Consider the following 72,089-nt stretch of genomic DNA (forward strand, 5'->3'; position numbering starts at 1 on the left):
CCATCATCACTACTATCATCATCAGTATCACTACTATCACCATCATCAGTATTACTACTATCACCATCAGCACTACTGTCACCATCATCAGTATCACTATTATCACCATTATGACCACTATCATCAGTATCACTACTGTCACCATCATCACTACTTTCACCACCATCAGAATCACCATCATCACTGCTATCACCACCATCATCAGTATCACTACTATCACCATCATCACTACTGTCATCATCACTATCACTACTGTCACCATTATCACTACTATCACCATCATCTCTACTATCATCATCAGTATCACTATCACCATCATCACTACTGTCCCCATCATCACTACTATCATCAGTATCACTACTATTACCATCATCACTACTATCAGTATCACTACTATCATCATCACAATTATCACCAACATCACTATCACCATAATCATTAGTATCACTACTGTCACCATCATCACTACTTTCACCACCATCAGAATCACCATCATCACTGCTATCACCATCATCACTACTATCACCACCATCATCAGTATCACTACTGTCACCATCATCACTACTATCACCACCATCATCAGTATCACCATCATCACTACTATCACCATCATCAGTATCACTACTATCACCATCATCACTACTGTCACCATCATCACTACTATAATCATCAGTATCACTACTATCATCATCAGTATCACTATCACCATCATCATCAGTATCACTACTATCACCATCATCACTATCACCATCATCATTAGTATCACTACTATGACCACCATCATCAGTATCACTGAAGTCACCATCATCACTACTATTATCATCATCAGTATCACTACTATCACCATCATCACTACTAACACCATCACCATCAGTATCACTATTATCACCATCATCATCAGTATCACTACTGTCACCATCACTACTATCACCATCATCAGTATCACCATCATCAGCATCACTACTATCACCATCATCACTACTGTCATCATCATCAGTATCACTACTGTTACCATTATCACTACTATCACCACCATCATCAGTATCACTACTGTAACCATCATCATAACTACTGTCACCATCATCAGTATCACTACTGTAACCATCATCATAACTACTGTCACCATCATCAGTATCACTACGATCACCACCATCATCAGTATCACTATCAGTATCACAACTATCACAACCATCATCATTACGATTGTCACCATCATCTTCTGCATCACTACCACCACCATTCTTACTACTATAACCACCACCATCACTGCTATCAACATTATAACCTCCATTACCATCACATTGTTATCATTCCTATCACCATTACTCTCAATCATCCTCGTTATCGCCATCATTACGGGCAGTGCAGCTTGCACTCTGCTGGTCGGCATTGTGGGAGATGTAGAAGTTTCCTACAATCTGTTGCAGGAGTTCATGTGTATCTGTCACAGCAGAATGGTGAATGCAGCTTTGGATGTGACTGGAGTAGAAGATGAGAGTCAGTAAAGCTGGGTCTCCTCTGTAGAGTCTCCTGGTTACAATATAATCTGATACTTTCCTTCCTCATCAGAGTTTGGGATCTCTAGAGCGAGAAAAATGATTGTCTGCACTGGTGGACACGGACAGATGAGGCCCCTGTGCAGGAACAATATCTCTACATAATGCACAATCTCTGCTCTTTTGGAGATGGATGTGGCCCCCCAGACCTCTTGGGGCCCTGTGCAGCTGCCCAGGTTACACCAATGCTGTGTCCTCTCCTTCTTGTCTTGTCACAGGTGTCGGAGCCTTGCAGCTTGCGCTGTGTGCGGAGCGCTCCCTTATCCTCATATCACTTTATTATGTAAACATTGGATCCAATACCATTTTATAAAACCGTTTCCAGGCAAATCGAGGAGATGAAGAGACCCCCAACACCCCGCACAATCCGCGCCTGGAGATTTCCACAATTCACATTCAGTTTAGGATTAATAAACTGCTGAGAAATTTCACCATTGAGACCTCGTTTGTCTAATTACAGAATTTGGCTGAGAATAAAGCCATGTCTGATGATTAATGATGGCGCGCAGCGAGGGGGGAGGCGAGGAAGGGGGGGGTCTCCCTGTAGGATGCGCCTTTCATTAACCCACTGCGCAGTTTATATCCGCCGCGGAACATTATAATTATAAAAGATTATTTGACAGGAGGAACTACTGCAGGAACAGAAGTCAAGGCCTCAGACAGAGCGAGGATGATTTTCCCCCAAGTGGATATTGTTTAGATTGTTGCAAATATTTATGTCCATTGCTGTAAACAACCCGCAACAAAGCTTCTTCTGTATCAGAGGATGAACACACTTCTCACACATTGTTACATCTGTATCAGGAGGTAAATCTCAGCTGCTCAGATCTCTGCTGTTCCTGGTGGTTTGTTACAATGTATCAGTCTGGCGTTACAGCTATCCAGCTCACATGGCTTGTCCTGACTGGATACATTGTAACAAACCTTCAGCTGTGAGAAGTAATAGGTCAAGATGAAATTATTTAAAGGGGGTTTCCACTTTTAAAATAACAGTTCCAAAATGACAGAGCTTGTGTAAAATAGCAAAACCGGACAGTACCCCCCCCCCCCCCCCCACCGCCTCTCCAAGCTCCGCCGCTGCTTCTGTGTCGTGATTGGCCACTTTTGTGGAGTCAATATAACGGGTCCTGATCTCCATAGGTGAGGTCTAATTACTGTGTCATGTAATGGAAACATTGCTTATGAAGCCTGTCCTGACCTGGTCCTGCTCTCACAGCTGAAAGTTGTTACAATGTGTCAGCTGAGAGCAACCAGCCTGGTCACCACCAGGTAAGAGGGGGGGAATAATCTGTTGAGAGTGTGTTACATTGTATCCAGTCCAGACAATCCTCTATGAGCTGAACACTCAGCAGCACAAATCCCATCTGTCCTGGTAGTTTGTTACAATGTATCAGTGCAGGAGAAATTTAACAAGCATTCAGCTGTGAGAAGAATTAGGTCTATGCAGAATTTCAGCCTCGGTTCTCATTCATTGACAGTGAGCAGAGATCTTGAAACGTTGGGTATGTTGCAGGGTGGCATTTGCAATTCTTTGTGCCAGGATCTTGCCCTTCGGCTGCTGACGCGTTTCGCTCACCGTCACTCCACCTGCAATCTGATCTGTCACACTTCCAGGCTGTGGATGGGGCACCAGCCTCTCGCTGTGCCCTCAGGGGTCCCGGAGGCAGTGCCAGGCTTGGTGCCCGGCCGCTGGGCTCTGCCGTCCTCGGTTTATTGTCGCTGTGCTCAGCGTTCACAACCGCAGATGCTGACACCGCTGTCTGACTCTGCACATCTGCAAAATGCCTCCAAGGCAATGGCTCCCACGGGCCCCTGCCATCCCGCCAGAACAGAGATGGAGCAGAGGGCCCAGCTGCACAGAGTATTTCAGGAGAGGAGTGAAACGCGCTTGTGGGGTTAGCTATCCGTCTGTTCCTTTGCACCATATTAATGGTGGCAGGCTTGCTAGACTTTGGACCCTTTTATAAGGGGAGGTTCAGGCTTCAAAAAAACATGCCTGATATCCTGAGAACAGCTCCACCCCTGTCTACAGGTTGTTTCTGGTATTGCACCGTAGGTTGAGTTGATTTGGTGGAGCTGTAGTACCAGCGACAACCTGTGGACAAATGTGGCACTGTTCTTACACGAAAGCAGCTACGACCCTTTAAGGATTTTCTAGGGTGAGAGTCTTTGCCCCTTCCTCTCCGCTCATCCATTGCTCTCAGGGAGCTCATTTCTGTCCTCACTTGCAGCCATATATGTGATTTATCCCCGACCTCCCTCATCACTTTCCTCTCCAGTGATGGATGGCGGACGCGGCTTTATTGTCCTGCATTGGGGTCTCTAATCGCCCCGGGGGAGATAAGCGGCTCAGAGGCTCAATAAAAGGGAGAAACAATAATGTAAACAAAGACGTATCGTGCGGCCAAGATCGTCCATTACAAAGTATCGATCGCCTGCCGGCCCCCCCGAGACACAGGAACAGCACCGCAGCGAGCGCCAACACCGGCCACCGGGAGCCGAGAAAGATCGACCACCGGGGGGCCGAGAAAGATCGACCACCGGGGGGCCGAGAAAGATCGAACACCGGGGGGCCGAGAAAGATCGACCACCGGGGGGCTGAGAAAGATCGACCACCGGGGGGCCGAGAAAGATCGACCACCGGGAGCCGAGAAAGATCGACCACCGGGAGCCGAGAAGATCGACCACCGGGAGCCGAGAAAGATCGACCACCGAGAGCCGAGAAAGATCGACCACCGGGAGCCGAGAAGATCGACCACCGGGAGCCGAGAAAGATTGACCACCGAGAGCCGAGAAAGATCGACCACCGGGAGCCGAGAAGATCGACCACCGGGAGCCGAGAAAGATCGACCACCGGGGGGCCAAGAAAGATCGACCACCGGGGGCCAAGAAAGATCGACCACCGGGGGCCGAGAAAGATCGACCACCGGGAGCCGAGAAAGACCTTCAGTATCACTACATGCTGTGCTGAGACAGTATCACACATGATGGGATTAGATACAAGGCTCAGCAGACAGTATCACACAGGATAGGATTAGATACAAGGCTCAGCAGACAGTATCACACAGGATAGGATTAGATACAAGGCTCAGCAGACAGTATCACACAGGATAGGATTAGATACACGGCTCAGCAGTCAGTATCACACAGGATAGGATTAGATACACAACTCAGCAGACAGTATCACACAGGAGAGGAATAGATACACAGCTCAGCAGTAAGTATCACACAGGATAGGATTAGATACACAGCTCAGCAGACAGTATCACACAGGAGAGGATTAGATACACAGCTCAGCAGACGGTATCACACAGGATGGGATTAGATACACGGCTCAGCAGACGGTATCACACAGGATAGGATTAGATACACGGCTCAGCAGACAGTATCACACAGGATAGGATTAGATACACGGCTCAGCAGACAGTATCACACAGGATAGGATTAGATACACGGCTCAGCAGACAGTATCACACAGGATAGGATTAGATACACGGCTCAGCAGACAGTATCACACAGGATAGGATTAGATACACGGCTCAGCAGACAGTATCACACAGGATAGGATTAGATACACGGCTCAGCAGACAGTATCACACAGGATGGGATTAGATACACTGCTCAGCAGACGGTATCACACAGGATAGGATTAGATACACAGCTCAGCAGACAGTATCACACATGAGAGGATTAGATACACAGCTCAGCAGACAGTATCACACAGGATAGGATTAGATACACGGCTCAGCAGACAGTATCACACAGGATAGGATTAGATACACAGCTCAGCAGTCAGTATCACACAGGATAGGATTAGATACACGGCTCAGCAGACAGTATCACACAGGATAGGATTAGATACACAGGTCAGCAGACAGTATCACACAGGATAGGATTAGATACACAGCTCAGCAGACAGTATCACACAGGATAGGATTAGATACACAGCTCAGCAGACAGTATCACACAGGATAGGATTAGATACACCAGTTTTGACTTGTTTTCCATGTTTTCCTTTGGGTTTTTCTTGTTAATTAAATATTTTAAAATAGAAAAAGTGATAAACGAGTAAATTCTACTCCGGCCTCGTCCTGCAGTCACACGCTGAGCGTCACCGGGGGGATCACTGGGGGGCAGCAGCTGCAGATCCGGACTCATTCTCACCTCAGCCTCATTAACCAGAACATTAGGTATCAGGAGACCCCCGGCCAGGCAGTGTTATCACAGGGATCTGATGCTTCATGTCATGATTGACAGCCGTCATGTAGCAAAGTGTCAATGACTCATAGTGAGCAGTGCCACCTGGTGGTCATACTGATACCTGCACATTATCAATGCAGCTGCTGGGGAACTATAAATCCTAGTGTCATATAACTGCAAATCAGCTACCAAGGGCTTGATGGGGGTTGTAGTTTTACAGCAGCTGGATCTAATGACAGGAATTATTTCACGTCACTCGGTGTGAAAAACGGTTTATTTTATATAGAAAACAGCATATTGTCCGGACTCTTATCGGCTCTACCATTGCTGGGCACTAGATGGCAGCACTCGGGGTGGGGTGAGCCGTACGCTACTCTCTACCGTGTTACTAGGCGCAGCGAATAATATGACGTTGTGCTTTAACGAAGGGGGTGACATGCGGTAACAGTCGTGTGACCAGTGGCCACCGCCGCTCCTGATAACGGTGATTTTCTTCCTGAGGTCTCGATGCACGTGTAATGTTATCAAAAACCGTGAATGTGGTGAAGAAATGAGACGTTTTCGGAAGCGAATCTCAGGATGAAAAGTCCTTAATAGAGCACCCGTCGTCTACGCATGCAGCAGTGGCAGCCATTCCTCTGCCCAGAAGAACTGTCATAGGGACACAGTAGGTTATTATGGCTCTTCTCTGAGATCACTACTTGACCCGGCCAATGTGTATTGGGAATGGCTGCCGATGGAAGCGAGGAGGGTGCAGGTAAAACTTCTCAAGGCCGAGAGGGGACGTATTGCTAATACAGCTCTACACGAAGCCTTAATCTTCTACTACAAAAGGGGTTCAGGTCGCCCCCAAAAAATTCCAGAGAATAAAGTTGATACAACGATACAGTCAGTTCACTTGTCGGGGGCGGAGGCAAATGTTCTCCCCGTCGTCTGCGGAGTCTTTCTTTGTCCTCCAGGTTTCTCTTCTGCTCGCGCCAATTCAACAAGTGTTCACGTGGCGCCGGCCGCTCGAGAAAATCAGCCCCGCGCCAAAATAATGGACAAAAAAAAATCTTAAAAAGGGGGAAATAATTCGGGAGGGAAGGAAACAAATCTTCACCTCCAATAAAGCTGCGATACGCTATACGAGAACCGAAATAATCCAGGACGAATCGCTCCGTTGCCGAACAGCAAAGACACCGAAACGCGTCAGTGCACCGCCCGGCCAGAAACTCAGAGGGGCTGCAAATGTGACCCGGTGACAACTCAGGACAATCACCGCTGCACGCCGCCCAATTCTCAGGTCCTGGTCCCAGAATTATTTTTAGGGGGTGAATGTATCAAATTGATGGCTAAATCTGATAAACTTGGAGTGATATTGCACTCGCTCCAGTCACCTCCAAAGCTGCATTCAAAATACCTCCGGGTTCTCTCAGCTAGGAGACCCCCTCCCTATAAACTCAGGAAGCAGACCCCCATAAATTCAGCTAGGAGACCCCCCCGATAAGCTCAGCTAGTAGACCACCTCCCCATAAACTCAACTAGGAGACCCCCGGCCCATAATCTCAGCTAGTAGACCCCCAATAAGCATCTAGTAGACCCCCCCATAATCTCTACTACGAGACCCCCTGCCCATAAGCTCAGCTAGGAGACCCCCTGCCCATAAGCTCAGCTAGGAGACCCCCTCCCCATAAGCTCAGCTAGAAGACCCCCTCCCCATAAACTCAGATAGGAAACCCCCAATAAACTCAGCTAAAAGACCCCCCAAAATATCTGCTAGGAGACCCTAATAATCTCTGCTAGGAAACCCCCTGCCCATAAGCTCAGCTAGGAGACCCCCTGCCCATAAGCTCAGCTAGGAGACCCCCTGCCCATAAGCTCAGCTAGAAGACCCCCTTCCCCATAAACTCAGATAGGAAACCCCCAATAAACTCAGCTAGGAGACCCCCCAAATATCTGCTAGGAGACCCTAATAATCTCTGCTAGGAGACCCCCCATACTCTCTACTAGGAGACCCCCTGCCCAATAAGCTCAGCTTGGAGACCCCCATAATCTCTGCTAGGAGACCCCCATAATCTCTGCACTGCAGCAGTGGAACATGATGGGGGGACGCAGCGTCCTCCAGTTATTGCAGCCGTCCCTGCTGACGACTAGTTTTGGTGGATTCTGGAGGCTCTAGGACGCCATCCTGTATGGGGCATCAGGCGGAAACATCAGAGTCATCAACCAAAGTGTTTCTACGTTGTGCCGCCCTTGAACATGACACAGATCTGCTGCCGTCCATGCATTTATTACACTGGAATCAGGGAGCAGCTCTGTGTCATCTGCAAGGGCAGCAAATACACAGAGAGTGATGACTGCAAGCGCATAGGGTGGGGAGGGGGGCGCTATACACCTCATTATAGACACCATTACAAGGAGCTAACACGGGCTCACAGTGGTGGCACCCAGGACACATGCACCCGCACCAGCTACACCCCTGGCTGTGCCTATGCCATCAGGTATACGGTGGTGGCACCCAGGGCACATGCCCCTGCACTAGCTGCACCCCAGGTGTGTAGATGGCGGGTGTCACCACCGTGTACCTGAAGGAATAGGCGCAGCCAGGTGTGTAGATGGCGGGTGCCACCACCGTCTACCTAAAGGAATAGGCGCAGCCAGGTGTGTAGATGGCGGGTGCCACCACTGTATACCTGAAGGAATAGGCGCAGCCAGGTGTGTAGATGGTGGGTGCCACCACTGTATACCTGAAGGAATAGGCGCAGCCAGGTGTGTAGATGGCAGGTGCCACCACCGTCTACGTGAAGGAATAGGCGCAGCCAGGTGTGTAGATGGTGGGTGCCCTGGGTGCCACCACCGTATACCTGAAGGAATAGGCGCAGCCAGGTGTGTAGATGGCAGAGGGGCATGTGCCCTGGGTGCCACCACCGTATACCTGAAGGAATAGGCGCAGCCAGGTGTGTAGATGGCGGGTGCCCTGGGTGCCACCACCGTCTACCTGAAGGAATAGGAACAGCCAGGTGTGTAGATGGCGGAGGGGCATGTGCCCTGGGTGCCACCACCGTATACCTGAAGGAATAGGCGCAGCCAGGTGTGTAGATGGCAGAGGGGCATGTGCCCTGGGTGCCACCACCGTCTACCTGAAGGAATAGGAACAGCCAGGTGTGTAGATGGCGGAGGGGCATGTGCCCTGGGTGCCACCACCGTATACCTGAAGGAATAGGCGCAGGCTGCCTCTGCCACCTTTGCTGTGCGGATATCTTCCTCCCGCGCCCAGTGATGAGACTGCACATTCTGGGAGTCTCGACACTTTCCTGTATCTCGCCCTTAGAGGGATTACATGGGCGCTTTGCCATTCACAGGCGTCTTCAGCTTGAATCGGACCCAACAGGCGGCTATTCAGGCAGCCGCGGCTCACACTTGGCAGCCATTCACGGTTTTCTGGCCGGGCAGCGCGCAGCAGCAGGAACAAAGGGCAAAAAAAGAGGAAAAATAAGAGGGGGACGTGAGGGGGGATTTAAGGGGCCATGGTGGAAGTTGTAGTCTTCTCCTCCATCAGTCTTTGTGCTCTGCTCGGATGTCCCTGTCTGGAGTTACCACATGTAGTAGCTCCGGGATGTGTCCACCTGGGAGGCTTTGGTCTCCACAGTGCCATCTTTGTCCTTCTCGCTGTCGCCCTCCCACAGGCTGATGAGCGGGGGGTACAGCTCGTTCAGGGGGATGGAGGACGTCTTCTGCATATACTTCTTCAGGGAATGACGATAGTTTTTCCTCTGGAATCTTTTCGCTGCGTAAACAGTGACGGAAGCGAAACTGATGAGGGCGAAAAGCGAACCCATGACGGCGGCCAGAGCGGCGCTGGTCTCCTGGTCGCTGACGGCCAGTGAGTAGGTCGCGCCTTTGGTGGTGACATTGATGCAGGCGCGCTGGGCTTGCTGATGGAGACCGGAGACCGTCAGACACACTTCGTACTCTGTGGCGGGCTGGAGATGGGTGAGGTTGTACTCGTGGACGTCAGCGGGCACGCGGGCCGTGTATGTGATGTGCGGGTTGTCGATCTTCATCGTGGCTGAGGACCACTTAAGGTTAGAGGCCAGGACGCTGGAGCTCACCTTCCAGGACACCAGGACGGAGCTGGCCTCCGTCTGCTGCACGTAAAGCCGGAGAGCCTGAGACCCATCCAGAAGGGTCCCGTTAATGCGCAGCGTGGCCACCCTGGTGTCTGCTCCTTCTGAGTTTTGCGCCACGCAGGTATAGCGTCCGGAGTCCTCCACCTGCACGCTGCTGATCTGGAGCGTCCCTTCCCCACTCAAGCGATACTTATCCGACAAGGTTTCTGTAGTGACCTTATGTCCCATGGGGGTCACCCAATAGATATCGGGCTCAGGTTCGGCCATCGCTCTGCAATCCAAGGCAATGGTCATGCCAAGGTCCAGGCTGAGATGGCCAGGGAAGGTGTCCGGAGATATCATGGGTAAGCACTGCTCTCCAGCCGGGTCTTGGGCCAGCGCCTCTTTCACGGACTGACCTCGATATTCTGGGGGCAATGCACAAAACATGGACAGCGGCTCCATAAAGCGGATGGTGGTCTGGTTGGACCCCATCCAATGCAGGACGCAGTCGCATCGTAGAGGATTACTGTGGATGCTGATTTCCCGCAGGTTGGGCAGAGACTCCACCGTCCCCTTGTACACGGAGTTCAGGGCGTTGTTATTGAGCATCAGGCTCTCCAGGGTAGGCACGTTGCGGAAGGCCGATCGGTGGATGTAGGACAGTTTGGGATTGTTCGTAGCTTCAAGTTTGGTTAATTCAGGGAGATTGTCTAGGGCGAAGTGGTCCAGAGACACCAGCTCCGCCATGTTGTTGATCCCAAGCTCCTTCAGTCGCAGCATGTTCTTGAAGTCTCCTTCCTGAACCTTCCGGATGGGATTCTTATTAAGGTCCAAGAATTTAAGGTTGGGGAGTTTCTGTAGAGCCACCTGGGGAACGTTACTGAGCTTATTGTCATAGAACGACAAACTCTCCAGATTGTCCAATCCTAGAAAGGCATTCCCGGGAATATCGCTCAGGTACATGCCCGCCAAGACCAAGCTCCGCAGGCTGGCTAGTGGCTGGAAATTTAGGTCCAGTATCCCAATGACTGGGTTCTCCCCAATCATCAGTATCTCCAGGTTGGGGGTAGACTCGAACCAGCGGCTGTCGATAATCCGCAGCTTATTGGAGTTTAGGTGCAGGCGGAGTAAACTGCGCAGTCCGGCGAAGGCACTAGGTGAGATGGAGCTGAGCTGGTTGTGGTTGATGTAGAGCTCCTCCAGGTTGGTCAAGTCTTGCAGACAGTAATCCGTCATCTCAAAGACTTGGTTCTCCTCTAGGTGCAGGGTGGTGAGCTGGCTGAGATTGGCCAGGCCCACATCTTGGATGGAGCTGATGTTATTCTGGGAAAGGTCCAGCTCCGTCAGGTTCACCAGCTGCTGAAGTTCTCCATTAGTCTGTTCGATGTTGTTGCTCTGCAGAAGAAGGACCTGGGTGTCGGCAGAAAGGTTGGCCGGGATCTTGATCAGACGTAAGTCGTTGCAGTCCACGGTTTTGGCCTCGCGGTAGGTGGACTGTGGAGTGAACCACGGGCGGTTACCACATACACAGAGCTGAGGACACTCGTTGGCTTCAGATCCTGAAAACGAACTGATGAGAAATCCAAGCAAGACCCTGTAAGACTTCAGTACAAGATAATTCCTGGAGGCCATGGTCCCCGCCCCACGAGACCCTCAAGGTGCAGAAAACTGGGCCAATGCTGGTAAAGAATCACGGTCCTGATTTTCTTTCTTCCCTGGAACAGACCTGAAATAAAACAGAGGAGCCCATTAGGGTTTTAAATAGATGATTTCTTAGAAGTTCTTGTATAGTATATGTTAAATATTTATTATTCAGGGCGATAAAAAAAGTTGTCAATGGATTGCTGCTAGATCCGCTCTGATGATTACTGGACATGTGAACATCGCCTTAAAAGGGTTCTCCGCTACCGGATAGACGTGTCCTCCGACAATCACAGCAGTGACCCTGAAAACTAAGCTGTAATCTGCAGTGAAACAAGTGTTTCATTCCCCTACAGCGCCCCCACAGGAAAAGTGAAGCATTACACCGTCCCTATGGAAATCAAGGTCGTCTGGTTTCTCCAGGCAGAGACAATCTTTGTAGCTATCCTCTGCTCCGGAGGGATGGAGAACCCCCATCTGCAAGTTTGTATGTCCCAGTTTCTTACAATCTCAAGATCTCTGCTTGCTTACTGTAGATAAAACATTCTAGGTTACATCCTGTATGTACTTCTCACAGCTGGAGGTTTGCTACAATTGTATCCAGTGTAGGTAAATATGGCCTCTAGACTGATACATTGTTGCAAAATATCAGGGTAGGAGACAGATTTGTTCCAAGCTAGAGAATTCTAGACTGATACATTGTAACAAACATTCAGCTCTAGGTCTGTACAGAATGTCAGCCTCTGGGTATAAAGTGGAGTGTTCCCATTCACTGACAGCAAGCAGAGATCCTGATAATGATGAGGAAATGAGCCATAGTCTATTATAGGGCGGCAGAACGTTTCATTATACTGTGATTACGCTTCATGTTAAGAGTATACTGTCTGTAGAAGGGCGGACCCCCCAAAACTATTATCCTTAAAAAGACCTTAGAGGGACAATTCAGAAGAATGAGATGTGGCTGGAGACCAGGGGGCTCACAGGCCATTCATACACAAGTCTCCTGACAGCTGGGACCAGGGGGGCTCCAGGGTTTTCAGAGTGACAGCTGATCTATATTAACTCTCTCATCCCCCCGGGGGTCCATAGCTTGTGTCTCCAGGACCCCGGAGATGTAATAACTTCAAAGGACAGACATGGAGTGAGGGTCTTCTCCAGGACTGACCTACAGTCTGTGCAACTCAAGAGGAAATACTGTCCAGGAGATAAAGGGTTTCTGCTCCAGTCACTGTACAAGCTGCAAATCATTAATCTAGAAACTTTACAAACTCCATGTGATACATTATTATTGTGGTCTAAGGAAACGTTACCGCAGTGGTCTCCAATCTTGCACAACTACAACTCCCAACATGACCCGAGTTGTAGTTTAGTAACAGCTGAAGTCATCGGTTGGAGACTATTCCTCTAAAGTTCCCGAAGATTGAAAGCTGTCAAGTCTTGCTGGGAGTTGTAGTTTCACACACCATTCTATGTCTACATGTAAATACGGATCATGTCCTCTGCTCCAGTCAGATCCAAAGCTGCATCAAGAATTTTGCTTACTCTGCCCTGTCCTGTGCATCACTGTACATATAATGGCGGGCACTGGATATATGGACTGCAGAAAGCCAGGGCTCGGGGGCTGTATGGTGGGCACGGTCCCTGGCGAGGACTGGCCTGACTTCAGCTCTGCTGCAGGATGAATGGATTCTGCTTCGCTCTGCAGAACTGGGCAGCCGGACAAAGGAGGATGGAGCTGCACAAAGGGCTCAGTGCCAGCCCGGCTCCCGCCCCGCACCTCTCTGCATGCCCCCATCCTGTGCCCAGGTCCTCTCACACCCCGGTGCCCGGATCCTGGGCTTTCATCACTGTCACTTTCCGACTGAAGTCTTTATGCCGTAAATGAGGAGACATCTGGCAGTGTGCCTTATTGCCATGCAGGGGGCATGACTGGTGCAAACCCACCCCTCAACTGTGGGCACAGAAGACCTACTACTACCCCCATCAGTGGTCAACAGAGGAGGAGCAGCAGGCACCAGGGTACCACAAAGGTAAAACTACACGAAGCAAGGGAGAAAAGGGAGAAAAGGGAGAAGAGGAAATCTACTGCAAGCAAATAATATGAAGCCATATTCCGCAGCGCGTTACAGACATCATCGCTGTCCCCATCGGGACTCACAATCTACATTCCCTATCAGTATTACTATGGTGAGTCTGAGGAATCAGAACCTGGAGGAAATCCACTCAACACGTCTGTAGATGTTGTCCTTGGTGGGATTTGCTCTCAGGATCCCAGAGGTGCACAGCAATCATGCTGCCCAATATATAGTAGTATCGGGGTATCGCTAATGGCGGCAGACACCCGCCCAGTATACACCCCGCCCAGTACACACCCGGCCCAGTACACACCCGGCCCAGTACACACCCCGCCCTGTATACACCCGGCCCAGTACACACCCCGCCCTGTATACACCCGGCCCAGTACACACCCCGCCCTGTATACACCCGGCCCAGTACACACCCCGCCCTGTATACACCCGCCCAGTACACACCCAGCCCAGTACACACCTGGCCCAGTACACACCCCGCCCTGTATACACCCAGCCCAGTACACACCTGGCCCAGTACACACCCGGCCCAGTACACACCCGGCCCAGTACACACCCCGCCCTGTATACACCCAGCCCAGTACACACCCCGCCCAGTACACACCCCGCCCTGTATACACCCGGCCCAGTACACACCCCGCCCTGTATACACCCAGCCCAGTACACACCCCGCCCTGTACACACCCGGCCCAGTACACACCTGGCCCAGTACACACCCCGCCCTGTATACACCCAGCCCAGTACACACCCGGCCCAGTACATACCCCGCCCTGTATACACCCGGCCCAGTACACACCCCGCCCTGTATACACCCAGCCCAGTACACACCCCGCCCTGTACACACCTGGCCCAGTATACACCCGGCCCAGTATACACCCAGCCCAGTACACACCCCGCCCTGTACACACCCGGCCCAGTACACACCCCGCCCTGTATACACCCAGCCCAGTACACACCTGGCCCAGTACACACCCCGCCCTGTATACACCCAGCCCAGTATACACACCGCCCTGTATACACCCCGCCCAGTACACACCCCGCCCTGTATACACCCAGCCCAGTACACACCTGGCCCAGTACACACCCCGCCCTGTATACACCCAGCCCAGTACACACCCGCCCTGTACACACCCGGCCCAGTACACACCCCGCCCTGTATACACCCGGCCCAGTACACACCTGGCCCAGTACACACCCCGCCCTGTATACACCCAGCCCAGTACACACCCCGCCCTGTATACACCCAGCCCAGTACACACCCCGCCCTGTATACACCCGGCCCAGTACACACCCCGCCCTGTATACACCCGGCCCAGTACACACCCCGCCCAGTATACACCCCGCCCAGTACACACCCCGCCCTGTACACACCTGGCCCAGTATACACCCAGCCCAGTATACACCCCGCCCAGTATACACCCAGCCCAGTATACACCCCGCCCAGTATACACCCCGCCCAGTATACACCCCGCCCAGTATAACCCCAGCCCAGTATAACCCCAGCCCAGTATACACCCAGCCCAGTATAACCCCGCCCAGTATAACCCCAGCCCAGTATACACCCAGCCCAGTATACACCCCGCCCAGTATAACCCCAGCCCTGTACACACACCGCCCAGTATAACCCCGCCCATTATAACCCTAGCCCAGTATACACACCGCCCTGTATACGCCCCGCCCAGTACACACCCCGCCCTGTATACACCCGGCCCAGTACACACCCGACCCAGTACAAACCCCGCCCAGTACACACCCCGCCCAGTACACACCCGCCCTGTATACACCCGGCCCAGTACACACCCCGCCCTGTATACACCCGGCCCAGTACACACCCCGCCCAGTATAACCCCAGCCCTGAACACACCTGGCCCAGTATAACCCCAGCCCTGTACACACCTGGCCCAGTACACACCCCGCCCAGTACACACCCCGCGCAGTACACACCCGCCCTGTATACACCCGGCCCAGTACACACCCCGCCCTGTATACACCCGGCCCAGTATACACCCCAGCCCTGTGCACACCCTGCCCTGTACACACCCTGCCCAGTATAACCCCAGCCCAGTATACACACCGTCCTGTATACACCCCGCCCAGTACACACCCTGCCCTGTATACACCCTGCCCTGTATACACCCTGCCCAGTACACACCCTGCCCTGTATACACCCTGCCCTGTATACACCCCGCCCTGTATACACCCCGCCCAGTACACACCCCGCCCAGTAAAACCCCAGCCCAGTATAACCCCAGCTCAGTATAACTCCAGCCCAGTATACACCCAGCCCAGTATACACCCAGCCCTGTATACACCCAGCCCAGTATACACCCCGCCCAGTATAACCCCAGCCCTGTACACACACCGCCCAGTATACACCCAGCCCAGTATAACCCCAGCCCTGTACACACACCGCCCAGTATAACCCCGCCCAGTATAACCCCAGCCCAGTATACACACCGCCCTGTATACACCCCGCCCAGTACACACCCCGCCCAGTACACACCCCGCCCAGTACACACCCGCCCTGTATACACCCGGCCCTGTACACACCCCGCCCAGTATAAACCCAGCCCAGTATACACACCGTCCTGTATACACCCCGCCCAGTACACACCCTGCCCTGTATACACCCTGCCCTGTATGTACCCCGCCCTGTACACACCCCGCCCAGTACACACCCTGCCCTGTACACACCCGGCCCAGTATACACCCAGCCCAGTATACACCCAGCCCAGTATAACCCCAGCCCTGTGCACACCCCACCCAGTATAACCCCGCCCAGTATAACCCCGCCCAGTATAACCCCAGCCCTGTGCACACCCTGCCCTGTACACACAACGCCCAGTATAACCCCAGCCCAGTATACACCCCGCCCTGTATACACCCCGCCCAGTACACACCCCTGTATACACCCCGCCCAGTACACACCCCGCCCTGTATACACCCCTGTATACACCCCGCCCAGTACACACCCCGCCCTGTACACACCTGGCCCAGTATACACCCAGCCCAGTATAACCCCAGCCCTGTACACACACCGCCCAGTATAACCCCGCCCAGTATAACCCCAGCCCTGTGCACACCCTGCCCTGTACACACAACGCCCAGTATAACCCCAGCCCAGTATACACCCCGCCCTGTATACACCCCGCCCAGTACACACCCCTGTATACACCCCGCCCAGTACACACCCCGCCCTGTATACACCCCTGTATACACCCCGCCCAGTACACACCCCGCCCTGTACACACCTGGCCCAGTATACACCCCGCCCAGTATAACCCCAGCCCTGTACACACACCGCCCAGTATAACCCCGCCCAGTATAACCCCGCCCAGTATAACCCCAGCCCTGTGCACACCCTGCCCTGTACACACAACGCCCAGTATAACCCCAGCCCAGTATACACCCCGCCCTGTATACACCCCGCCCAGTACACACCCCTGTATACACCCCGCCCAGTACACACCCCGCCCTGTATACACCCCTGTATACACCCCGCCCAGTACACACCCCGCCCTGTACACACCTGGCCCAGTATACACCCAGCCCAGTATACACCCCGCCCAGTATAACCCCAGCCCTGTACACACACCGCCCAGTATAACCCCGCCCAGTATAACCCCAGCCCAGTATACACACCGCCCTGTATACACCCCGCCCAGTACACACCCCGCCCAGTATAACCCCAGCCCAGTATACACACCGCCCTGTATACACCCCGCCCAGTACACACCCCGCCCTGTATACACCCCGCCCTGTATACACCCCGCCCAGTATAACCCCAGCCCAGTATACACCCCGCCCAGTATACACCCCAGCCCTGTATACACCCCGCCCTGTATAACCCCAGCCCAGTATACACCCCGCCCAGTATACACCCCGCCCTGTACACACCCCGCCCTGTATACACCCGGCCCAGTACACACCCCGCCCTGTATACACCCCGCCCTGTACACACCCCGCCCTGTACACACCTGGCCCAGTATACACCCGGCCCAGTATACACCCGGCCCAGTATACACCCAGCCCAGTATAACCCCAGCCCTGTACACACACCGCCCAGTATAACCCCGCCCAGTATAACCCCAGCCCAGTATACACACCGCCCTGTATACACCCCGCCCAGTACACACCCCGCCCTGTATAACCCTAGCCCAGTATACACCCCGCCCTGTATACACCCCTGTATACACCCCGCCCAGTATAACCCCAGCCCAGTATACACCCCGCCCAGTATACACCCCGCCCAGTACACACCCCGCCCAGTACAACCCCAGCCCAGTATACACCCCGCCCAGTATAACCCCAGCCCTGTATACACCCCGCCCTGTACACACCCAGCCCAGTACACACCCCGCCCAGTACAACCCCAGTCCAGTATACACCCCGCCCAGTATACACCCCGCCCAGTACACACCCCGCCCAGTACAACCCCAGCCCAGTATACACCCCGCCCAGTATAACCCCAGCCCAGTATACACCCCGCCCTGTACACACCCCGCCCAGTACACACCCCGCCCAGTACAACCCCAGCCCAGTATACACCCCGCCCAGTATAACCCCAGCCCAGTATACACCCCGCCCTGTATACACCCCGCCCAGTATAACCCCAGCCCAGTATACACCCCACCCAGTACACACCCCGCCCAGTATAACCCCAGCCCTGTATACACCCCGCCCTGTACACACCCCGCCCAGTATAACCCCAGCCCTGTGTACACCCCGCCCTGTACACACCCCGCCCAGTATAACCCCAGCCCAGTATACACCCCGCCCTGTATACACCCGGCCCAGTATAACCCCAGCCCTGTATACACACCGCCCAGTATAACCCCAGCCCAGTACACACCCCGCCCTGTACACACCCCGCCCTGTACACACCCAGCCCAGTATACACCCCGCCCTGTACACACCCCGTCCTGTACACACCCCGCCCAGTACACACCCAGCCCTGTATACACCCCGCCCTGTATAACCCCAGCCCAGTATACACCCCGCCCTGTACACACACCGCCCAGTATACACCCCGCCCAGTATAATCCCAGCCCAGTACACACCCCACCCTGTACACACCCCGCCCAGTATAATCCCAGCCCAGTATACACCCCGCCCAGTATACACCAAGCCCTGTATACACCCTGCACAGTATAACCCCGCCCTGTACACACCCCGCCCAGTATAACCCCAGCCCAGTACACACCCAGCCCTGTATACACCCCGCCCAGTATAACCCCGCCCAGTATAACCCCAGCCCAGGACACACCCCGCCCTGTATACACCCCGCCCAGTATACACCCCACCCAGTATACACCCCAGCCCAGTATACACCCCGCCCAGTATAACCCCAGCCCAGTACACACCCCGCCCAGTACACACCCCGCCCAGTACACACCCCAGCCCAGTATACACCCCAGCCCAGTATACACCCCAGCCCTGTACACACCCCGCCCTGTACACACCCCGCCCAGTATACACCCCGCCCAGTATACACCCCAGCCCAGTATACACCCCAGCCCAGTATACACCCCAGCCCAGTATACACCCCGCCCAGTATACACCCCACCCTGTATACACCCAGCCCTGTATACACCCCGCCCAGTACACACCCCGCCCAGTACACACCCCGTCCAGTACACACCCCGCCCTGTACACACCCCGCCCTGTACACACCCCGCCCAGTATACACCCAGCCCAGTATACACCCCGCCCAGTATACACCCCGCCCAGTATACACCCCACCCTGTACACACCCCGTCCAGTATACACCCCGCCCAGTATACACCCAGCCCAGTATACACCCCGCCCTGTATACACCCCGCCCTGTATACACCCCGCCCTGTATACACCCCGCCCAGTACACACCCCACCCTGTATACACCCCGCCCTGTATACACCCTTACACTGGGGAGAACACGGCGATGTGCCGTACGACACTAACGGACCGCGGCAGCACAGAAATGTTACCAAATGTGTTGGATTTTCTGTCGCACACGAGTCACATAGACTTCAATGTACGTTACACACGACTGCGATCGGCAGCGACTCGTCTGCAATTCAGTGGTTTTTTCGCATGAAACATAATCAGATCTGTAGAATAGTCGCGCGACTGTAAATTATTTTGGTTGTGCAATTTGTCTGCGAATTGCTGTCATGCAGCAGAAGGCGCCGGGTAATCCCAGCTTTATGGAGCGCCATATAGCACAAAGGTAATACACCCAAACAGTGCACAAGCCCCGGGAGGAAGCCGCACAAAGGACAGGATTAACGGTACCAGCTCCTGGTGCCCATGTTATAGGGGCCAGCAGTGACTGCTCACTATACTATATATAATCCCAATATACTACACATAATCCAAATATACAGTACAGACCAAAAGTTTGGACACACCTTCTCATTTAAAATTTTTTCTGTATTTTCATGACTATGAAAATTGTACATTCACACTGAAGGCATCAAAACTATGAATTACCACATGTGGAATTATATACATAACAATAAAGTGTGAAACAACTGAAAATATGTCTTATATTCTAGGTTCTTCAAAGTAGCCACCTTTTGCTTTGATGACTGCTTTGCACACTCTTGGCATTCTCTTGATGAGCTTCAAGCGGTAGTCACCGGAAATCTTTAAATGAGAAGGTGTGTCCAAACTTTTGGTCTGTACTGTATACCAGAAAGCTAATATACTATGTATAATATCACTATACTATATATAATCCCAGTATACTTCACATAATCCCAATATATACCATATAGAAACCTAGCAGACAATGTATAATCTCACTACACTATATATTATTATTTATTTAACGATCTGGAGCCATGGCAACTTGATGGATGAAGGCTCTGTAGGAAGATGGATCTATAGACAGGTCACCCGGGGTCTTCTCTGCCATCATCTTGATTGTAGCAAGCCGTTGGGTCTTCCCATTATATTATACACATCCTCTTCTGAACTGGTTAAGTGTCTTTTTTCAACCGTATTCATTAAGTAACTATCTAATAAATGATCTAATCGCAATATTCCGCGCATAATCCCAGCTATTATTCTAGCTGTACCATCACAGAGGTGCAGCCCAGCGTCATCATTGTAATCCCACTCCACAGAGACAAACACTTGTATCCATGTGAGTTACCACCTGGTGATGAGATCACAAGGCGGAAAAATGGGTCACGTGGGATTATAGTCACCGCTATTTACTTCTATGGGGATGGAAGGCTGCAACTGTGGAACCAGCAACATGGCGTATCACTAAAACCTGCTGCAACTGCACAGCCCACCCGGACTAAACAGCTGGTGATGTATCACATGAGATCACAAACAAGGGGATAACACTAGATTACCAGCTCATGTGACCAGATTACCATACAATCTGTAGAAGTCCATAAAATGGTAAAATCACTCTCCATCATTAGATCAACTAGCGATATCAATGGGATAGAACACTAGATCACTACTAGTACATGGGACAAGATCACAAGATCACCAGCTGGCAACTCCCCAGGATGTTACTAGAAGATCCTGCATGTCACATCAGAGCAGCGGCAGATCACACTAAATCACTTCTATCTTGTGACAGAACACACTAGATCACAACAATCTAGTCGATTCCATTATATCACTTCTATCTAGATCATAAGAGTTCACTCCTATCATACTAGATCACTTCTATCTATTTGCAGGACACAATAGATCACTTTTATCTAGTGGCAGATCATACTAGATCACTTCTATCTATTTGCAGGACACAATAGATCACTTCTTTCCAGTCGCAGATCACACTAGATGACTTTATCTGCTCAAGGGATCCAGTTGAATTACATTAGATCTTAAGGGTATGCCTTGAACATATCTCATAAGACTAATTGTCTGGAGCATAGACTAGGCGCTTGGATCTAGTATTCCATACAGATTCTATGATACTAGATCACTAATACAGATGACCAGATCACAAGTCCCTCACTATAGATGGACGTAATTTCATGTAACGCAAGATTCCTTATATAATATACAAAATAATGATCATAATCACGACATTGTTAGTACATGACCAGATTACTAGAATTTACTGACATGAGTGGATCCCACTAGATACCATCATAATAAATCACCAGGACAAGATCTTACAAAAACATCACAACAAAAGTGACACTAAAACACTGGATCCCTGGAATTAAATGAAAGATCACCGACAAGAACAGATCAGTGCAAAATAATTGTGGATTTGGGAAATCGCTTTGGATCCATCGATCTACTCAGTAAATCCCATCAGATTCTGTCTTATTAGCAGATCACTAGGACAGGACTGTGCTTTAGGTGATGAGAATGATTGCAGCTGCATGGTGCCATATGTGGTGGAGGATCTTGTAGGATCAGGTGTGCGGTGTCAGCAGCTGCCAGATCACTAAGCACCGGCCGCCGGCAGCAAAGTGTCAGCTGAGTCCAAGTAACAACCGAGACACAACTCCCATCATCCCAGCAGTGTACACACCATGCACACAGCCAGTGCAAAAGTGATGGCGCCCCTACACACAATGCGCACAACCCAGCAAAATACACACATGAACGTAGTGCAAACACAATACAGCAGCAGATCCCTAAAGATCTGCACAACTGCACTGCAGAACACCACAAAGGCAAACACTGCACAATACACAGACACACCGCACTATACACAGACGCACCGCACTATACACAGACACACCGCACTATACACAGACGCACCGCACTATACACAGACGCACCGCACTATACACAGACGCACCGCACAATACACAGACACACCGCACTATACACAGACGCACCGCACTATACACAGACGCACCGCACTATACACAGACGCACCGCACTATACACAGACGCACCGCACTATACACAGACACACCGCACAATACACAGACGCACCGCACTATACACAGACACGCCGCACTATACACAGACACACCGCACTATACACAGACGCACCGCACTATACACAGACGCACCGCACTATACACAGACACACCGCACTATACACAGACACACCGCACAATACACAGACACACCGCACTATACACAGACACGCCGCACTATACACAGACGCACCGCACTATACACAGACGCACCGCACTATACACAGACGCACCGCACTATACACAGACACACCGCACTATACACAGACACACCGCACAATACACAGACACACCGCACTATACACAGACACGCCGCACTATACACAGACACACCGCACTATACACAGACACACCGCACTATACACAGACGCACCGCACTATACACAGACACACCGCACTATACACAGACACACCGCACAATACACAGACACACCGCACTATACACAGACACACCGCACTATACACAGACGCACCGCACTATACACAGACACGCCGCACTATACACAGACACACCGCACTATACACAGACACACCGCACTATACACAGACACACCGCACAATACACAGACACACCGCACTATACACAGACACACCGCACAATACACAGACACACCGCACTATACACAGACACACCGCACTATACACAGACACACCGCACTATACAGACGCACCGCACTATACACAGACACACCGCACTATACACAGACATGCCGCACTATACACAGACATGCCGCACTATACACAGACACACCGCACTATACACAGACACACCGCACTATACACAGACGCACCGCACTATACACAGACGCACCGCACTATACACAGACGCACCGCACTATACACAGACACACCGCACTATACACAGACACACCGCACAATACACAGACACGCCGCACTATACACAGACACGCCGCACTATACACAGACACACCGCACTATACACAGACACACCGCACAATACACAGACACACCGCACTATACACAGACACACCGCACAATACACAGACACACCGCACTATACACAGACACACCGCACTATACACAGACGCACCGCACTATACACAGACGCACCGCACTATACACAGACACACCGCACTATACACAGACACGCCGCACTATACACAGACACGCCGCACTATACACAGACACACCGCACTATACACAGACACACCGCACAATACACAGACACACCGCACTATACACAGACACACCGCACTATACACAGACATGCCGCACTATACACAGACATGCCGCACTATACACAGACACACCGCACTATACACAGACACACCGCACAATACACAGACACACCGCACTATACACAGACACACCGCACAATACACAGACGCACCGCACTATACACAGACACACCGCACTATACACAGACACACCGCACTATACACAGACGCACCGCACAATACACAGACGCACCGCACTATACACAGACGCACCGCACTATACACAGACGCACCGCACTATACACAGACACACCGCACTATACACAGACGCACCGCACAATACACAGACGCACCGCACTATACACAGACACACCGCACTATACACAGACGCACCGCACTATACACAGACGCACCGCACTATACACAGACGCACCGCACTATACACAGACACACCGCACTATACACAGACGCGCCGCACTATACACAGACACACCGCACTATACACAGACACACCGCACTATACACAGACACACCGCACTATACACAGACACACCGCACAATACACAGACACACCGCACTATACACAGACACACCGCACTATACACAGACGCGCCGCACTATACACAGACGCGCCGCACTATACACAGACGCGCCGCACAATACACAGACACACCGCACTATACACAGACACACCGCACTATACACAGACGCGCCGCACTATACACAGACACACCGCACTATACACAGACACACCGCACTATACACAGACACACCGCACAATACACAGACGCACCGCACTATACACAGACACACCGCACTATACACAGACGCACCGCACAATACACAGACACACCGCACTATACACAGACGCACCGCACTATACACAGACACACCGCACAATACACAGACACACCGCACAATACACAGACACACCGCACAATACACAGACACACAGCCACACCGCACTATACACAGACACACCGCACTATACACAGACACACAGCCACACCGCACTATACACAGCCACACCGCACTATACACAGACACACCGCACTATACACAGACACACCGCACTATACACAGTCGCGCCGCACTATACACAGACGCGCCGCACTATACACAGACGCGCCGCACTATACACAGACACACCGCACTATACACAGACACAAAGCACTATACACAGACACACCGCACTATACACAGACGCGCCGCACTATACACAGACACACCGCACTATACACAGACGCGCCGCACTATACACAGACGCGCCGCACTATACACAGACGCGCCGCACAATACACAGACGCGCCGCACTATACACAGACGCGCCGCACTATACACAGACGCGCCGCACTATACACAGACGCACCGCACTATACACAGACGCACCGCACTATACACAGACACACCGCACTATACACAGACGCACCGCACTATACACAGACGCACCGCACTATACACAGACGCACCGCACTATACACAGACACACCGCACTATACACAGACACACCGCACTATACACAGACGCACCGCACTATACACAGACGCACCGCACTATACACAGACGCACCGCACTATACACAGACGCACCGCACTATACACAGACGCACCGCACTATACACAGACGCACCGCACTATACACAGACGCGCCGCACTATACACAGACGCGCCGCACTATACACAGACGCGCCGCACTATACACAGACGCGCCGCACTATACACAGACGCGCCGCACTATACACAGACACACCGCACTATACACAGACGCGCCGCACTATACACAGACACACCGCACTATACACAGACGCGCCGCACTATACACAGACACACCGCACTATACACAGACGCACCGCACAATACACAGACACACAGACACACCGCACTATACACAGACACACCGTACTATACACAGACACACCGCACTATACACAGACACACCGCACAATACACAGACACACCGCACAATACACAGACACACCGCACTATACACAGACACGCCGCACTATACACAGACACGCCGCACTATACACAGACGCGCCGCACTATACACAGACGCGCCGCACTATACACAGACGCACCGCACTATACACAGACGCACCGCACTATACACAGACGCACCGCACTATACACAGACGCACCGCACTATACACAGACACACCGCACTATACACAGACACACCGCACAATACACAGACACGCCGCACTATACACAGACATGCCGCACTATACACAGACACGCCGCACAATACACAGACACACAGCACTATACACAGACACACAGCACTATACACAGACACACCGCACTATACACAGACACACCGCACTATACACAGACACACCGCACTATACACAGACACACCGCACAATACACAGACACACCGCACTATACACAGACACGCCGCACTATACACAGACACACCGCACTATACACAGACACACCGCACTATACACAGACACACCGCACAATACACAGACACACTGCACAATACAGAGATACACAGACACACCGCACTATACACAGACACGCCGCACTATACACAGACACACCGCACTATACACAGACACACCGCACAATACAGACACACCGCACTATACACAGACACACCGCACAATACACAGACACACTGCACAATACAGAGATACACAGACACACCGCACTATACACAGACACACCGCACTATACACAGACGCGCCGCACTATACACAGACGCGCCGCACTATACACAGATGCGCCGCACTATACACAGACGCGCCGCACTATACACAGACGCGCCGCACTATACACAGACGCGCCGCACTATACACAGACGCGCCGCACTATACACAGACACGCCGCACTATACACAGACACACCGCACTATACACAGACACACCGCACAATACACAAACACACAATACAGAGATACACAGACACACCGCACTATACACAGACACACTGCACAATACAGAGACACACCGCACTATACACAAACACACAATAGAGAGATACACAGACACACCGCACTATACACAGACACACCGCACAATACACAAACACACAATACAGAGATACACAGACACACCGCACTATACACAGACACACCGCACAATACACAGACACACCGCACTATACACAGACACACCGCACAATACACAAACACACAATACAGAGATACACAGACACACCGCACTATACACAGACACACCGCACTATACACAGACGCACCGCACTATACACAGACGCGCCGCACTATACACAGACACGCCGCACTATACACAGACACGCCGCACTATACACAGACGCGCCGCACTATACACAGACGCGCCGCACTATACACAGACGCGCCGCACTATACACAGACGCACCGCACTATACACAGACACGCCGCACTATACACAGACGCGCCGCACTATACACAGACACACCGCACTATACACAGACACACCGCACTATACACAGACACACCGCACAATACACAAACACACTGCACTATACACAGACACGCCGCACTATACACAGACACGCCGCACTATACACAGACGCGCCGCACTATACACAGACGCGCCGCACTATACACAGACGCGCCGCACTATACACAGACGCGCCGCACTATACACAGACACGCCGCACTATACACAGACACACCGCACTATACACAGACACACCGCACTATACACAGACGCACCGCACTATACACAGACACACCGCACAATACACAGACACACCGCACTATACACAGACGCGCCGCACTATACACAGACGCGCCGCACTATACACAGACGCGCCGCACTATACACAGACGCGCCGCACTATACACAGACGCACCGCACTATACACAGACGCACCGCACTATACACAGACGCACCGCACTATACACAGACGCGCCGCACTATACACAGACGCGCCGCACTATACACAGACGCGCCGCACTATACACAGACGCGCCGCACTATACACAGACGCGCCGCAATATACACAGACGCGCCGCACTATACACAGACGCGCCGCACTATACACAGACGCGCCGCACTATACACAGACGCGCCGCACTATACACAGACGCGCCGCACTATACACAGACGCGCCGCACAATACACAGACGCGCCGCACAATACACAGACGCGCCGCACTATACACAGACGCGCCGCACTATACACAGACGCGCCGCACTATACACAGACGCGCCGCACAATACACAGACGCGCCGCACTATACACAGACGCGCCGCACTATACACAGACGCGCCGCACTATACACAGACGCGCCGCACTATACACAGACGCGCCGCACTATACACAGACGCGCCGCACTATACACAGACGCACCGCACTATACACAGACGCACCGCACTATACACAGACGCACCGCACAATACACAGACGCACCGCACAATACACAAACGCCCCGCACAATACACAGACACACCGCACTATACACAGACACACCGCACAATACACAAACACACCGCACAATACACAGACACACCGCACTATACACAGACACACCACACAATACAGACACGCCGCACTATACACAGACACGCCGCACTATACACAGACGCACCGCACTATACACAGACGCACCGCACTATACACAGACGCACCGCACTATACACAGACGCACCGCACTATACACAGACGCACCGCACTATACACAGACGCACCGCACTATACACAGACACACCGCACTATACACAGACACACCGCACTATACACAGACACACCGCACTATACACAGACACACCGCACTATACACAGACACACCGCACAATACACAAACACACCGCACAATACACAGACACACCGCACTATACACAGACACACCGCACTATACACAGACACACCGCACTATACACAGACACACCGCACTATACACAGACACACCGCACTATACACAGACACACCGCACTATACACAGACACACCGCACAATACACAAACACACCGCACAATACACAGACACACCGCACTATACACAGACACACCGCACTATACACAGACACACCGCACAATACACAAACACACCGCACAATACACAGACACACCGCACTATACACAGACACACCGCACTATACACAGACACACCGCACTATACACAGACACACCGCACTATACACAGACACACCGCACTATACACAGACACACCGCACAATACACAGACACACCGCACTATACACAGACACACCGCACAATACACAGACACACCGCACTATACACAGACACACCGCACTATACAGAGATACACAGACACACCGCACTATACACAGACACACCGCACTATACACAGACACACCGCACTATACACAGACACACCGCACTATACACAGACACACCGCACTATACACAGACGCACCGCACTATACACAGACGCACCGCACTATACACAGACACACCGCACTATACACAGACACACCGCACTATACACAGACACACCGCACTATACACAAACACACCGCACTATACACAGACACACCGCACTATACACAGACACACCGCACTATACACAGACACACCGCACTATACACAGACACACCGCACTATACACAGACACACCGCACTATACACAGACACGCCGCACTATACACAGACACACCGCACTATACACAGACACGCCGCACTATACACAGACACACCGCACTATACACAGACACACCGCACAATACACAGACACACCGCACAATACACAGACACACCGCACTATACACAGACACACCGCACTATACACAGACACACCGCACTATACACAGACACACCGCACTATACACAGACACACCGCACTATACACAGACACACCGCACTATACACAGACACACCGCACAATACACAGACACACCGCACAATACACAGACACGCCGCACAATACACAGACACGCCGCACAATACACAGACACGCCGCACTATACACAGACGCGCCGCACTATACACAGACACACCGCACTATACACAGACACACCGCACTATACACAGACGCACCGCACTATACACAGACACGCCGCACTATACACAGACGCGCCGCACTATACACAGACGCGCCGCACTATACACAGACACGCCGCACTATACACAGACACACCGCACTATACACAGACGCACCGCACTATACACAGACACACCGCACTATACACAGACGCACCGCACTATACACAGACACACCGCACTATACACAGACACACCGCACTATACACAGACGCACCGCACTATACACAGACACGCCGCACTATACACAGACGCACCGCACTATACACAGACGCGCCGCACTATACAGACACACCGCACTATACACAGACACACCGCACTATACACAGACACACCGCACTATACACAGACACACCGCACAATACACAGACACACCGCACAATACACAGACGCGCCGCACTATACACAGACGCGCCGCACTATACACAGACGCGCCGCACTATACACAGACGCGCCGCACAATACACAGACGCGCCGCACTATACACAGACGCGCCGCACTATACACAGACGCGCCGCACTATACACAGACGCGCCGCACTATACACAGACGCGCCGCACTATACACAGACGCGCCGCACTATACACAGACGCGCCGCACTATACACAGACGCACCGCACTATACACAGACGCACCGCACTATACACAGACGCACCGCACAATACACAGACGCACCGCACAATACACAAACGCCCCGCACAATACACAGACACACCGCACTATACACAGACACACCGCACTATACACAGACACACCGCACAATACACAAACACACCGCACAATACACAGACACACCGCACTATACACAGACACACCACACAATACAGACACGCCGCACTATACACAGACACGCCGCACTATACACAGACGCGCCGCACTATACACAGACGCACCGCACTATACACAGACGCACCGCACTATACACAGACGCACCGCACTATACACAGACGCACCGCACTATACACAGACGCACCGCACTATACACAGACACACCGCACTATACACAGACACACCGCACTATACACAGACACACCGCACTATACACAGACACACCGCACTATACACAGACACACCGCACAATACACAAACACACCGCACAATACACAGACACACCGCACTATACACAGACACACCGCACTATACACAGACACACCGCACTATACACAGACACACCGCACTATACACAGACACACCGCACTATACACAGACACACCGCACTATACACAGACACACCGCACAATACACAAACACACCGCACAATACACAGACACACCGCACTATACACAGACACACCGCACAATACACAGACACACCGCACAATACACAAACACACCGCACAATACACAGACACACCGCACTATACACAGACACACCGCACTATACACAGACACACCGCACTATACACAGACACACCGCACTATACACAGACACACCGCACAATACACAGACACACCGCACAATACACAGACACACCGCACTATACACAGACACACCGCACTATACACAGACACACCGCACTATACACAGACACACCGCACTATACACAGACACACCGCACTATACACAGACACACCGCACTATACACAGACACACCGCACTATACACAGACACACCGCACTATACACAAACACACCGCACTATACACAGACACACCGCACTATACACAGACACACCGCACTATACACAGACACACCGCACTATACACAGACACACCGCACTATACACAGACACACCGCACTATACACAGACACACCGCACTATACACAGACACGCCGCACTATACACAGACACACCGCACTATACACAGACACGCCGCACTATACAGACACACCGCACAATACACAGACACACCGCACTATACACAGACACACCGCACTATACACAGACACACCGCACTATACACAGACACACCGCACTATACACAGACACACCGCACTATACACAGACACACCGCACTATACACAGACACACCGCACTATACACAGACACACCGCACAATACACAGACACACCGCACAATACACAGACACGCCGCACAATACACAGACACGCCGCACAATACACAGACACGCCGCACTATACACAGACGCGCCGCACTATACACAGACACACCGCACTATACACAGACACACCGCACTATACACAGACGCACCGCACTATACACAGACACGCCGCACTATACACAGACGCACCGCACTATACACAGACGCGCCGCACTATACACAGACACACCGCACTATACACAGACACACCGCACTATACACAGACGCACCGCACTATACACAGACACGCCGCACTATACACAGACACACCGCACTATACACAGACACACCGCACTATACACAGACACACCGCACTATACACAGACGCACCGCACTATACACAGACACGCCGCACTATACACAGACGCACCGCACTATACACAGACGCGCCGCACTATACAGACACACCGCACTATACACAGACACACCGCACTATACACAGACACACCGCACTATACACAGACACACCGCACAATACACAGACACACCGCACAATACACAGACGCGCCGCACTATACACAGACGCGCCGCACTATACACAGACGCACCGCACAATACACAGACGCACCGCACAATACACAGACACGCCGCACAATACACAGACATGCCGCACTATACACAGACACGCCGCACTATACACAGACGCACCGCACTATACACAGACGCACCGCACTATACACAGAAACACCGCACTATACACAGACGCACCGCACTATACACAGACGCACCGCACTATACACAGACGCACCGCACTATACACAGACACACCGCACTATACACAGACGCACCGCACTATACACAGACGCACCGCACTATACACAGACGCACCGCACTATACACAGACGCACCGCACTATACACAGACGCACCGCACTATACACAGACACACCGCACTATACACAGACACACCGCACTATACACACACACACTGCACAATACAGAGATACACAGACACACCGCACTATACACAGACACACCGCACTATACACAGACACGCCGCACAATACACAGACACGCCGCACTATACAGACACACCGCACTATACACAGACACACCGCACTATACACAGACACGCCGCACAATACACAGACACGCCGCACAATACACAGACACGCCGCACTATACACAGACACACCGCACAATACACAGACACACCGCACAATACACAGACACGCCGCACTATACACAGACGCGCCGCACTATACACAGACGCACCGCACAATACACAGACGCACCGCACAATACACAGACACGCCGCACTATACACAGACGCACCGCACAATACACAGACGCACCGCACAATACACAGACATGCCGCACTATACACAGACACGCCGCACTATACACAGACGCACCGCACTATACACAGACGCACCGCACTATACACAGACGCACCGCACTATACACAGACGCACCGCACTATACACAGACGCACCGCACTATACACAGACGCACCGCACTATACACAGACGCACCGCACTATACACAGACACACCGCACTATACACAGACACACCGCACAATACACAAACACACTGCACAATACAGAGATACACAGACACACCGCACTATACACAGACACACCGCACTATACACAGACACACCGCACTATACACAGACACACCGCACTATACACAGACACACCGCACTATACACAGACACGCCGCACAATACACAGACACACCGCACTATACACAGACACGCCGCACTATACACAGACACACCGCACTATACACAGACACGCCGCACTATACACAGACACACCGCACAATACACAGACACGCCGCACTATACAGACACACCGCACTATACACAGACACACCGCACTATACACAGACACACCGCACTATACACAGACACACCGCACAATACACAGACACACCGCACAATACACAGACACGCCGCACTATACACAGACGCACCGCACTATACACAGACGCACCGCACTATACACAGACACACCGCACTATACACAGACACGCCACACTATACACAGACACGCCGCACTATACACAGACACGCCGCACTATACACAGACACACCGCACTATACACAGACACACCGCACTATACACAGACACGCCGCACTATACACAGACACGCCGCACTATACACAGACGCACCGCACTATACACAGACACGCCGCACTATACACAGACACACCGCACTATACACAGAAACACCGCACTATACACAGACACACCGCACTATACACAGACACACCGCACTATACACAGACACACCGCACTATACACAGACGCACCGCACTATACACAGACACGCCGCACTATACACAGACACGCCGCACTATACACAGACGCACCGCACTATACAGAGATACACAGACACACCGCACTCTACACAGACACACCGCACAATACACAAACACACTGCACTATACACAGACACACCGCACTATACACAGACACACCGCACTATACACAGACACGCCGCACTATACACAGACGCGCCGCACTATATACAGACGCGCCGCACTATACACAGACACACCGCACTATACACAGACACACCGCACTATACACAGACACAAAGCACTATACACAGACACACCGCACTATACACAGACACACCGCACTATACACAGACACACCGCACTATACACAGACACACCGCACTATACACAGACACACCGCACTATACACAGACGCGCCGCACTATACACAGACGCGCCGCACTATATACAGACGCGCCGCACTATACACAGACACACCGCACTATACACAGACACACCGCACTATACACAGACACACCGCACTATACACAGACACACCGCACTATACACAGACACACCGCACTATACACAGACACACTGCACTATACACAGACACACCGCACTATACACAGACACACCGCACTATACACAGACACACCGCACTATACACAGACACACAGCCTGAGACCCAACAAACTTGTGCCCCCCAGTCCTGTTCCTGGAACCCCACACAACCCAGTGCAAAAGTAATGGTACCCCTACACACAGTCAACCAAAAACCACACATAAAAGTAGTGCAAACACACAATACAGCAGCAGAACCCTAAAGCTCTGCACAGCTGCACTGGAAACACTACAAAGGCAAACACTGCACAATACAGAGATACACCACACAATATACTGCCACACTGCACACAGCCTTGTGCTCAGACAGTACCCTGCCGTGATACAGTATATGGAGAGCACTGTGCACATGTGAGGCAATGCATTTACACAAAGCAGCGCAAACACAAAGATGTAGTCACACACAATACACAATACACCCTAAACACACTTTCTATGGGCAGCTGTGCTCTGTATACAGTAAACACCCAGCACAGCGCAGAGCACCCAGCACAGCGCAGAGCACCCAGCACAGTGCAGAGCACACAGCACAGTGCAGAGCACACAGGACAGAGCACCCAGCACAGCGCAGAGCACAGCGCAGAGCACCCAGCACAGTGCAGAGCACACAGGACAGAGCACACAGCACAGCGCAGAGCACACAGCACAGCGCAGAGCACAGAGCAGAGCACACAGCACAGCGCAGAGCACACAGCACAGAGCAGAGCACAGAGCAGAGCACACAGCACAGCGCAGAGCACACAGCACAGCGCAGAGAACACAGGACAGCGCAGAGAACACAGGACAGCGCAGAGCACACAGCACAGAGCAGAGCACAGAGCAGAGCACACAGCACAGCGCAGAGCACACAGAGCAGAGCACACAGCACAGAGCAGCGCACACAGCACAGAGCAGAGCACACAGCACAGCGCAGAGCACACAGCACAGCGCAGAGCACACAGCACAGCGCAGAGCACCCAGTACAGTGCAGAGCACACAACACACTGCAGAGCACCCAGCACAGCACACAGCACAGTGCAGAGCACACAGCACAGCGCAGAGCACACAGCACAGCGCAGAGCACACAGCACAGTGCAGAGCACACTGCATAGCGCAGAGCACACAGCATAGCGCAGAGCACCCAGTACAGTGCAGAGCACACAACACACTGCAGAGCACCCAGCACAGCGCAGAGCACAGTGCAGAGCACACAGCACAGCGCAGAGCACACAGGACAGGGCAGAGCATCCAACACACTGCAGAGCATCCAGCACAGCACACAGCACAGTGCAGAGCACACAGAAGCACTTACCTCCTCTGTGTCTATGTTGTGTTCTTCATGTCCCCTCTGTCGCTGTCCCCACAGCCCCCATGTCACCTCACCCCTCTGCCTCCTCTCCAGGACTGAGCTGCTGCCTCCTGCCCCTGGGGTAAGTCCAGCTCTGGTCAGCTGTGATTGGCTGCTGCTGGGAGCTCCATCTGCACCACGAACAATGGATGGGGGAGGTAGGAGGCTGTGTGGCCGGGAGGAGGGGAGAGGACACAGGCTGGGAAAGTGGAAGGTGCTGGGAGGAGGGAGCAGGTGGGGAGCAGCCTGCAACTTCTGCAGCCACACAAATAATGTACGAGGAGATGGATCTGGGATTATTCCTCATCTGCCAGGAGAAATGCAAATACCAACCTCCATCATCATCATCATTATCATCATTATCATCATCATGCACCAGAAAACGCATATTATTATTATTTCCAAAAATAAAATAACATGTAACACAAATAATTACAACAGCAACAATAACAACCATCATCCTCATCATGGCATCATCCAGGGGAGAACACACACTGTTCTTCTTGTTTACAAGGAGAAATTACATAAAACCTGCAGATTCTATCTTTTGCATCAATCCTGTCACATGATAGATTGCAAGCTCTTGTCACCAGGACCTCACGCCTGTTCTCTGCATTGTTTATTAGATTGTTTCTATGTAATAAAAAAAACAAGAAAAGTCAGCTTCGCTCACCATGAAAAGTCTAAAAACGCAGGGATCCAGTGATGAACCAGAAAGTGATCCAAAAAACGAAAAAAAAAATCCAGCGTAATCAAACTTCTAAAATTGTACTTTAATGAAAAATATTAAAATAGACATGTGTCAAGAGACAAGGTAATTATATCACAAGAAGAAAGCTTAGACACAGACGCGTTTCAGAAAACCTTCCTTAATCATTGTCAAATTCTTTCTGAAGTGTACTGCACTGCAGAATATGATGGCGCCATATACAGGTGCTTCTCATTAAATTAGAATGTCATCAAAAAGTTAATTTATTTCAGTTCTTCAATACAAAAAGTGACACTCCTATATTATATAGAGTCATTACACACAGAGGGATCTATTATATAGAGTCATTACACGCAGAGTGATCTATTATATAGAGTCATTACACACAGAGGGATCTATTATATAGTCATTACACACAGAGGGATCTATTATATAGAGTCATTACACACAGAGGGATCTATTATATAGAGTCATTACACACAGAGGGATCTATTATATAGAGTCATTACACGCAGAGGGATCTATTATATAGAGTCATTACACACAGAGGGATCTATTATATAGAGTCATTACACACAGAGGGATCTATTATATAGAGTCATTACACGCAGACTGATCTATTATATAGAGTCATTACACACAGAGGGATCTATTATATAGAGTCATTACACGCAGAGGGATCTATTATATAGAGTCATTACACGCAGAGTGATCTATTATATAGAGTCATTACACACAGAGGGATCTATTATATAGAGTCATTACACACAGAGGGATCTATTATATAGAGTCATTACACACAGACTGATCTATTATATAGAGTCATTACACACAGAGGGATCTATTATATAGAGTCATTACACGCAGAGGGATCTATTATATAGAGTCATTACACACAGACTGATCTATTATATAGAGTCATTACACACAGAGGGATCTATTATATAGAGTCATTACACGCAGAGGGATCTATTATATAGAGTCATTACACACAGAGGGATCTATTATATAGAGTCATTACACACAGAGGGATCTATTATATAGAGTCATTACACACAGAGGGATCCATTATATAGAGTCATTACACACAGACTGATCTATTATATAGAGTCATTACACACAGAGGGATCTATTATATAGAGTCATTACACGCAGAGGGATCTATTATATAGAGTCATTACACACAGAGGGATCTATTATATAGAGTCATTACACGCAGAGGGATCTATTATATAGAGTCATTACACACAGAGGGATCTATTATATAGAGTCATTACACGCAGAGGGATCTATTATATAGAGTCATTACACGCAGAGGGATCTATTATATAGAGTCATTACACACAGAGGGATCTATTATATAGAGTCATTACACACAGAGGGATCTATTATATAGAGTCATTACACGCAGACTGATCTATTATATAGAGTCATTACACACAGAGGGATCTATTATATAGAGTCATTACACGCAGAGGGATCTATTATATAGAGTCATTACACGCAGAGTGATCTATTATATAGAGTCATTACACACAGAGGGATCTATTATATAGAGTCATTACACACAGAGGGATCTATTATATAGAGTCATTACACACAGACTGATCTATTATATAGAGTCATTACACACAGAGGGATCTATTATATAGAGTCATTACACGCAGAGGGATCTATTATATAGAGTCATTACACACAGACTGATCTATTATATAGAGTCATTACACACAGAGGGATCTATTATATAGAGTCATTACACGCAGAGGGATCTATTATATAGAGTCATTACACACAGAGGGATCTATTATATAGAGTCATTACACACAGAGGGATCTATTATATAGAGTCATTACACACAGAGGGATCTATTTCACGTGGTTATTTCTGTTAATGTTGATGATTATGGCTTACAGCCAATGGAAACACAAAAGTCATTATCTCAGTAAATTAGAATAATTAACAAAAAACACCTGCAAAGGCTTCCTAAGCTTTAAAAAGGTCCCTTAGTCTGTTTCAGTAGGCTCCACAATCATGGGGAAGACTGCTGACGTGACAGATATCCAGAAGGCAGTCATTGACACACTCCACAAGGAGGGGAAGCCACAAAAGGTCATTGCTATAGAAGCTGGCTGTTGACACAGTGCTGTATCCTAGCAGATTAATGGAAAGTTGAGTGGAAGTAAAAAGGGAGGTAGAAAAAGATGCACAAGCAACCGGGATACCCGCAGCCTGGAAAGGATTGTTAAGAAAAGGTCAGTCAAACATTTGGGGGAGATTCACAAGGAGTGGACTGCTGCTGGAGTCACTGCTTCAAGAGCCGCCACACACAGACGTATCCAGGACATGGGCTACAAGTGTCGTATTCCTTGTATCATCCCATTCATGACCAATAGACAACGCCAGAAGCGTCTTACCTGGGCCAAGGAGAAAAAGACTCAGTGTCCAAGGTGTTGTTTTCAGATGAAAGTAAATTTTGCATTTCTTTTGGAAATCAAAGTCCCAGTGTCTGGAGGAAGAGTGGAGAGGCCACAATCCAAGCTGCTGGAGGTCTAGTGTGAAGTCTCCACAATCAGTGATGGTTTGGGGGCCATGTCATCTGCTGGTGGAGGTCCACTGTGTTTTATCAAGAGCAAAGTCAGCGCCGCCGTCTACCAGGACATTTTACAGCACTTCATGCTTCCCTCTGCCGACAAGCTTTATGGAGATGGAAATGTCATTCTCCAGCAGGACTTGGCCCCTGTCCACACCGCCAAAAGTACCAATACCTGGTTTACACAACAGGATCACTGTGCTTGATTGGCAGCAAACTCGCCTGACCTTAACCCCATAGAGGATCTATTATAGAGAATCTATGGGGTATTGTCAAGAGGAAGATGAGAGACCCCAGACCCCACAATGCAGACGAGCTGAAGGCTTCTATCAAAGCCACCTGGGCTTCCATAACCCCTCAGCAGTGCCAGAGGCTGATCCCTCCATGCCACAGGCTGATCACCTCCATGCCACAGGCTGATCCCTCCATGCCACAGGCTGATCCCTCCATGCCACAGGCTGATCACCTCCATGCCACAGGCTGATCCCTCCATGACACAGGCTGATCCCTCCATGCCACAGGCTGATCCCCTCCATGCCACAGGCTGATCCCTCCATGCCACAGGCTGATCCCCTCCATGCCACAGGCTGATCCCCTCCATGCCACAGGCTGATCCCTCCATGCCACAGGCTGATCTCTCCATGCCACAGGCTGATCCCCTCCATGCCACAGGCTATTCGCCTCCATGCCACAGGCTGATCCCTCCATGCCACAGGCTGATCCCTCCATGCCACAGGCTGATCCCCTCCATGCCACAGGCTATTCGCCTCCATGCCACATTGCCGCATTGATGCAGTAATTGATGCACAAGGAGCCCGACCAAGTATTGAGGCATTTACTGAACAGACATTTCAGTAGGACAACATTTTGGATTTTAAAAACATGTTGTTATAAAGTATTCTAATTTACTGAGATAATGACTTTTGTGTTTTCATTGGCTGTAAGCCACAATCATCAACATTAACAGAAATAAACACCTGAAATAGATCCCTCTGCGTGTAATGACTCTATATAAGAGATCCCTCTGTGTGTAATGACTCTATATAATAGATCCCTCTGCGTGTAATGACTCTATATAATAGATCCCTCTGCGTGTAATGACTCTATATAATAGATCCCTCTGCGTGTAATGACTCTATATAATAGATCCCTCTGCGTGTAATGACTCTATATAATAGATCCCTCTGCGTGTAATGACTCTATATAATAGATCCCTCTGCGTGTAATGACTCTATATAATAGATCCCTCTGCGTGTAATGACTCTATATAATAGATCCCTCTGCGTGTAATGACTCTATATAATAGATCCCTCTGCGTGTAATGACTCTATATAATAGATCCCTCTGCGTGTAATGACTCTATATAATAGATCCCTCTGCGTGTAATGACTCTATATAATAGATCCCTCTGCGTGTAATGACTCTACATAATAGATTCCTCTGTGTGTAATGACTCTATATAATAGATCCCTCTGTGTGTAATGACTCTATATAATAGATCCCTCTGTGTGTAATGACTCTATATAATAGATCCCTCTGTGTGTAATGACTCTATATAATAGATCCCTCTGTGTGTAATGACTCTATATAATAGATCCCTCTGTGTGTAATGAGTATATAATAGATCCCTCTGCGTGTAATGACTCTATATAATAGATCCCTGTGTGTGTAATGACTCTATATAATAGATCACTCTGTGTGTAATGACTCTATATAATAGATCCCTCTGTGTGTAATGACTCTATATAATAGATCCCTCTGTGTGTAATGACTCTATATAATAGATCCCTCTGTGTGTAATGACTCTATATAATAGATCCCTCTGTGTGTAATGACTATATAATAGATCCCTCTGTGTGTAATGGCTCTATATAATAGATCTCTCTGTGTGTTATGATTCTATATAATAGATCTCTCTGTGTGTAATGACTATATAATAGATCCCTCTGTGTGTAATGGCTCTATATAATAGATCTCTCTGTGTTATGACTCTATATAATAGATCCCTCTGCGTGTAATGACTCTATATAATGGATCCCTCTGTGTGTAATGACTCTATATAATAGATCCCTCTGTGTGTAATGACTCTATATAATAGATCCCTCTGTGTGTAATGACTCTATATAATGGATCCCTCTGCGTGTAATGACTCTATATAATAGATCCCTCTGTGTGTAATGACTCTATATAATAGATCCCTCTGTGTGTAATGACTCTATATAATAGATCCCTCTGCATGCAATGACTCTATATAATAGATCCCTCTGTGTGTAATGACTCTATATAATAGATCCCTCTGTGTGTAATGACTCTATATAATAGATCCCTCTGTGTGTAATGACTCTATATAATAGATCCCTCTGTGTGTAATGACTCTATATAATAGATCCCTCTGTGTGTAATGACTCTATATAATCCCTCGGTGTGTAATGACTCTATATAAAAGATCACTCTGTGTGTAATGACTCTATATAATAGATCCCTGTGTGTGTAATGACTCTATATAATAGATCCCTCTGCGTGTAATGACTCTATATAATAGATCCCTCTGCGTGTAATGACTCTATATAATAGATCCCTCTGTGTGTAATGACTCTATATAATAGATCCCTCTGTGTGTAATGACTCTATATAATAGATCCCTCTGTGTGTAATGACTCTATATAATAGATCCCTCTGCGTGCAATGACTCTATATAATAGATCCCTCTGTGTGTAATGACTCTATATAATAGATCCCTCTGTGTGTAATGACTCTATATAATAGATCCCTCTGTGTGTAATGACTCTATATAATAGATCCCTCTGTGTGTAATGACTCTATATAATAGATCCCTCTGCGTGCAATGACTCTATATAATAGATCCCTCTGTGTGTAATGACTCTATATAATAGATCCCTCTGTGTGTAATGACTCTATATAATAGATCCCTCTGTGTGTAATGACTCTATATAATAGATCCCTCTGTGTGTAATGACTCTATATAATAGATCCCTCTGTGTGTAATGACTCTATATAATATAGGAGTGTCACTTTTTGTATTGAAGAACTGAAATAAATTAACTTTTTGATGACATTCTAATTTAATGAGAAGTACCTGTATATGGCGCCATCATATTCTGCAGTGCAGTACACTTCAGAAAGAATTTGACAATGATTAAGGAAGGTTTTCTGAAATGCGTCTGTTTCTAAGCTTTCTTCTTGTGATATAATTACCTTAATTTAGTGAGAAGCACTTGTATATATATATTAGTACAGACAATAATAACAATCATCATCCATCACAAGAATCCAAGCAGCAGAAGCAGCAGCAATACTGACACTATTGTTACATTATTTATGAGGAAAATATGTAATGTACAAATAAAAACCATCATCATCCAGCAAATTGTCATTATCCTGTACCCCTAGTGTCATTATCCTGTACCCCGAGTGTCAGTGTCATTATCCTGTACCCCGAGTGTCAGTGTCTTTATCCTGTACCCCGAGTGTCAGTGTCATTATCCTGTACCCCGAGTGTCAGTGTCATTATCCTGTACCCCGAGTGTCAGTGTCATTATCCTGTACCCCGAGTGTCAGCGTCATTATCCTGTACCCCGAGTGTCAGCGTCATTATCCTGTACCCCGAGTGTCAGCGTCATTATCCTGTACCCCGAGTGTCAGTGTCATTATCCTGTACTCCGAGTGTCAGTGTCATTATCCTGCACCCCGAGTGTCAGCATCATTATCCTGTACCCCTAGTGTCATTATCCTGTACCCCGAGTGTCAGTGTCATTATCCTGTACCCCGAGTGTCATTATCCTGTACCCCTAGTGTCAGCGTCATTATCCTGTACCCCGAGTGTCAGCGTCATTATCCTGTACCCCGAGTGTCATTATCTTGTACCCCGAGTGTCAGTGTCATTATCCTGTACCCCGAGTGTCATTATCCTGTACCCCGAATGTCAGTGTCATTATCCTGTACCCCGAGTGTCAGCGTCATTATCCTGTACCCCGAGTGTCAGCGTCATTATCCTATACCCCGAGTGTCAGTGTCATTATCCTGTACCCCGAGGGTCATTTTCCTGTACCCCGAGTGTCAGTGTCATTATCCTGTACCCCGAGTGTCATTATCCTGTACTCCTAGTGTCAGCGTCATTATCCTGTACCCAGAGTGTCAGCGTCATTATCCTGTACCCCGAGTGTCATTATCCTGTACCCCGAGTGTCAGTGTCATTATCCTGTACCCCGAGGGTCATTATCCTGTAACCCGAGTGTCAGTGTCATTATCCTGTACCCCGAGTGTCAGTGTCATTATCCTGTACCCCGAGTGTCGGCATCACTAACCTGTACCCCGAGTGTCAGCGTCATTATCCTGCACCCCGAGTGTCATTATCCTGTACCCCGAGTGTCAGTGTCATTATCCTGTACCCCGAGTGTCAGTGTCATTATCCTGTACCCCGAGTGTCATTATCCTGTACCCCTAGTGTCAGCGTCATTATCCTGTACCCCGAGTGTCATTATCCTGTACCCCGAGTGTCAGTGTCATTATCCTGTACCCCGAGTGTCAGCGTCATTATCCTATACCCCGAGTGTCAGTGTCATTATCCTGTACCCCGAGTGTCATTATCCTGTACCCCGAATGTCAGTGTCATTATCCTGTACCCCGAGTGTCAGCGTCATTATCCTGTACCCCGAGTGTCAGCGTCATTATCCTATACCCCGAGTGTCAGTGTCATTTTCCTGTACCCCGAGTGTCAGTGTCATTATCCTGTACCCCTAGTGTCAGCGTCATTATCCTGTACCCCTAGTGTCAGCGTCATTATCCTGTACCCCGAGTGTCAGCGTCATTATCCTGTACCCCGAGTGTCAGTGTCATTATCCTGTACCCCGAGGGTCATTATCCTGTACCCCGAGTGTCAGTGTCATTATCCTGTACCCCGAGTGTCAGTGTCATTATCCTGTACCCCGAGTGTCGGCATCACTAACCTGTACCCCGAGTGTCAGCGTCATTATCCTGCACCCCGAGTGTCATTATCCTGTACCCCGAGTGTCAGTGTCATTATCCTGTACCCCGAGTGTCAGTGTCATTATCCTGTACCCCGAGTGTCATTATCCTGTACCCCTAGTGTCAGCGTCATTATCCTGTACCCCGAGTGTCAGCGTCATTATCCTGTACCCCGAGTGTCATTTTCCTGTACCCCGAGTGTCAGTGTCATTTTCCTGTACCCCGAGTGTCAGTGTCATTTTCCTGTACCCCGAGTGTCAGTGTCATTATCCTGTACCCCGAGTGTCAGCGTCATTATCCTGTACCCCGAGTGTCATTATCCTGTACCCCGAGTGTCAGTGTCATTATCCTGCACCCCGAGTGTCATTTTCCTGTACCCCGAATGTCAGTGTCATTTTCCTGTACCCCGAATGTCAGCGTCATTATTCTGTACCCCGAGTGTCAGCGTCATTATCCTATACCCCGAGTGTCAGTGTCATTATCCTGTACCCCGAGGGTCAGTGTTATTATCCTGTACCCCGAGTGTCAGCACCACTAACCTGTACCCCGAGTGTCAGTGTCATTATCCTGTACCTCGAGTGTCAGTGTCATTATCCTGTACCCCGAGTGTCATTATCCTGTACCCCTAGTGTCAGCGTCATTATCCTGTACCCCGAGTGTCAGCGTCATTATCCTGTACCCCGAGTGTCATTTTCCTGTACCCCGAGTGTCAGTGTCATTTTCCTGTACCCCGAGTGTCAGTGTCATTTTCCTGTACCCCGAGTGTCAGTGTCATTATCCTGTACCCCGAGTGTCAGCGTCATTATCCTGTACCCCGAGTGTCATTATCCTGTACCCCGAGTGTCAGTGTCATTATCCTGCAACCCGAGTGTCATTTTCCTGTACCCCGAATGTCAGTGTCATTTTCCTGTACCCCGAATGTCAGCGTCATTATTCTGTACCCCGAGTGTCAGCGTCATTATCCTATACCCCGAGTGTCAGTGTCATTATCCTGTACCCCGAGTGTCATTATCCTGTACCCTGAGTGTCAGTGTCATTATCGGTATCCCAAGTATCAGCGTCAGTATCCTGTACCCCGAGTGTCAGCGTCATTATCCTATACCCCGAGTGTCAGTGTCATTATCCTGTACCCTGAGTGTCAGTGTCATTATCGGTATCCCAAGTATCAGCGTCAGTATCCTGTACCCCGAGTGTCAGTATCCTGTACCCCGAGTGTCAGTATCCTGTACCCCGAGTGTCATTATCCTGTACCCCGAGTGTCAGTGTCATTATCCTGTACCCCGAGTGTCAGTATCTTGTACCCCGAGTGTCATTATCCTGTACCCCTAGTATCAGTGTCATTATCCTGTACCCCCAGTGTCAGTATCCTGTACCCCGAGTGTCATTATCCTGTACCCCTAGTATCAGTGTCATTATCCTGTACCCCTAGTATCAGTGTCATTATCCTGTACCCCGAGTGTCAGTATCCTGTACCCCGAGTGTCAACTACTTCTCACTCCAGGCTGAACAAAAGGATCAGGAGTCCTGACACATCAGATCCCTTAACTCCCCGACAATCAGTTCTCCGGGGCCCCCATACTCATGACACTGTGTGTTTGGGGCTTTAGAAGTAATCACTGTTATGGTTCCATGATTGCCTCTGTATCAGTCTGAGGGTCCCGCTGCTGCCCTTCACCCTTCTCCCTCTGTCAGGCTTCACCTGTTGAGGAGCAGGTGGGCTCCATTCCTTTATGGAGACATAATAGTTGTCAGGGTCTGTGCTGGGGGAGGGTCAGACTTTGTCCCTCTTCTTCCTCCATGGGAATTCCCAGGGTCTGTACTGCAATGTATATCAGCATATTATCACACGGGGTCACAGGTCACAGATCAGAGGTCGTACACATGGCTAATGGACCCCCATCTGCCTGGGCTGGTAGTGATGTAAATGAGGGGGTGTGGCCATGTAAATACCTTCCCCCTAAGAGGAGAGGGACCACCATTGATGGGAAGTGACCACAAAGTCCCAGCTGCCTGATAAGGACAATAGATAATTCCTGACAGATCCCCTCATTGTCTGCAGCTCATGTTCTATCCATCAACCTCCATCCACAATCAGCCACAAGCACCAAGTGTTTATTGATTTATATTCTTGTTTTAGTTTTTAAATAATATCTCAGTTGTAAATAAAAAATATATTTCTATATAGATTAGATACAAAAGTCGTCTACATTGGTGAAAAGACATTTTGTACACATCAAATTATCCTGTATTATACTCCAGAGCTGCATTAATTATTCTGCTGGTGCAGTCACTGTGTACATACATTACATTACTGATCCTGAGTTACATCCTGTATTATACTCCAGAGCTGCACTCACTATTCTGCTGGTGCAGTCACTGTGTACATACATTATATTACTGATCCTGAGTTACATCCTGTATTATACTTCAGAGCTGCACTCACTATTCTGCTGGTGCAGTCACTGTGTACACACATTACATTACTGATCCTGAGTTACATCCTGTATTATACTCCAGAGCTGCACTCACTATTCTGCTGGTGCAGTCACTGTGTACATACATTATATTACTGATCCTGAGTTACATCCTGTATTATACTCCAGAGCTGCACTCACTATTCTGCTGGTGCAGTCACTGTGTACATACATTACATTACTGATCCTGAGTTACCTCCTGTATTATACTCCAGAGCTGCACTCACTATTCTGCTGGTGCAGTCACTGTGTACATACATTACATTACTGATCCTGAGTTACATCCTGTATTATACTTCAGAGCTGCACTCACTATTCTGCTGGTGCAGTCACTGTGTACATACATTACATTACTGATCTTGAGTTACATCCTGTATTATACTCCAGAGCTGCACTCACTATTCTGCTGGTGTAGTCACTGTGTACATACATTACATTACTGATCCTGAGTTACATCCTGTATTATACTCCAGAGCTGCACTCACTATTCTGCTGGTGCAGTCACTATGTACATACATTACATTACTGATCCTGAGTTACATCCTGTATTATTCTCCAGAGCTGCACTCACTATTCTGCTGGTGCAGTCACTGTGTACATACATTACATTACTGATCCTGAGTTACATCCTGTATTATACTCCAGAGCTGCACTCACTATTCTGCTGGGGCAGTCACTGTGTACATACATTACATTACTGATCCTGAGTCACATCCTGTATTATACTCCAGAGCTGCACTCACTATTCTGCTGGTGTAGTCACTGTGTACATACATTACATTACTGATCCTGAGTTACATCCTGTATTATACTCCAGAGCTGCACTCACTATTCTGCTGGTGCAGTCACTATGTACATACATTACATTACTGATCCTGAGTTACATCCTGTATTATACTCCAGAGCTGCACTCACTATTCTGCTGGTGCAGTCACTATGTACATACATTACATTACTGATCCTGAGTTACATCCTGTATTATTCTCCAGAGCTGCACTCACTATTCTGCTGGTGAAGTCACTGTGTACATACATTACATTACTGATCCTGAGTTACATCCTGTATTATACTCCAGAGCTGCACTCACTATTCTGCTGGTGCAGTCACTGTGTACATACATTACATTACTGATCCTGAGTCACATCCTGTATTATACTCCAGAGCTGCACTCACTATTCTGCTGGTGTAGTCACTGTGTACATACATTACATTACTGATCCTGAGTCACATCCTGTATTATACTCCAGAGCTGCACTCACTATTCTGCTGGTGCAGTCACTGTGTACATACATTACATTACTGATCCTGAGTTACATCCTGTATTATACTCCAGAGCTGCACTCACTATTCTGCTGGTGCAGTCACTATGTACATACATTACATTACTGATCCTGAGTTACATCCTGTATTATACTCCAGAGCTGCACTCACTATTCTGCTGGTGCAGTCACTGTGTACATACATTACATTACTGATCCTGAGTTACATCCTGTATTATACTCCAGAGCTGCACTCACTATTCTGCTGGTGCAGTCACTATGTACATACATTACATTACTGATCCTGAGTTACATCCTGTATTATACTCCAGAGCTGCACTCACTATTCTGCTGGTGCAGTCACTGTGTACATACATTATATTACTGATCCTGAGTTACATCCTGTATTATACTTCAGAGCTGCACTCACTATTCTGCTGGTGCAGTCACTGTGTACACACATTACATTACTGATCCTGAGTTACATCCTGTATTATACTCCAGAGCTGCACTCACTATTCTGCTGGTGCAGTCACTGTGTACATACATTATATTACTGATCCTGAGTTACATCCTGTATTATACTCCAGAGCTGCACTCACTATTCTGCTGGTGCAGTCACTGTGTACATACATTACATTACTGATCCTGAGTTACCTCCTGTATTATACTCCAGAGCTGCACTCACTATTCTGCTGGTGCAGTCACTGTGTACATACATTACATTACTGATCCTGAGTTACATCCTGTATTATACTTCAGAGCTGCACTCACTATTCTGCTGGTGTAGTCACTGTGTACATACATTACATTACTGATCTTGAGTTACATCCTGTATTATACTCCAGAGCTGCACTCACTATTCTGCTGGTGTAGTCACTGTGTACATACATTACATTACTGATCCTGAGTTACATCCTGTATTATACTCCAGAGCTGCACTCACTATTCTGCTGGTGCAGTCACTATGTACATACATTACATTACTGATCCTGAGTTACATCCTGTATTATTCTCCAGAGCTGCACTCACTATTCTGCTGGTGCAGTCACTGTGTACATACATTACATTACTGATCCTGAGTTACATCCTGTATTATACTCCAGAGCTGCACTCACTATTCTGCTGGGGCAGTCACTGTGTACATACATTACATTACTGATCCTGAGTCACATCCTGTATTATACTCCAGAGCTGCACTCACTATTCTGCTGGTGTAGTCACTGTGTACATACATTACATTACTGATCCTGAGTTACATCCTGTATTATACTCCAGAGCTGCACTCACTATTCTGCTGGTGCAGTCACTATGTACATACATTACATTACTGATCCTGAGTTACATCCTGTATTATACTCCAGAGCTGCACTCACTATTCTGCTGGTGCAGTCACTATGTACATACATTACATTACTGATCCTGAGTTACATCCTGTATTATTCTCCAGAGCTGCACTCACTATTCTGCTGGTGAAGTCACTGTGTACATACATTACATTACTGATCCTGAGTTACATCCTGTATTATACTCCAGAGCTGCACTCACTATTCTGCTGGTGCAGTCACTGTGTACATACATTACATTACTGATCCTGAGTCACATCCTGTATTATACTCCAGAGCTGCACTCACTATTCTGCTGGTGTAGTCACTGTGTACATACATTACATTACTGATCCTGAGTCACATCCTGTATTATACTCCAGAGCTGCACTCACTATTCTGCTGGTGCAGTCACTGTGTACATACATTACATTACTGATCCTGAGTTACATCCTGTATTATACTCCAGAGCTGCACTCACTATTCTGCTGGTGCAGTCACTATGTACATACATTACATTACTGATCCTGAGTTACATCCTGTATTATACTCCAGAGCTGCACTCACTATTCTGCTGGTGCAGTCACTGTGTACATACATTACATTACTGATCCTGAGTTACATCCTGTATTATACTCCAGAGCTGCACTCACTATTCTGCTGGTGCAGTCACTATGTACATACATTACATTACTGATCCTGAGTTACATCCTGTATTATACTCCAGAGCTGCACTCACTATTCTGCTGGTGCAGTCACTGTGTACATACATTACATTACTGATCCTGAGTTACCTCCTGTATTATACTCCAGAGCTGTACTCACTATTCTGCTGGTGCAGTCACTGTGTACATACATTACATTACTGATCCTGAGTTACATCCTGTATTATACTCCAGAGCTGCACTCACTATTCTGCTGGTGCAGTATCTTTGTTTTTTTTTATGCCCTTTCCTTTATAATATAGTGATCTGTGGTTTTGGTGTCTGCAGATTGTCACTATGGATTTAGTGTGAAGCTTCTCGCCCTTCTGTCTCCATTGACGTTGCGTTCCGTTCACCTGACGGTAAATATGAAGCTAACAGCTTGAAATGTTGATCACTGGTTCCTGCGCTGAATGTGCACAGCGGTCTGATGAGTGTGACGCACCCGGGACGCTGCCTGCATTGTGTTATTCCTGTGCTGCTCAGTCTCGCTCATTGTATATACTGCTTGGTGTATATACTGCTTGGTGTATATACTGCTTGTTGTATATACTGCTTGGTGTATATACTGCTTGGTGTATATACTGCTTGGTGTATATACTGCTTGTAACATTGGAGCTGCTTGACCTCCCTGTGTATCATCTGAAATGTATCATGTACAGAATAGCTGAGCCACCGATAATCCGGACACGTCAGTGATCAGGAAATATCCACCCAAAAGACAAGGACTAAGTGATATGTGAGCAGACGAGCGCGGATATAACTCCATACTGGGACATAATACAATGGCTGGAAATATAGGGTAGACTATGACCCTGACCATCATTGGCAAAGCAATGCAGACCCTGGGCCTTATAGGATATGGATACCTTTGACATCGTTTTTATTTTATTTAAAATGCACGTTTTTAGGGCTAAAAGTCTTTTTTTTTTTTTTTCAAAAATTTTGAACCATTTGAGTTCTCAAGGCTCTTTGTCATTGCTGAAATTAGCATGAGTTAAATGAGAATCTGTCAGTGAGCTCAGTTTGTCTTTGTCTCTGATTTATGACTTCAGACCACATCGAAGTTAGGCTGGCTGCAGACGAGCGTATGGGAAATCGCCCAGAACACTCGATCCATACTTTTATTATCTTCATCTGATTTTCATCCTTTTTCATACATCTACACTAAAAAAATGTACATGAAGGAATTCACAGTTTCCTGGATTTATGATAGAAATGTATCTGTACCAATCGGACGCCACTTGGATGTTCCGTTTTTTCTACGCACCTATAGACTAGAATGGGCGAGACCTGGAAAAAAGTAATGAACGCTGCGATTTCTTTCTCACAGTCGGACCGAGAAAACAATCGTTCATCTGAACGGCCATATTGAATAACACGGGTATGTGCGCTGTCCGATCAAATATGTGACAGCTCACGTCCGATTTATACCCTCGTCTGCATGAGCCCTAAATCTTAACTTTCTGATTACAAATCAGCTCAGAAAAAGGCATGTACGAAAGACACAAACTCCTCCTTACCACGAGCTCAATGACGGATTCTCAGTTAACTCATTCTGCAGTCAGCAATACACAATGCAACACAGAGTCTACAGAAGGCAAAAGGTGCAAAAGAACGTGTCCTCGAATGGAATTGTCCAGTGTAGCAAAAACTATCATCAGGTTTGTGCTGAGGTCTTTACCGTACAGATTATCTACACCGGATACAAGTGTAAGGCTGTGTTCACACACGTTGTGTTTTTCAGCAGTTTTTGCTGCAGATTTTTATGCAAATTTTCAGTTGCGTTTTGCAGTACCAGCAAAGTCTATGAGAAACCAGAATTCTCTGTTCACACATCTTGTTTTTTTTTTTGTTGCGTATCTTGTGCCTTGGTTGAGTTTTTGGAAAAATAGAGCGTGTCACTTCTTCAGCGTTTTTTTACCCATAGGAAGTAATGGGTGGTGAAAAAAAATGCTGAAAAAAATGCACCAAAATTTGCAGCTGTGTTTTTTTAAGCGTTTTTGATGGCAAAATCGAATGGGGTTCTTTTTTTTTTCACAGAACTTTATGTACATGCATAAATAGAGACAGAAGGACAGTGAAAAAAAAGGTGAAAAAACGCACAAAAAATGCATCAAAAAACGCAGCAAAACTTGCTTTTTTGACGCAGCTGATTTACTGTCAGAGATTACGTTTTGCTGCAGATTTGTGATGCTGAAAAACCCAACATGTGTGAAGATAGCCTAACAAACCCTGAATTGGGCAAAATATTGGATGCTGCAAATTAAGTTTGTTATTTGAGTTAGGGTCCTATTCAGCTTTCATATGCCAAAACAGCCAGAACAGCCAAAACAGCCAAAACAGCTCGAACAACCAGAACAGCCAAAACAGCGACTTTACAGGCAGAAGCAATGACAAACTGTTTGTTTTTATATAGGATATTGCAGTGTAGATCATACATCCACAATTTACAGGGTCGTCCCATGAAACAAGTTGCAAAATGGGTGGGTGATGGAAATATGAAGAAATATGGGTGTTTCTAAAGAGGTGACGCATTACTGTACGCTTATACAGAGGTCCAGGAGATACTGATGGGACCCCACTAGTGTCTATCCCTACAGGGGAACATCCCTATGTTTTATTCTGCAGGGTTAGGGCGCTCTGGTTGATTGACAGGAGCAGAATGTCCGCTGTGGAGCAGTCCTCCGATCACTGAGCCGTATATCCAGAACTTTTAGGGTGTAGACAATTCTGAGGGTCTCAAAGAGGCAGAACAGGTGTTGTGTGGCAGGAATGTGGATGACAAATGCTGTGTGTGTGTGTGTATATATATATATATATATATATATATATATATATATAGTGACGAGAAACCATAAATAAATTGAGCCAGATATTAATGACCGAGACCATCCTCCTGTGACCCCCAGTATTAGGATGTCATCTGACACTATTACATTTCCCTCTTAAAGGGAAAGCGCTGATTATTTTGCACACATTATGGTTCTGGTTAATTAACCCTGAATGATTTCCTGACACTGGAAGAATAAAACTTTACTGCTTCCCATTAGAGGGGGAGAAACGTTTCATCTGCACCGCCGCCGCACATTATGGATCACTGTACCTATAGGGGAAGGGATTAGGGTGGGGTATGGTGGGAGACCCCATCAGTGTGCTCATTGCTGCACTGGTTAGGACTCGACCTCCGGCCTTTATTACCAGGTTATTTGCAACTTTCTCCCCCTATGGAAACATTGGTGTTTTTTGCTGTATTATAGGTTGTTAACCTCATGGCTGACGCTTTGTTTCTACTAGGCAGCAGGCAATCATGCAATGATCCCACCACACACCGCTGGTCAGGGGGCGTCTGCAGCAGGACCCCTGAAAGCACCAGAAAAATAAATCCTTAGAATCTTTGCCTGAACTCTATGGGGTTAAATCTTTCCTGGTTTCCCCTTTAATATGTGATACATGGCGGGATCACTGCTGGGTTTTGGTCTAGATAAGTCACCGTCCTGTGCCAGTGACTCTGCGGCCACATATGTCACCGGCTGAATATAGAGAGGAAGAAGAGTCACACTCACTGAAGGAGAAATCTGTGACCTTCAATGTCTAGAAAGTCTGAATACTGTACACAGCGGCAGCGTGGAAAAACTCCCGAGATCTGCTGTGTGCCGCACAGAGCATGCTGTATCTAATCCTATCCCGTGTGATACTGTCTGCTGAGCCGTGTATCTAATCCTATCCTGTGTGATACTGTCTGCTGAGCTGTGTATCTAATCCTCTCCTGTGTGATACTGTCTGCTGAGCCGTGTATCTAATCCTATCCTGTGTGATACTGTCTGCTGAGCCGTGTATCTAATCCTATCCTGTGTGATACTGTCTGCTGAGCCGTGTATCTAATCCTCTCCTGTGTGATACTGTCTGCTGAGCCGTGTATCTAATCCTATCCTGTGTGATACTGTCTGCTGAGCCGTGTATCTAATCCTATCCTGTGTGATACTGTCTGCTGAGCCGTGTATCTAATCCTCTCCTGTGTGATACTGTCTGCTGAGCCGTGTATCTAATCCTCTCCTGTGTGATACTGTCTGCTGAGCCGTGTATCTAATCCTATCCTGTGTGATACTGTCTGCTGAGCCGTGTATCTAATCCTATCCTGTGTGATACTGTCTGCTGAGCCGTGCATCTAATACTATCCTGTGTGATACTGTCTGCTGAGCCGTGCATCTAATCCTCTCCTGTGTGATACTGTCTGCTGAGCCGTGTATCTAATCCTCTCCTGTGTGATACTGTCTGCTGAGCCGTGTATCTAATCCTATCCTGTGTGATACTGTCTGCTGAGCCGTGTATCTAATCCTATCCTGTGTGATACTGTCTGCTGAGCCGTGTATCTAATCCTATCCTGTGTGATACTGTCTGCTGAGCCGTGTATCTAATCCTATCCTGTGTGATACTGTCTGCTGAGCCGTGTATCTAATCCTATCCTGTGTGATACTGTCTGCTGAGCCGTGTATCTAATCCTCTCCTGTGTGATACTGTCTGCTGAGCCGTGTATCTAATCCTCTCCTGTGTGATACTGTCTGCTGAGCCGTGTATCTAATCCTATCCTGTGTGATACTGTCTGCTGAGCCGTGTATCTAATCCTATCCTGTGTGATACTGTCTGCTGAGCCGTGCATCTAATCCTATCCTGTGTGATACTGTCTGCTGAGCCGTGCATCTAATCCTCTCCTGCGTGATACTGTCTGCTGAGCCGTGCATCTAATCCTATCCTGCGTGATACTGTCTGCTGAGCCGTGCATCTAATCCTATCCTGCGTGATACTGTCTGCTGAGCCGTGTATCTAATCCTATCCTGCGTGATACTGTCTGCTGAGCCGTGTATCTAATCCTATCCTTCGTGATACTGTCTGCTGAGCCGTGTATCTAATCCTATCCTGCGTGATACTGTCTGCTGAGCCGTGTATCTAATCCTATCCTGCGTGATACTGTCTGCTGAGCCGTGTATCTAATCCTATCCTGCGTGATACTGTCTGCTGAGCCGTGTATCTAATCCTATCCTGTGTGATACTGACTGCTGAGCCGTGTATCTAATCCTATCCTGTGTGATACTGTCTGCTGAGCAGTGTATCTAATCCTATCTTGTGTGATACTTACTGCTGAGCTGTGTATCTAATCCTCTCCTGTGTGATACTGTCTGCTGAGCTGTGTATCTAATCCTCTCCTGTGTGATACTGTCTGCTGAGCTGAGTATCTAATCCTCTCCTGTGTGATACTATCTGCTGAGCTGTGTATCTAATCCTCTCCTGTGTGATACTTACTGCTGAGCCGTGTATCTAATCCTATCCTGTGTGATACTGACTGCTGAGCTGTGTATCTAATCCTATCCTGTGTGATACTGACTGCTGAGCTGTGTATCTAATCCTATCCTGTGTGATACTGTCTGCTGAGCTGTGTATCTAATCCTATCCTGTGTGATACTTACTGCTGAGCCGTGTATCTAATCCTATCCTGTGTAATGCTGTCTGCTGAGCTGTGTATCTAATCTATCCTGTGTGATACTGTCTGCTGAGCCGTGTATCTAATCTTATCCTGTGTGATACTGTCTGCTGAGCCGCGTATCTAATCCTATCCTGTGTGATACTGTCTGCTGAGCCGCGTATCTAATCCTATCCTGTGTGATACTGTCTGCTGAGCCGTGTATCTAATCCTCTACTGTGTGATACTGTCTGCTGAGCCGTGTATCTAATCCTATCCTGTGATACTAACTGCTGAGCTGTGTATCTAATCCTATCCTGTGTGATACTGTCTGCTGAGCCCTGTATCTAATCCTATCCTGTGTGATACTGTCTGCTGAGCCGTGTATCTAATCCTATCCTGTGTGATACTGTCTGCTGAGCTGTGTATCTAATCCTATCCTGTGTGGTACTGTCTGCTGAGCTGTGTATCTAATCCTATCCTGTGTGATACTGTCTGCTGAGCCGTGTATCTAATCCTGTCCTGTGTGATACTGTCTGCTGAGCTGTGTATCTAATCCTATCCTGTGTGATACTGTCTGCTGAGCTGTGTATCTAATCCTCTCCTGTGTGATACTGTCTGCTGAGCCGTGTATCTAATCCTGTCCTGTGTGATACTGTCTGCTGAGCTGTGTATCTAATCCTATCCTGTGTGATACTGTCTGCTGAGCTGTGTATCTAATCCTCTCCTGTGTGATACTGTCTGCTGAGCTGTGTATCTAATCCTCTCCTGTGTGATACTGTCTGCTGAGTTGTGTATCTAATCCTATCCTGTGTGATACTGTCTGCTGAGCTGTGTATCTAATCCTATCCTGTGTGGTACTGTCTGCTGAGCTGTGTATCTAATCTATCCTGTGTGATACTGTCTGCTGAGCCGTGTATCTAATCTATCCTGTGTGATACTGTCTGCTGAGCCGTGTATCTAATCTATCCTGTGTGATACTGTCTGCTGAGCTGTGTATCTAATCCTCTCCTGTGTGATACTGTCTGCTGAGCTGTGTATCTAATCCTATCCTGTGTGATACTGTCTGCTGAGCTGTGTATCTAATCCTATCCTGTGTGATACTGTCTGCTGAGCTGTGTATCTAATCTATCCTGTGTGATACTGTCTGCTGAGCCGTGTATCTAATCCTATCCTGTGTGATACTGTCTGCTGAGCTCCGTATCTAATCTATCCTGTGTGATACTGACTGCTGAGCCGTGTATCTAATCCTATCCTGTGTGATACTGTCTGCTGAGCTGTGTATCTAATCCTATCCTGTGTGATACTGTCTGCTGAGCCGTGTATCTAATCCTCTCCTGTGTGATACTGTCTGCTGAGCTGTGTATCTAATCCTATCCTGTGTGATACTGTCTGCTGAGCCGTGTATCTAATCCTATCCTGTGTGATACTGTCTGCTGAGCTGTGTATCTAATCCTATCCTGTGTGATACTGTCTGCTGAGCCGTGTATCTAATCCTATCCTGTGTGATACTGTCTGCTGAGCCGTGTATCTAATCCTATCCTGTGTGATACTGTCTGCTGAGCCGTGTATCTAATCCTATCCTGTGTGATACTGCCCCAGCCGCCGATGAAATGGGTTTAAATATTTGATACTTCTTTCCTGCCAGGACACAATTTACCCTGAAAGCTGGCAGCGTCCGGGCACCCGCCCCTCCCGGCGCCCCCCAGGAATATCTTTTATTTAGAGGGAATGGGATGTTGGCTGACAGGACGCCATTGTCTGAGCAGCCATTTATCATAATTAACATTTTACTTGGAGCTGGAAGTGTAAGAACAAGGGAGCGAGTGACCCAAATGTTACAGATGGCAGCGCTCCTCATGGCGGGTTAACCTGACGGTTCTGGGCCATAAATCCCTGAAAGTTCAGTACAAAAAAACGGGAAGAAATAACGGGAAATGGCAAAGAGGCAAAAAATCATCCAGAGAGCAATGTAACTAACAGTGATACATTGTATCATCTAATCCCCAACACAAACAGCAACAAGATCTCTGCTACATATCAGTAAGTCAGGACATCAATATTTACATATAGAGAATCTGTATAGATAAGCGATACTCAGTGATGTCACCGCTGATCTCTGGTGATGGATAGGCGGCATTCTCAGTGATGTCACCTCTGATCTCTAGTGATGGATAGGTGGCATTCTCAGTGATGTCACCTCTGATCTCTGGTGATGGATAGGCGGCATTCTCAGTGATGTCACCTCTGATCTCTAGTGATGGATAGGCGACATTCTCAGTGATGTCACCGCTGATCTCTAGTGATGGATAGGAGGCATTCTCAGTGATGTCACCGCTGATCTCTGGTGATGGATAGGCGACATTCTCAGTGATGTCACCGCTGATCTCTAGTGATGGATAGGCGACATTCTCAGTGATGTCACCGCTGATCTCTAGTGATGGATAGGCGACATTCTCAGTGATGTCACCGCTGATCTCTAGTGATGGATAGGAGGCATTCTCAGTGATGTCACCTCTGATCTCTAGTGATGGATAGGCGGCATTCTCAGTGATGTCACCGCTGATCTCTGGTGATGGATAGGCGGCATTCTCAGTGATGTCACTGCTGATCTCTAGTGATGGATAGGCGGCATTCTCAGTGATGTCACCGCTGATCTCTAGTGATGGATAGGCGGCATTCTCAGTGATGTCACCGCTGATCTCTAGTGATGGATAGGAGGCATTCTCAGTGATGTCACCTCTGATCTCTGGTGATGGATAGGAGGCATTCTCAGTGATTTCACTGCTGATCTCTAGTGATGGATAGGCGGCATTCTCAGTGATGTCACCGCTGATCTCTAGTGATGGATAGGCGACATTCTCAGTGATGTCACCGCTGATCTCTAGTGATGGATAGGCGGCATTCTCAGTGATGTCACCGCTGATCTCTAGTGATGGATAGGCGGCATTCTCAGTGATGTCACTGCTGATCTCTAGTGATGGATAGGCGGCATTCTCAGTGATTTCACTGCTGATCTCTAGTGATGGATAGGCGGCATTCTCAGTGATGTCACCGCTGATCTTTAGTGATGGATAGGCGGCATTCTCAGTGATGTCACCGCTGATCTCTAGTGATGGATAGGCGACATTCTCAGTGATTTCACTGCTGATCTCTAGTGATGGATAGGCGGCATTCTCAGTGATGTCACCGCTGATCTCTAGTGATGGATAGGCGGCATTCTCAGTGATGTCACCGCTGATCTCTAGTGATGGATAGGCGACATTCTCAGTGATGTCACCGCTGATCTTTAGTGATGGATAGGCGGCATTCTCAGTGATGTCACCGCTGATCTCTAGTGATGGATAGGCGGCATTCTCAGTGATGTCACCGCTGATCTCTAGTGATGGATAGGCGACATTCTCAGTGATGTCACCGCTGATCTCTAGTGATGGATAGGCGGCATTCTCAGTGATGTCACCACTGATCTCTAGTGATGGATAGGCGGCATTCTCAGTGATGTCACCGCTGATCTCTAGTGATGGATAGGCGGCATTCTCAGTGATTTCACTGCTGATCTCTAGTGATGGATAGGCGGCATTCTCAGTGATGTCACCGCTGATCTCTAGTGATGGATAGGCGACATTCTCAGTGATGTCACCGCTGATCTCTAGTGATGGATAGGCGGCATTCTCAGTGATGTCACTGCTGATCTCTAGTGATGGATATGAGGCATTCTCAGTGATGTCACTGCTGATCTCTAGTGATGGATAGGCGGCATTCTCAGTGATGTCACCACTGATCTCTAGTGATGGATAGGCGGCATTCTCAGTGATGTCACCGCTGATCTCTAGTGATGGATAGGCGGCATTCTCAGTGATTTCACTGCTGATCTCTAGTGATGGATAGGCGGCATTCTCAGTGATGTCACCGCTGATCTCTAGTGATGGATAGGCGACATTCTCAGTGATGTCACCGCTGATCTCTAGTGATGGATAGGCGGCATTCTCAGTGATGTCACTGCTGATCTCTAGTGATGGATAGGCGGCATTCTCAGTGATGTCACTGCTGATCTCTAGTGATGGATAGGCGGCATTCTCAGTGATGTCACTGCTGATCTCTAGTGATGGATAGGAGGCATTCTCAGTGATGTCACCGCTGATCTCTAGTGATGGATAGGCGGCATTCTCAGTGATGTCACCGCTGATCTCTAGTGATGGATAGGAGGCATTCTCAGTGATGTCACCGCTGATCTCTAGTGATGGATAGGCGGCATTCTCAGTGATGTCACTGCTGATCTCTAGTGATGGATAGGAGGCATTCTCAGTGATGTCACTGCTGATCTCTAGTGATGGATAGGCGGCATTCTCAGTGATGTCACTGCTGATCTCTAGTGATGGATAGGAGGCATTCTCAGTGATGTCACTGCTGATCTCTAGTGATGGATAGGAGGCATTCTCAGTGATGTCACCTCTGATCTCTAGTGATGGATAGGCGGCATTCTCAGTGATGTCACCTCTGATCTCTAGTGATGGATAGGCGGCATTCTCAGTGATGTCACCGCTGATCTCTAGTGATGGATAGGCGGCATTCTCAGTGATGTCACTGCTGATCTCTAGTGATGGATAGGAGGCATTCTCAGTGATGTCACCTCTGATCTCTAGTGATGGATAGGCGGCATTCTCAGTGATGTCACCGCTGATCTCTAGTGATAGATAGGCGGCATTCTCAGTGATGTCACCGCTGATCTCTGGTGAATTGTTAATAGATGGAGGTGCTGACATTTATCCATCTGTGGATGATGGATGCGCACTGGACGCACATGTTCTGTGCCGCGCACTTTTCTCTATGCAGCCAGGTATGCCGTCCATTAACGAGGCGGAGCAGTGAATATTCTCCCTAGAAGCCGATCCTCCTGCCCCACTTTTTCTGACTTTGATAAATTAGGCTGAGAGGAGAATATGAAAAGCTGTAACAGAGCGATATTACTGTGCGCGCTGTTACATCCGTGCAAACCCCACAACATTTATATATACGGTATATATCTTATACGTGGCTTGGTTTATTGATGCTGAGAAAGCAACTAACTCTATATTACATCTATGAACCTCTGTATAATTCTTATGGTGACTAAAGTCTAATGTTCTACCAGGAATCACTGAAACAATTCCATAACATAATGGAGTCACTGACCAGAATCTTATCATGTATCTCTGCATACAGGGAGCTCCCCCTAGTGGTGGCTGCAGACAGTATATTATCATGTATCTCTGTATACAGGGAGCTCCTCCTAGTGGTGGCTGCAGACAGAATCTTATGTATCTCTGTATACAGGGAGCTCCCGCTAGTGGTGGCTGCAGACAGAATCTTATCATGTATCTCTGTATACAGGGAGCTCCCCCTAGTGGTGGCTGCAGACAGGATCTTATCATGTATCTCTTTATACAGGGAGCTCCCCCTAGTGGTGACTGCAGACAGGATCTTATGTATCTCTGTATACAGGGAGCTCCCCCTAGTGGTAGCTGCAGACAGGATCTTATCATGTATCTCTGTATACAGGGAGCTCCCCCTAGTGGTGACTGCACATAGAATCTTATCATGTATCTCTGTATACAGGGAGCTCCCTCTAGTGGAGGCTGCAGACAGAATCTTATCATGTATCTCTGTATACAGGGAACTCCCCCTAGTGGTGGCTGCAGACAGAATCTGATCATGTATCTCTGTATACAGGGAGCTCCCCCTAGTGGTGGCTGCAGACAGAATCTTATCATGTATCTCTGTATACAGGGAGCTCCCCCTAGTGGTGACTGCAGACAGAATCTTATCATGTATCTCTGTATACAGGGAGCTCCCCCTAGTGGTGACTGCAGACAGAATCTTATCATGTATCTCTGTATACAGGGAGCTCCCCCTAGTGGTGGCTGCAGACAGAATCTTATCATGTATCTCTCTATACAGGGAGCTCCCTCTAGTGGTAGCTGCAGACAGGATCTTATCATGTATCTCTGTATACAGGGAGCTCCCCCTAGTGGTGGCTGCAGACAGGATCTTATCATGTATCTCTGTATACAGGGAGCTCCCCCTAGTGGTGGCTGCAGACAGGATCTTATCATGTATCTCTGTATACAGGGAGCTCCCTCTAGTGGTAGCTGCAGACAGGATCTTATCATGTATCTCTGTATACAGGGAGCATCTCCTAGTGGTGGCTGCAGACAGGATCTTATCATGTATCTCTGTATACAGGGAGCTCCCCCTAGTGGTGACTGCAGACAGGATCTTATCATGTATCTCTCTATACAGGGAGCTCCCCCTAGTGGTGACTGCAGACAGGATCTTATCATGTATCTCTCTATACAGGGAGCTCCCCCTAGTGGTGGCTGCAGACAGAATCTTATCATGTATCTCTGTATACAGGGAGCTCCCCCTAGTGGTGGCTGCAGACAGAATCATATCATGTATTTCTGTATACAGGGAGCTCCCCCTAGTGGTGACTGCAGAGAGGATCTTATCATGTATCTCAGTATACAGGGAGCTCCCCCTAGTGGTGTCTGCACAAAGGATCTTATCATGTATCTCTGTATACAGGATCTTATCATGTATCTCTGTATGCAGGGAGCTCCCCCTAGTGGTGGCTGCAGACAGGATCTTATCATGTATCTCTATATACAGGGAGCTCCCCCTAGTGGTGGCTGCAGACAGGATCTTGTCATGTATCTCTGTATACAGGGAGCTCCCCCTAGTGGTGGCTGTTGGCAAGCATTTTTTTCATGTATCAGTTCTCTGATTATTATGAGCGCTGAATTGATCCAACAATGATATTGTTTAGTGAAAATTCAATATTCCAAGGCACCAAAGAAAACAAATAACAGCTATTCTTTATGGTATTTCTGGTTTGAAAAAGGCCAGCTAAGGCCGAAATGTTGCATTGTCTAACCCGTTTTTTTATATTTCACCATGCTGTTTTAAGAATGGAATAAAGGCTACGTTCAGTCCCTACTATTCTCTGGTGCCTTGGAATTTTGGATTTTCTATTGTCCTGGATCTTGTCGGGGGTCAAGAATCAGTACGGAGCTACCAATGGTGCATGAGAATTACTCAAGAGATTTATATCATACAGACTTCTAATAAAGTGATCTAATGAAGAATCAGCTGATCAAGGATGAGTACTGGGGGTTCATTTTAAGGGAATTGATCTTTCTTAATTCTGAACTCTGCAGTAATTGCATATTTGGAAATACTTGGTGGGAGCAGCACTGACTTTCACTGCTTGGTTGATGCTGACGCTTTCATTGCTGCGAAGGAAACCAATAAATAATAAAGTGATATTCCCAGAAGGTAAGAATAACATTTATACCAAACACTAATAGTAAATCTGCTTCACTGAGCAATAACTGATGGCAAAACGACAGCATAAAAATGTCAAATATAGAAACTTACCGAAAACGGCTTCGTATTGTCAATGATAAAGGATGGAATTTATGGGAATATAGAAACTCTATAGAAGTTATCTGCATATTCCTTACATCGAAATGTACCGCAGACCTATGTACTGAACCCCAAACCTGCTGCTAACATACTCTTTGGACATAGGGGGCAGTATTATAGTAGTTATATTCTTGTACATAGGAGCAGTATTATAGTAGTTATGTTCTTGTACATAGGAGCAGTATTATAGTAGTTATGTTCTTGTACATAGGAGCAGTATTATAGTAGTTATATTCTTGTACATAGGGGGCAGTATTATAGTAGTTATGTTCTTGTACATAGGAGCAGTATTATAGTAGTTATGTTCTTGTACATAGGAGCAGTATTATAGTAGTTATATTCTTGTACATAGGGGGGCAGTATTAGAGTAGTTATATTCTTGTACATAGGAGCAGTATTATAGCAGTTATATTCTTGTAAATAGGGGCAGTATTATAGTAGTTATATTCTTGTACATAGGGGGCAGTATTATAGTAGTTATATTCTTGTACACAGGGGGGCAGTATTATAGTAGTTATATTCTTGTACATAGGGGGCAGTATTATAGTAGTTATATTCTTGTATATAGGAGCAGTATTATATTAGTTATATTCTTGTACATAGGAGCAGTATTATAGTAGTTATATTTGTTATGCACACGCCCGGGCTAAGCGGCGTGTGCGTGTGATTGGTAGGGATTCCACTGGACCGTGCCGGAGAGTGAATGCCTGGAGGGGCGTGACTAGGTATTCATCCGATCCGACCAGGGTCGCACGACGGCATACGACGCCAGTGCACCAAGGAGGAACCGAGCAGAGGGACCAGGTGCTACTCCAGGACAGACCCCGGACACGGCTGTTGACCCACACAGGGGAATACAGGAACAGGCTGGTAGGCTGGCACACAGACTGGTGGGTATAGGCAGGCACGACTGGTATGCAGGCAGGCGGGTATGCAGGCAGGGGGGTAAAGACAAGCACAGCTAGAGTGCAGACAGGGAGGCACTAGCAGGTAGGAACACAGGCGGGATATGACCCAGTACACACCGGGACTCAGGAACAATACAGGCAGAGGGTTACAGGCAAGCACAGCTAGAGTGCAGACAAGGCTGAGCAGGGCAGGACAGGACTCTGTTCACACGGAACAGACAGGAAGGGAAAGACAGAGCCAGATACTCACACAGTACTTGCAGAGACAACAAGCAGGAGTTAGGTACGAGTTCAGACTCTGCAGAAAAAGGAAGGGAACGGACATAGAGGCAAAAACAGGTAAAGGACAGGAGAGAGTTCAGACTGGAACTGAGTGAACGGAGGAGACCGACACTGCAGAGGGATACAGGAGCGGGTCTGGGAATACGGCCCCCAGAGAGGCGGAACGAACAGGCAAGGAGCGTGTTCAGACAGGACAGACCAGACACAGGAGCGGGTCTAGGAAATCGGCCACTAGAAGGCGAGAGGAACAGGCTAGGAGCGAGTTCAGACAGGTCAGACAAGATACAGGAACGGGTCTAGGTAATCGGCCCCTAGAAGGCAGGAGGAACAGGCTAGGAGCGTGTTCAGACAGGACAGACAAGAGAACACAGAAAGGACTCAGTTCAGACACGGGAGCTGATACCGCAAAGCAGGAGACATACAGGACTCAGTTCAGACACGGGAACTGATACAAAAAGCAGGAGACAAGAGACGGGACCTGGCACCTTCAGAGTGCAAGCACACACTGAAGGAAACACTATGCTCAGGCAGGGATAGAAGGGAGCTGCTGAGCTATATACCAAGTGACAGACAGCAATAGGCTGAGGACGCACAAGGGGTGTGACCCACAGCAGGTACAAAAGGCAGGAAGTGATCGGGCGCCGCCCTTAAGCAGCAGAAACAGACACAAACAGACAGCATGGAGGGAAGCCAGAGAGACATTCTGGACAGGAGATCAAGTGCGCCCTCTTGCACAGTGGGAGATGGACCACCATGCAAGGACGCCGCCAGGTATGTTACAATATTCTTGTACATGGCAGTATTATAGTAGTTATATTCTTGTACATAGGGGCAGTATTATAGCAGTTATATTCTTGTACACAGGGGGCAGTATTATAGTAGTTATTTTCTTGTACATAGGGGGCAGTATTATAGTAGTCATATTCTTGTACATAGGGAGCAGTATTGTAGTAGTTATATTCTTGTACATAGGAGCAGGATTATAGTAGTTATATTCTTGTACATAGGGGCAGTATTATAGTAGTTATATTCTTGTACATAGGGACAGTATTATAGCAGTTATATTCTTGTACATAGGGGGCAGAATTATAGTAGTTATATTCTTGTACATAGGGGGCAGTATTATAGTAGTTATATTCTTGTACATAGGGAGCAGTATTATAGTAGTTATATTCTTGTACGTAGGAGCAGTATTATAGTAGTTATATTCTTGTACATAGGGGCAGTATTATAGTAGTTATATTCTTGTACATAGTGGGCAGTATTATAGTAGTTATATTCTTGTACATAGGGGGGCAGTATTAGAGTAGTTATATTCTTGTACATAGGAGCAGTATTATAGTAGTTATATTCTTATACATAGGGAGCAGTATTATAGTAGTTATATTCTTGTACATAGGGAGCAGTATTATAGTAGTTATATTCTTGTACATAGGAGCAGTATTATAGTAGTTATATTCTTGTACATAGGGGGGCAGTATTAGAGTAGTTATATTCTTGTACATAGGGGGCAGTATTATAGCAGTTATATTCTTGTAAATAGGGGCAGTATTATAGTAGTTATATTCTTGTACATAGTGGGGCAGTATTATAGTAGTTATATTCTTGTACATAGGGGGCAGTATTATAGCAGTTATATTCTTGTAAATAGGGGCAGTATTATAGTAGTTATATTCTTGTACATAGGGGGCAGTATTATAGTAGTTATATTCTTGTACACAGGGGGGCAGTATTATAGTAGTTATATTCTTGTACATAGGGGGGCAGTATTATTGTAGTTATATTCATGTACATAGGAGCAGTATTATAGTAGTTATATTCTAGTACATAGGAGCAGTATTATAGTAGTTATATTCTTGTACATAGCGGGGCAGTATTATTGTAGTTATATTCTTGTACATAGTGGGGCAGTATTAGAGTAGTCATATTCTTGTACATAGGGGGCAGTATTATAGTAGTTATATTCTTGTACATAGGAGCAGTATTATAGTAGTTATATTCTTGTACATAGTGGGGCAGTATTAGAGTAGTTATATTCTTGTACATAGTGGGGCAGTATTAGAGTAGTTATATTCTTGTACATAGGAGCAGTATTATAGTAGTTATATTCTTGTACATAGGAGCAGTATTATAGTAGTTATATTCTTGTACATAGGGGCAGTATTATAGTAGTTATATTCTTGTACATAGGGGGCAGTATTATAGTAGTTATATTCTTGTACATAGGGGGGCTGTATTATAGTAGTTATATTCTTGTACATAGGAGCAGTATTATAGTAGTTATATACTTGTACATAGGAGCAGTATTATAGTAGTTATATTCTTGTACATAGTGGGGAGTATTATAGTAGTTATATTCTTGAACATAGGGAGCAGTATTATAGTAGTTATATTCTTGTACATATGCGGCAGTATTATAGTAGTTATATTCTTGTACATAGGAGCAGTATTATAGTAGTTATATTCTTGTACATAGGGGCAGTATTATAGTAGTTATATTCTTGTACATAGGGGGCAGTATTATAGTAGTTATATTCTTGTATATAGGAGCAGTATTATATTAGTTATATTCTTGTACATAGGGGGGCAGTATTATAGTAGTTATTTTCTTGTACATAGGGGGCAGTATTATAGTAGTTATATTTTTGTACATAGGGGCAGTATTATAGTAGTTATATTCTTGTACATAGGAGCAGTATTATAGTAGTTATATTCTTGTACATAGGAGCAGTATTATAGTAGTTATATTCTTGTACATAGGAGGCAGTAGTATAGTAGTTATATTCTTGTACATAGGAGCAGTATTATAGTAGTTATATTCTTGTACATAGGGGGCAGTATTATAGTAGTTATATTCTTGTATATAGGAGCAGTACTATATTAGTTATATTCTTGTACATAGGAGCAGTATTATAGTAGTTATATTCTTGTACATAGGGGCAGTATTATAGTGGTTATATTCTTGTACATAGGGGCAGTATTATAGCAGTTATATTCTTGTACATAGGGGCAGTATTATAGTAGTTATATTCTTGCACATAGGGGCAGTATTATAGCAGTTATATTCTTGTACATAGGGGCAGTATTATAGTAGTTATATTCTTGTACATAGGGGCAGTATTATAGCAGTTATATTCTTGTACATATGGGCAGTATTATAGCAGTTATATTCTTGTACATAGGGGGCAGTATTATAGCAGTTATATTCTTGTACATAGGGGGCAGTATTATAGTAGTTATATTCTAGTACATAGGAGCAGTATTATAGTAGTTATATTCTTGTACATAGGGGCAGTATTATAGTAGTTATATTCTTGTACATAGGGGGCAGTATTATAGTAGTTATATTCTTGTACATAGGGGCAGTATTATAGTAGTTATATTCTTGTACATAGGGGGCAGTATTATAGTAGTTATATTCTTGTATATAGGAACAGTATTATAGTAGTTATATTCTTGTACATAGGAGCAGTATTATAGTAGTTATATTCTTGTACATAGGGGCAGTATTATAGTAGTTATATTCTTGTACATAGGGGCAGTATTATAGCAGTTATATTCTTGTACATAGGGGCAGTATTATAGCAGTTATATTCTTGTACATAAGGGGCAGTATTATAGCAGTTATATTCTTGTACATAGGGGCAGTATCATAGCAGTTATATTCTTGTACATAGGGGCAGTATTATAGCAGTTATATTCTTGTACATAGGGGGCAGTATTATAGTAGTTATATTCTTGTACATAGGGAGCCTTATTATAGTAGTTATATTCTTGTACATAGGAGCAGTATTATAGCAGTTATATGCTTGTACATAGGGGGTAGTATTATAGTAGTTATATTCTTGTACATAGGGAGCAGTATTATAGTAGTTATATTCTTGTACATAGGGGCAGTATTATAGCAGATATATTCTTGTACATAGGGGCAGTATTATAGCAGTTATATTCTTGTACATAGGGGGCAGTATTATAGCAGTTATATTCTTGTACATAGGGGCAGTATTATAGCATTTATATTCTTGTACATAGGGGCAGTATTATAGCAGTTATATTCTTGTACATAGGGGGCAGTATTATAGTAGTTATATTCTTGTACATAGGGAGCAGTATTATAGTAGCTATATTCTTGTACATAGGAGCAGTATTATAGCAGTTATATGCTTGTACATAGGGGGTAGTATTATAGTAGTTATATTCTTGTACATAGCAGCAGTATTATAGTAGTTATATTCTTGTACATAGGAGCAGTATTATAGCAGTTATATGCTTGTACATAGGGGGTAGTATTATAGTAGTCATATTCTTGTACATAGGAGCAGTATTATAGTAGTTATATTCTTGTACATAGGAGCAGTATTATAGTAGTTATATTCTTGTACATAGGGGGCAGTATTATAGTAGTTATATTCTTGTACATAGGGAGCAGTATTATAGTAGTTATATTCTTGTACATAGGAGCAGTATTATAGTAGTTATATTCTTGTACATAGGAGCAGTATTATAGTAGTTATATTCTTGTACATAGTGGGGCAGTATTATAGTAGTTATATTCTTGTACATAGTGGGGCAGTATTAGAGTAGTTATATTCTTGTACATAGGAGCAGTATTATAGTAGTTATATTCTTGTACATAGGAGCAGTATTATAGTAGTTATATTCTTGTACATAGGGGCAGTATTATAGTAGTTATATTCTTGTACATAGGGGGCAGTATTATAGTAGTTATATTCTTGTACATAGGGGGGCTGTATTATAGTAGTTATATTCTTGTACATATGCGGCAGTATTATAGTAGTTATATTCTTGTACATAGGAGCAGTATTATAGTAGTTATATTCTTGTACACAGGGGCAGTATTATAGTAGTTATATTCTTGTACATAGGGGGCAGTATTATAGTAGTTATATTCTTGTACATAGGGGGGCAGTATTATAGTAGTTATATTCTTGTACATAGGAGCAGTATTATAGTAGTTATATTCTTGTACATAGGAGCAGTATTATAGTAGTTATATTCTTGTACATAGGGGGGCAGTATTAGAGTAGTTATATTCTTGTACATAGGAGCAGTATTATAGCAGTTATATTCTTGTAAACAGGGGCAGTATTATAGTAGTTATATTCTTGCACATAGGTGCAGTATTATAGTAGTTATATTCCTGTACATAGGGGGCAGTATTATAGTAGTTATATTCTTGTATATAGGAGCAGTATTATAGTAGTTATATTCTTGTACATAGGAGCAGTATTATAGTAGTTATATTCTTGTACATAGGAGCAGTATTATAGTAGTTATATTCTTGTACATAGGGGCAGTATTATAGTAGTTATATTCTTGTACATAGGAGCAGTATTATAGTAGTTATATTCTTGTACATAGGAGCAGTATTATAGTAGTTATATTCTTGTACATAGGAGCAGTATTATAGTAGTTATATTCTTGTACATAGGAGCAGTATTATAGTAGTTATATTCTTGTACATAGGAGCAGTATTATAGCAGTTATATTCTTGTACATATGGGCAGTATTATAGCAGTTATATTCTTGTACATAGGGGGCAGTATTATAGCAGTTATATTCTTGTACATAGGGGGCAGTATTATAGTAGTTATATTCTAGTACATAGGAGCAGTATTATAGTAGTTATATTCTTGTACATAGGGGCAGTATTATAGTAGTTATATTCTTGTACATAGGGGCAGTATTATAGTAGTTATATTCTTGTACATAGGGGGCAGTATTATAGTAGTTATATTCTTGTCCATAGGGGGCAGTATTATAGTAGTTATATTCTTGTATATAGGAACAGTATTATATTAGTTATATTCTTGTACATAGGAGCAGTATTATAGTAGTTATATTCTTGTACATAGGGGCAGTATTATAGTAGTTATATTCTTGTACATAGGGGCAGTATTATAGCAGTTATATTGTTGTACATAGGGGCAGTATTATAGCAGTTATATTCTTGTACATAGGGGGCAGTATTATAGCAGTTATATTCTTGTACATAGGGGCAGTATTATAGCAGTTATATTCTTGTACATAGGGGCAGTATTATAGCAGTTATATTCTTGTACATAGGGGGCAGTATTATAGTAGTTATATTCTTGTACATAGGGAGCAGTATTATAGTAGTTATATTCTTGTACATAGGAGCAGTATTATAGCAGTTATATGCTTGTATATAGGGGGTAGTATTATAGTAGTTATATTCTTGTACATAGGAGCAGTATTATAGTAGTTATATTCTTGTACATAGGAGCAGTATTATAGTAGTTATATTCTTGTACATAGGGGGGCAGTATTAGAGTAGTTATATTCTTGTACATAGGAGCAGTATTATAGCAGTTATATTCTTGTAAATAGGGGCAGTATTATAGTAGTTATATTCTTGTACATAGGGGGCAGTATTATAGTAGTTATATTCTTGTACACAGGGGGGCAGTATTATAGTAGTTATATTCTTGTACATAGGGGGCAGTATTATAGTAGTTATATTCTTGTATATAGGAGCAGTATTATAGTAGTTATATTCTTGTACATAGGAGCAGTATTATAGTAGTTATATTCTTGTACATAGGAGCAGTATTATAGTAGTTATATTCTTGTACATAGGGGCAGTATTATAGTAGTTATATTCTTGTACATAGGGACAGTATTATAGCAGTTATATTCTTGTACATAGGGGGCAGTATTATAGTAGTTATTTTCTTGTACATAGGGGGCAATATTATAGTAGTTATATTCTTGTACATAGGGAGCAGTATTGTAGTAGTTATTTCTTGTACATAGGAGCAGTATTATAGTAGTTATATTCTTGTACATAGGGGCAGTATTATAGTAGTTATATTCTTGTACATAGGGGGCAGTATTATAGTAGTTATATTCTTGTACATAGGGGGGCAGTATTAGAGTAGTTATATTCTTGTACATAGGAGCAGTATTATAGTAGTTATATTCTTGTACATAGGAGCAGTATTATAGTAGTTATATTCTTGTACATAGGGGGGCAGTATTAGAGTAGTTATATTCTTGTACATAGGAGCAGTATTATAGCAGTTATATTCTTGTAAATAGGGGCAGTATTATAGTAGTAATATTCTTGTACATAGGGGGCAGTATTATAGTAGTTATATTCTTGTACACAGGGGGGGCAGTATTATAGTAGTTATATTCTTGTACAGAGGGGGGCAGTATTAGAGTAGTTATATTCATGTACATAGGAGCAGTATTATAGTAGTTATATTCTAGTACATAGGAGCAATATTATAGTAGTTATATTCTTGTACATAGGGGGGCAGTATTAGAGTAGTTATATTCTTGTACATAGGAGCAGTATTATAGCAGTTATATTCTTGTAAATAGGGGCAGTATTATAGTAGTAATATTCTTGTACATAGGGGGCAGTATTATAGTAGTTATATTCTTGTACACAGGGGGGCAGTATTATAGTAGTTATATTCTTGTACATAGGGGGGCAGTATTAGAGTAGTTATATTCTTGTACATAGGAGCAGTATTATAGTAGTTATATTCTTGTACATAGGAGCAGTATTATAGTAGTTATATTCTTGTACACAGGGGGGCAGTATTATAGTAGTTATATTCTTGTACACAGGGGGGCAGTATTATAGTAGTTATATTCATGTACATAGGAGCAGTATTATAGTAGTTATATTCTAGTACATAGGAGCAGTATTATAGTAGTTATATTCTTGTACATAGCGGGGCAGTATTATTGTAGTTATATTCTTGTACATAGTGGGGCAGTATTAGAGTAGTTATATTCTTGTACATAGGAGCAGTATTATAGTAGTTATATTCTTGTACATAGGAGCAGTATTATAGTAGTTATATTCTTGTACATAGTGGGGCAGTATTATAGTAGTTATATTCTTGTACATAGTGGGGCAGTATTAGAGTAGTTATATTCTTGTACATAGGAGCAGTATTATAGTAGTTATATTCTTGTACATAGGAGCAGTATTATAGTAGTTATATTCTTGTACATAGGGGCAGTATTATAGTAGTTATATTCTTGTACATAGGGGGCAGTATTATAGTAGTTATATTCTTGTACTTGTACATAGGGGGGCTGTA

The 72,089-nt window shown here is 47.0% G+C and overlaps 2 protein-coding genes across 2 annotated transcripts in view; both read right to left on the minus strand.

The window, feature by feature from the left end:
* Positions 1-1,304, minus strand: part of LOC141157774 (uncharacterized) — a gene marked incomplete at its 5' end in the record, with an annotated part of 3,151 nt that extends 1,847 nt beyond the window's left edge. Inside the window, one exon of the mRNA XM_073645303.1 lies at positions 1-1,304. This exon is cut by the window's left edge and continues 1,847 nt beyond it. Within this exon, the coding sequence (XP_073501404.1) occupies positions 1-1,304 (1,304 nt within the window).
* Positions 1,305-6,011: 4,707 nt separating this feature from the next.
* On the minus strand, positions 6,012-36,093 carry LRRN1 (leucine rich repeat neuronal 1). Its single transcript, XM_073645045.1, has 2 exons — positions 35,790-36,093; positions 6,012-11,576 (listed from the first exon to the last, which is right to left on the minus strand). The coding sequence occupies exon 2, from the start codon at positions 11,480-11,482 to the stop codon at positions 9,332-9,334; it is 2,151 nt and encodes a 716-aa protein (XP_073501146.1). The 5' UTR covers positions 11,483-11,576; positions 35,790-36,093; the 3' UTR covers positions 6,012-9,331.
* Positions 36,094-72,089: the final 35,996 nt, after the last annotated feature.

The sequence above is a fragment of the Phyllobates terribilis genome, unplaced genomic scaffold, assembly GCF_046119375.1.
Source record: "Phyllobates terribilis strain yellow unplaced genomic scaffold, ASM4611937v1 Scaffold_8__6_contigs__length_399053987, whole genome shotgun sequence".
Lineage (NCBI taxonomy): Eukaryota > Metazoa > Chordata > Amphibia > Anura > Dendrobatidae > Phyllobates > Phyllobates terribilis.

Coding starts and splice junctions, on each gene's coding strand:
- LRRN1 (XM_073645045.1), bottom strand. CDS start 11,482: ATGGCCTCCAGGAATTATCTTGTACTGAAGTCTTACAGGGTCTTGCTT.